General features: G+C 32.1%; 2 pseudogenes; both read left to right on the top strand.

The window, feature by feature from the left end:
• Positions 1–9,588: 9,588 nt before the first annotated feature.
• On the top strand, positions 9,589–36,341 carry LOC149552975 (cytochrome P450 94A1 pseudogene; annotated as a pseudogene).
• A 6,651-nt stretch (positions 36,342–42,992) lies between these two features.
• Positions 42,993–43,370, top strand: LOC149552976 (cytochrome P450 71AU50 pseudogene; annotated as a pseudogene).
• Positions 43,371–72,089: the final 28,719 nt, after the last annotated feature.

The raw sequence follows: 72,089 nt of genomic DNA on the forward strand, positions 1-72,089 counted from the left end.
AAGGTAACATTGACAATGAGAGGGATACTAGTGATCCAGGGAGTCAACCCAAGGATTCAAGAACACAACAAGAACACAAGAAGAGTGATAGCACTCAACCCCAAAATCATAAAGAATCTAGCCTAGTCACTATCGACACAAAGAAGAAAGTAGATAAAGAAAAGGATTGTGATGACATGGATAATGAAAACAATGGAAAGAAAGGTCACGAGGAAGGTTAGAAGCAACTTGGTGTTCAAGGAAAGATGGAGAGAGGATGAAGAAGAGAAGGAGGAGGATAATGATCCACCTAGTGATGATCCTCAATTTGATATATTAGAGTGAAGTGTTGAAGTTAAAGATGAAGGAACAAGTTTAAAGAGTATTAGGAATTAAGACAATAATTGATAGAAGGAGGTCCAAGAGAATCAAGAGACATGTATTAAAAAAGACATTGCACATGTTTGAACATCTTATGTTGGATGTTAGAGTCAACATGGATAAGTCAATACCGAGAGAAATAAAGGTATATTTGGATAGTATGGAGGCATCATGAATAGATCTTGAAGAAAAATTGACCAAGGAGGCTGAATATAAAGTGGAAGAGCAGACAAAGGAAATTTTGTCAAATAAAATTATAGATTTGAAAGGGAAGTTATGTGTCAATCTTTGTTGAAATATTGAACAAAGCCACTACAATGTATATTGCTCTACCCAACTTTGGTACATTCACTACAAAGATTGACACCAACATTGTCAATGTAAAAGACGAGTGAACAAGTCATATCAAAAGATTAGACTCAGCGATAAATATTGTACAACACTCAATAATACTAAAGGAATGTATTGCAAAGGAATGAGAACTTATAGCTGAGAAGGAGAAAATAATAACTAAAATTCTCGAGTTATAAGGAATGTTAAGTTTGCATATAGCTGTTATGAAGTGGAGTCCAGCGAAAGAAAAAGGTATTGTTCATACACCAAAAGTTTGTACAATAGAAGGTATGGAGAACATTGAATTAGAGTTACAAAAGAATATTTTCACCTTGCAAGCTTTGAAGAAAACATGGGACATGTTGGTGTCACTCACTGAATCAAGGTATACAACTATAGTGAGAAAATTTGAAATACTTATAATTTTGACTACATACATTCTATTTTGTCATGTTTACTAGCATTGATTACCATAAGCAAAAAGGGGAAAAGATTTAGATTGGGAGAAGATTAGAATGACAAGGAAAAGATAGGAAAATAAAAGGAGAAGATTAGAACAAAGGAGAAGATTCAAACTCGAAGAAAAAAGGATATTGGAGTATTAGAGACAGATATAGGGAAGTCATATGAATGAGGGAGTACAATTTAGAGGACACAAACAAGCATGTGGTTTTTTTTGTTTTTATCGTCAATGCCAAATGGGGAGATTTTTGGCATTTGCATTTGATGAGTATGATGATGAAGGTGTGACATATATATAGTTTTTTTATTGATGTCAAATACCTAAGGAATATTCATTGAACCAAAAAGTAAACTTACTATCAATGTCTTAGTCTTAACGCACTATTAGAGCATAAGTGCATTTATCAAAGGTTTAACTATTGGAGTAGAGTATGGAAGATGCTATTGAAATACTATCAATTTATCAAGGAAGTTTTGTTTGGTAGCTGACAATACAAATAAGAAAGTGGTTAACCCTAAGATCTAAAATCAAGATTGTGTGTAAGGTTAGAGAAGGAAAAAGAGAAAAATATTGAGATGCAAAAAACAAGAGAGGAAAAGTAAAGGTAAGACATTGAACACTATGAAAAATGAATGGAAATTATAGAGAAAGAAGGCCATAACATAGCACTAGAAGGGATATGACAAGATTAAGGTAGAAGTAAGAACCAGGTCATCTTATACTAACACTTGACCAATTTTCTACAAGATTTGTAAAAATCCTTAAAACTAAGGTACTCTGTTATAGGACTAACAAGTTTGCATATGAAAATTTGTAAATATTTTGACAAGGTGATTGCCATGAAAGGTGGGATAAAATCTTATTATTGGGTAGTCTTAGTACGATTGGTTATACAATTTTTTCCAGGGGAAAATGGAACCAATGATAAATGATGCAAAAAAGGCTAAGAAATTTGAACAATTTCTCCTTAAGCCATTCAATACAAGAGAAAGAGGGGCTTCCAAGAATAACTCTCGATAAGCCCTAAATTTGATTAGTGAAAAGAGAATAAAGGGATGTCAATACAAAATTTAGGAGCTAGTCAAGGAAGTATGATAACAAGTTCTCTTTCATGCAATGTAAGAAAAAGATATGAAAAATATAGATCTGAAATACACACAAAGTCCAATAGAGATCTAAAAGTAAATGTATGCATCACTTCAAAATGCAAAGAGGAAGATGTAATTTTGCTTCAAAACTCATAGATCTGAACTATTTTTGAACTTCCAACCATGAATCTCGGAATAAAATGATGAAAGGAACAAAACCCAATTTAAGTCTCCTTAGAATTTGAGACTAAAGGACTATGTTGACTTGGGAAGATGTCTTACAACCAGGTTGATGTAGTTTGATGCACTAAAATTGATAAATCTAGAAATCTTGCAAATAATAGGTTCCAAATCTGTAATGTGTTTCACTCGCACCTACAAATCTGTAACAAATTTTATGTGTGTGGTTGTTTGGCTATAAAGGGGTTTTCCTTACTCAACTCCCTATTTTGGTGATTTCCACCTCCATGAATAGTCTTTAGGAGAAATTTCATTTGTATGTGTGTATGCATGTAACACTAGATTCATATATTGTCATGTATATGTGTGTATGTGTGTAACACTAGGGTCTTCTTGTCTAGGATAGAGACTAGTAAGGGTCAAGCATGGAATTGATGTGTTAGATTGTCATATGGAGATCCAATCTAGGATTTTAAGGTCCTTGAAAGAGAGCATACCCATAGATTAGGTCCTAGTGTAGTGAATATGTGAAGAAAGAGGGAAAATGAGGATGATTTTCTAGGTCCTACCTTAGTTTCACCTAGAAGATGAAGGAGAAACAAAGAGAAGTGTGTGCTTAAGATGTAAATATGAAATGCCAAGATGCTAAAGAGGAGCTAAAAGGTGTTAAATCAAAGTGTGTCCAATTTAAGATGATACACAATTAACATTGTAGTTATCACTTTTCACCGAGTGAGTTTATTAGAAGGAAACATTATTGTAGGCCTAATCATAAACCTTTTGGATTGCAACGAAAAAGTTGTGGGTATCATCTCCACTAGAATTTTTCCCTTTGAGCAAGGGTTTTCTATGATACAAAAATCTATGTGTTATGCATGTGTAAATTTCTTATGTGTTAGTATTATTTACTTTCATGCATATGAATCCTTAAGTTACAAGTCACACTATTAGTTACATGGAGGATTTATTGGGTTAGAGATATTAGAATTTATCAATGAATGAGGATAAAATAATTAAAGGTTAAAATTAAAACTTGTACTAGTTCACCCCCTCATTTCTTAACCTTTCCAATTAATAATTAACAGCTTGGGTTGTGTATTCAAAATTTGAATTCTCACCCCTACTACTAGCTCAACTTCTTGTTGCGGTAGTGCAGTTCTCTTATTAGATGTAGCATGTTTATATAGGAGTCATAAGTTTTCTGTGTCTTCAATGACTCTCTCTCATTGGAAATAATTTAATTTTGTATTTTTTCAATTATTCCTCATTATGTTAAACTATCACCATTAAGTGCAACAATGAATGCATCCCTACCCTTCTTCATGATGTGGTAGTCATGGGTATCTTTCTCCATGCTTTCCTTCCTGACTTGGCGAAACCATCTTGCATGGCCACCTATCGATCTTCTTTCCTTTCCACTTTTCATCCGTCTACTCATACGAACTTCACTTATCATACTTCATCTAAGTGGATCACCTTTTTCATTGTCTCTACTGGACTCACACTTATTCTCTTCTTTAATCACCCTTGTGAACTAGAGATGCACATCAATGTGATTTTCTAGTTGTTTCTCCCTACTAGTCTTGGTTTCTTCACGTGCCTTGACATCAATGACAACACCTCTGGTAACTAAGTCTACTAGACTTTAGTCTTTAGGGTTTAAGACAATTATGCCAACACTAAGTTCATTTCATTTTTGTTTCATTTTATTTTCAATAGTCTGGCCTTTGGAAAAAAATAAAATTTTTAGCAGACACAATTAGGAGGCATATAACCTTGCAATTGACAAATCAAGCATTAATTTAAAAACCTATCCAATAAAGTTAGAAATCATTTCAATCAAACTTTTCATCATCAATCAATAATCATTGTCTAGTGTTTTGTTATTCATCCTATCAAAAAAAAATCTTATATGAGATGTATCCTTCCCAAAAGTAGACATTTTCATTATTCATAATGGGTATGTGCAGGATCATGGTGTACCAAACTATGGCCTTAAGTGGCAGTGAAAAACCAACAAATCAGGGTTATGTCAAATTGACACATAATTTTATAGTGGTTCTGGACTTTATATCAAAAAGTTGTAAGAAAATAATCTGTAGGAAATTGAATCTATTTTCTAAACTACAAGGCCTTATCTAGAGAAAAAATTATTTGATTGGTCAAAAGTTTGGATTTTAATGCAGTACTACAAAAATTTCAGGGCAAAAATAAAAGGTAGGTGTATGTCTGACCACCTTAATCATAATCAAATGATAATATTTTTAAATATAATTTTAGATATAAAAAGTAGACTCATGCCTAGATGTGACGCATATTTTTGGCAATTTTTATTCCAAATAAATAAATAATTATAAATTTTCTACTATACTATTTTTCAGAATTAAAAAACTCCCGTGTCTGACCACCTTAACTAGTTCAAAAAAAATCAAAATTAATTTTTTTTTTTTCTTATACTAGTCAAAGCATAGAATGTGACACATCTTTTGGATTTCACAAATCTTATAGGGTTTGAAAGTTATAGCTATTTTTCAACTAGTATGTCAATCAGCACTTTGTAGCTAACTCCGTTAGAAAATAAGTAATAATTACTTATTGAACTCGTAATTTGACAAAACTTACATTTATGAAAAGCTAAGAACAGTCTTAAGGAACCCTTTTCATTACATCAAAATTTGGTTAAAAAAAAGTCATCAGCTACATGCTTGAAGTAAAAAACACATAAGAACATGCCAAAAACACATTTTCAGGATGTTTTAAAGATGACCATATAAGGTTGGTATTGAAAGATATAGTAGGAATTATAAAGGTATTAATTATTTTCATTTAGTATCAAGATGGGTGGGAAAAAAGTGGGAATAGATTTTGAAATTCTTTGAGGCATTTCAGAACTACATATTTTTCAGATCGCCACTTTTTGGCACACCATGATCCTGCACATACCCTAATGTATCTTATGTTAGAAATTAAAGTACACGAAGATAACTAAGAGGAGGGGGGATGAATTAGTTATGCAATTAAAAAAATTCTCGATATCCTTATTAATTTCAAAACATGTAAACAATAGATGCAATAACTATAGAAAGATCATCATACACAATAACACCATATCTGTTAACTAGGGAAACCCTTGATCAAAGGGAAAACCCCAGTGGGGATGGTACCCAAAAAATGATGTACTAATATAAAAGTTCCTTATGAAAAGATGGACCTTATTAGGAGTCAATTAAATACAATCAGTACATATCAATCCTTGTTAGGAGATTCTAACCCTGAACTACCAATTGATTAGGAAGATAGATGGACCCATTGTCCAAATAAATTTAGTAATATCCTCACTGAATAATACAATGGTACATCAACACTGTCTAACAATAACTTATTTGCTAGATACAATTCCTTGTCCACTCACTATGCCTCAACTATACCAAACACTTTTTTGATAAAAAGATATTTGTTATTAGGTTCACAAGATCTCACCTACAAGTTCACATACTCATATTACACAATGTCTACACTGGATGATTAAACCCAACAAAATCATCCTTCCTTTAGACCAAGTCCTAAAATAAATTATATAGTCAGCCTTGAGGCTTTCCCAATTTACAATAATAATAATATAGGACCATCTTGATATATTACAATTACACATTACATTTACACTTTTGTACAATTACAAACAAATTAACTGCTCACAATCTTCATTACTCTTCACTTGATGCTCATTTGGATGTGCACATTTGATCACATCATCTTCATCAATTCTTCTACCTCTATCCAAGTCCACTTAACCAGATTCCATCTCCATTTAGAGATATAATCTAAACAACAATAACCGCATCCTAGAAAACTCTGTCAAAATTTTACCTTTACTAAATCTTCAATAAATCTATATTGTCTTCATATTTTCACACATGCTCTTAACTGTAGCATCTAGGAACTTTTTAGAACATCTCTTCAACTACACATAAGATTATCTTCATTTCTTGAACCTTGTTAAACCAAACTCTATATGCTTCTCTTCCAGTCTTCACAAAATAACCAGTATGTTGACATCAATTACAAACTCTATCATGAATGCATCACACAACCTATGAATCATGTCTCCAAAAATGCTAGGATACTCCCTCATAGGAGTACAATCAACATTCATGCTTAACAATCTCCCCCTTTGGAATTGATAGAAATATACATGAAAAACATCTAAGTTCCATGAAGACCAAACATCTCTTCTACATATGATCCCCCATTCATGTTGTCCATGAATGTAATATATTCTATAACCAACATGCATGAGGAAGGTGGTAATATCCCCCATACATCCACATATTTTCAAATCTTCTTCATCAATCCAATCTTCTTCATCAATATTTTCAAATCCTCTTCATTAATGATATCTCTCTCCCCAATTGACACCAATATGCAAGGATTTTACGTGTCTCTCCCATTTATATTATACAATGATATTTTTCATGTATTACTCTCCCCCATCAACATCAATAACAAAGGTATCATTATGTTAATTCACTTCATAAGATATGCAATAAGCTCAAGTGTTCAAAAACATTGTTAAATAATAGTAATAGTACCAAAAGTCCTTGATGAATCAACTCAAACATAGATACTCCCCCATAGAAGAAGCATCAAGAATCAAATCCAATCCAAATAAAAGTAGGGCTCCGTTACCATTGGATTGATGCAATTTTTGCATCAACTACTCAAAAGTAGGTTGGGGCATAACCCTACGCATACCTCTCAAGTACTCAAATATATCTTTTGGTAAAGGTTTTGTAAATATATCTACTACATGCTCCTTTGTGCTAATATACTCTAGTTTGATATTTTTCTCTACAACTTTATCTCTCAAAAAGTGATACTCAATAGATATATGCTTTGTCTTTAAATGTAAAACTAGATTCTTTGACATACTTATTCTACTTGTGTTATCACAATGTATAATAATAGGATTTGCAAACTCAATCCCAATGTCTTTCAACATTTGTTTCATTCATATGACCTGGTTACAATTGTTTGTTGCTACTACATACTTTGCATCTATTATACTCTGTGAAATACTATCTTGTTTCTTGCTTAGCCAAGAAACTAATCTTCCTCCCAAGAAGAATGTTCCACCACTAGTGTTTTTTCTCTCATCTATACTTCCTGCCCAATCCACATCAATGTATACACATAAAGTAAAATCACTTGATCTGTCATACCATAATCCAAAATCAGGTTTACCCTTCAAATATCTAAAAATTCTCTTTACTGCTGCATAACGTAACTCTTTAAGATTGGCTTGAAATCTTGCCACAATACTGATTGCATTATATATATCAAGTCTAGCGTGTGTCAAGTATTGCAATCCACCAAGTATAGATTTGTACTTTCTCTGCTCAATAGTAGGGGTTGCATATTTTCTAGATAACTTGTGACCAATTATCATACGTGTTCCAACAAGTTTACAACTCTCCAAACCAAATCTTTACAACAAGTCTTTAAGATACTTATCTTGTGATATGAAGATGCCATCTTTGTTCTAAACAATCTACAATCCCAAGAAATACTTCATCCCACCAATTATACTCATCTCAAACTCTTTTTCCCTTTCTTTAGAAAATGCTTCACTTTCTTCATTATCACCTCGAAAGATTATGTCATCCACAAATACCTCAACGATTAATAAGCCATTGTCAATCTCCTTCAAATACAAATTACTAAATTAGCATTACCTTTTCCAAATCTCCAACTTATCAAATACTTGTCCAATCTTGTATACTAGGCTTTAGGTGTTGGTTTCAATCCATAGAATACTATTTTAAATTTGTAAACCATGTATCCTTTATCCATCAAAAGAAAACCACCAAGTTTCTCAATGTATACCTCTTCTCCAAGTTTACTATTTAGAATGGATGATTTGGCATTCATCTTATACACATTGAAATTCTTGTGTGTTGCATATGCCAAAAATGTTCTTACTACTTCTATTCTAACAACAAGTGTAAATGTTTCCCCAAAATCAATTCCTTCTTGTTGTGAATAACCTTTACATATGAGTCTTTCTTTGTTTCTCACAAGTTCACATTCATCTTGTTTCTAAATACTCACTTAGGTCCAATAACATTCTTACCCCAGTGTAATGAGACTTGATGAGTCTAACCAAGACTCTGCAAGTTCAAGCTAGAGTCACCATTTCTGAGGCAATTTACCTCTAGACTCAGACTTGACCGAGTCTTGGCAGAGTCCACTTGGACTCATCAGACTCACCAAGTCCCAAGCCTAGGACTCTCGCAGGTGGCCAACACATAAAAAGTGAAATTTTAAAAAAAATCATTATTTTAAGTTTCCTTTTTTGGTTGTTATAACATCTAATTAACCTAAAAAGGTCATTCCACCATTTTCTTATACTCACAAGAGAGAGGAAAGAGTTAGAGAAGAATATTGGGGTTTTGAGAGAGAAATCAACAAACCGATTAGCTCTCCCATATTGGTTGCTGATGGTTTGTGCAACTTTATAGCTTGCACTAAAGCATTGAGAGGAGCTTAAGGGAGCATTTGGAGGAGGTTTCTACAAACTTGCATTTTCATTGTTTGACTTTGTGCAAATTTGAAGAGGTAAGCTACAAGCTGCATTTCTTTGTGTTGTTTTGTATTTTTTACTTCTCATTTTGTTTACATTTTTTGGGTCTCTACTACTATTATCTACTATTTAGAATCTAGATTTATTCTAATTTATGTTGATGACAAATTAAGAAGGCCCTAAAGTTTAAAAATCTGATTTGACGCTAACTTTTTTCTATTTATAATATATTCATATTGCAGCAGGCTAGTAGCAAACACATTGAAATTTGATATAATGCCTCAGGGTGAGGGAAGTGGAACTAGGCCTGCATTTAACCCTAATGCAAACCCAAGTGCAGTAGCAAGGGATAAGGCTTGGAAACATGCCATCCTGGGGCACAAAAAGGGAGTTGGTACATGTTGGCATTGTAGTGTAGTATATAATGGGGGAGGAATAAATAGATTAAAGTATCACCTAGCAAATATACCTAGACATGATGCTAAAAAATGCAAAGATGTACCCTAAGATGTTATGCGAGACATGCAAACTCTTCTAGAGGAAAACATAGAGAAAAAAGAATTGAAAAAGAACACCAAGAAGAAATGGCACAACTAGCCCAACAGGGATCTTCTAGTTTTTGCTCTCCATTATCTCCTACTCCACCTATGGATGCCATTGCATCTACAAGTGTGACCATTGGGCCTCACATTTGGAAGCAAAGATCAACACTTGATTCCATGTTTGCTCCATGCATGGCTCTAGGTGCACAACCATCACTTGAGAGCATGAGTTGGAACAAGGAGAAACATGAGTATGCAAAATTGGAACTTGGAGACTTCATCTACAACAACATTTCATTCAATGTAGTAAAGTACTTATTTATTTAAATTTAAATTTATGTCTTCTCTTGCTTTCAAAGTTTCAACTTTAAACTTTCAACTTTCAAGAGACAATAATATTATTATTTTGTTTATTGTAATTTGTATTTTTTTTTCAAATTTATTTATAATATAATAATTTGTTTAAATTTAAATTTTATTTAATTTTTTTTAGGTCCCCTTATTGGCAAATTGGAATCTATGATGTACCTGCTTGTGGTTCAGGCTTCAAAGCCCCTAGTGCTGACAAGCTAGGAGGCCCTATTTTGAACCAAAATGTGGCTGATGTAGAAGATGCAATCAAGGAGCAGCATGAGGTGTGGAAGACGAAGGGTCACACCATCATCATGGTTGGACTAATAGGAGTAGAACACTCCTCAACTTTCTTGTCTCCTCATTAGGTGAACCCTAATTGTACTTAGAGTCTTAGACATTTAAAATTTAGAAGTAGAACTTGTACTTAAGTGATTAAGTTTATAAATTATGAATTTATAAATCATGATTCATCATTCATCATTATACTAATTTGTTTCTTTTTCTTTAGATGCCATGGTTTTTTTGAAATCAATCGATGTCTTAGGAAAAACAAAAAATGTTGAATATCTTTGTCAAGTAATAGATGAAGTGATAAAGGATGTGGGTGAGAAGAATGTGGTGCGGATAATTATAAATAATGTAGCAAATTATGTTGTTGTAGGAAAGCTTCTTATTGAGAGACACCCTCACATATTTTGGACCCCTTGTGCTACTCACTACATTGACCTCATGTTAGAGGATCTTGGTAAACTCCCTTAGATAAAAATAATTATAGAACAAGGAAGGAGTGTATGTAAATTCATATATAATCATACATGGGTCCTCAAACTCATGAGGAAACACAATGAACAAAAAGAGTTGTCTCGTCCAAGGGTCACTAGATTTGCAACCAATTTTCTCACATTGAAATCTTTGCTTGATTCAAAGAGAGGTTTGAGATGCATGTTTGTTAGTTAGAAGTGGATTACACCATCATATGTAAAAACCACTACAAGGATTGATGTAGCTGATCATGTTTTTGGTGAGGCTTCTTTTTGGACATTGATTGTTGATATTGTGATGGTAATTCTCCTTTTTGTCCTCATTTCAACTTTTTTTTTTTAATGAAATTATGTTATAAATTATTGTTCATTTTTTAAAGAAAAAACTTAACGCTGATTATTTCTCTTCCAACTTTCATAATGATTGTAGTTTGTAAAGCTGCTTGTTATTTTCCTATGAATTGCTGATGGAGAGAAGCCCTTAATGGGCTGCATTTATGAGGGCATGAATAGGGTGAAGGAGGCCATTCAATCTTTTTTTGTAGGGAATCGAGATAGGTATAGGCCTATATTTGATATCATTGATATACGTTGGCACAATCTACTTCACAGGTCTATACATGCAGTGGCCTACTTCCTTAATCCAACATACCAATTCAGCCCACATTTCAAGGGTGATGATGAGGTGTGGAGTGGTCTCTACAATGTTATAGAGAGAATGTCACCTAATTCAATAGTTGGAACAATTGTAATCCATGAGATTGAATTGTTTAAGGAAGATCACGGGGACTTATTTGCATGAGAGTTGTGTAAGAAAAATAGGACAGAATTGATGCCTAGTAAAAATATTTGATTCTACATACTAATTTCTAATTCTATTACCATTTTAATTTGATAAATTCAAAGTTATTGATATGATTCAAAGTTTTCTTGTTTCAGATGCATGGTGGGAGATGTTTGGCACAAAGGTGCCAAATTTACAGAGGATTGTGATTTGTATCTTGAGCCAGACATCTAGTACATCAAGGTGTGAACATAATTGGAGTATATTTGAGCACATACACATGAAGAAGTGCAATAGGTTGGTAGTGAAAAAATTGAATGATCTTGTCTTTGTTCACTACAACCTTTGCCTTTACCATAGACAGATCCTTGGCACCGATACATCACCGATTGTATTAGAGAATGTTGATCCTCATGCAGAGTGAAACACAGAGATGGCTGATCCTATATTTAGTGATGAAGATGTGGATTGGGTAGATTAGGTGGATCAAGAGGTTGAGGTAGTAATGATGGTAGTTGAGGAGGCTAGAGCGTGAGGAGACAGAGTGCAGGACCTTGAGGCTAGGAGTGATGGATCCTATTCTGATGATGAGGATGATGATGAGGATGAGGATGAAGTTCAAGCTCAACCTCACACATAGGGAGAGAGGATGACTCTACAGTCTTCCATGACTTATCTTAGGCACACTCGTAGGAGGACATAGACTACTATGAGCCTTAGTCTTCTAATTGTTATTTTGATATATGTTTTGAACTTTTGATACCATGGATTTCATAATTCATGAATATTATAGGCATTTGAGTCTTTGACACTGGAGTGTTACTATGTTCATTACTTTAAGTTTATCCTTTATAGTTTATAACTTTATATTGTGTTATTCAAAATTTTCCTTCAGAAATTTACTTTTATACTTATGTCATCTATGCAAAAATTGTGTATGTGCATTAAGTAGCTTCTGTTTATCTCAATTATTGTGTATTTGATGTTAATTGACTAAAAGATGCATGAAACAATCTTAAAATCCTTAAAAATCTTTGAATTTCATGGGTTTTTCAATTTTCCTAGTCCTTGTCGAGTCCTTGTTGAGTGCAGTCACCGAGTCTGAGCTTGAGTCAAATTTTGACTTTCTAAGTCAGAGGCAAGTATGACATAACTATGTCTTACCCATAGGTCTAGGAACCAATTCCCATGTATTGTTCTTTTCTGTAACCCCCTGCTTGAGAACCCAAAAGAAATAAACCTAGTATGTTACAAAGTTTATTTAACTATATTTTTTTGAAAATTTAAACATAAAAGAAACAATTTAGAAGCAATATAAACAAACAAAATATTTACATAAGTGTAATTATAATACAGATTTCATTCTTGAAGCATTCCTTCATGTTGAGTCATGTTTTAGAAAGTGTTATTAATAAGTTTAAGTCTCAATTACAATATCCCTGATCATAAAGAAATAATAGATACACCATCTCATTGGAAAAATCATGAATACATCTAATGAATAATCTCTGCTAAACATGTCACACGATATGCAAGAATAGATACAAGTACATCAAGATACAAGATACATGATAACTTATATACCAAAACTAAAGTAGAAGTTTCCAATATAAGAACAAGAATAATAATGGTGCAACTACATCAACAAACATCCAACATTAGCCAATCTAAGGGGGACCCAAATGGTAAAAAGTCACTACCTCTTGACCGTGTGGTCACTTGACCAGGCTCCCACTCCCACTATGCAAGAGAGATAATGAATGATTTACATACGAATAATCAAACCATAAAACTATCCTAGGCAAGGAATCCCGATAGCCAAATTTACCTCAAGGTTACATAAACTAATAATAAAGAAAAGATAACCAAACTTGAAAAGACACTCATCCAAACTAACATAACATACCAAAATCAACAACAGATACAAAGTACAAATCAAATATCAAAACCATAATGATACAACCACCTCCAAATCAATGTCAAGTCTCATAAGAAAAATAACCAATAGATAACAACTATCATCAATAAAAACAAATCACCAATCACTAACTCCAACAATAAAAGCACCACCAATGAATAACTAACACTCATCAATAAAAGTCAATTGTTAATGATAATTGACATCCAATCAATAAATAATAACTCACAATAAATACACTATTAAAAGTAACATCCAACAAGTACACCAATAGTGGTAAATATAAAAAAACCATGAAGGAGAATCAAGCTACATACTATGGAATGTCATCACACAAGCCAACTCTAAGGTTCACCTAGTAGTCTCTTAGGACCATGCCCTCAAAGTGACTCTATGCAAAACCAAAATACCCTCTTGTGAAGACAAGGAAACTAGTCACACCCCTCAATGTATAATCCCATTCCCATTCTTAGCCTATACAAGTACTCAAGGAATGGACGAGGTAAAATCTCTAACCTATCTTTTAAATTTATCTCAAGGCATGAGAGAGGAAAGTGTTTTAATTACTATGTTGTCACTTGCTACACAACTTACAATGAGTTACATTGTCAACCATTTTGGGCTCCGACCCCAGTACAAGCCACTCCCATAGACATGCACTTAGACTACATTCCCAAAACTCATAAACCACAATTATGTCTCATACCACAAAAGTAATACTGATCAAATTTGGTTTCTTAACACACAACTCAAAAATAACATTGGTTCACAAAATCCAAGTTCTCATAAATGCTCATCAAAATAAATCTCAATTTGAATGATAAAATATATCATGACATCTAGTCAAATAATCATAAACGAAACCTCAAAATGCCTCTGGTGCAAATCCTATCTTAGCCAACTAAAAAATCCACAAAGAAAAACCATTACAAAAATAAAGATCACAAGAATATGAATAGAATATAAGAAATTACATAATTTTTAATCATATGGTTTAATTCCATGATTTTCTATTGTTAGATTGACCTGTAAAGATGTGTTTAGAAATAAAGTAAGAATATACATGTTAAGGTAAATTGTTATGTTAATATACTTATTTAAATCAATATGTATTTAAATGTCAAATCTCTTTGTGCATATAAAATATCATGCAACATTATCATGTTATTAATTTAAATAATCTTAAATCATAAATGATTTAATTAATAACATAAAGATATTTTATTAGCTTTAAATATTGATACCAATTCCATTTCTAAAATATTACTATGACTTCTATCTAAGTCTAATATTAATATTTACTTTTACTTTAATTCAATATGACTCTACAAATAACTCAAACTTGAAATTATAATTATAATTAAGTTATTTACAATTTCTCTTATAATATTCAAATATTCATAACTAGATGATTATATGGTGAACTCCACTACAACTTCTCTTAAAATATAACTAAATCACAATTTTATAGTTCTTTGCTATATTTGTTGGGTAGATTGTGTTAAATTGTTTTTGCATCAATGCTTCGAATCACACTCTATTCCTAGAGCTCTTTCACCCTGATGATGGATTGTGGAAACACAATTTTATATTTATTAAGTTATAACTCCACTTGCATTAATAAATATATAACAAGTTATAACTCAGTAAGAGTTTAAAAAATAATTAATATTAAAAACTCACTCATAAGAAAGTAAGTAGTATTTATTTATTTTATTTTTCAAATAAATATATTTTTTAATTTAATTTTTAAAAATAATTTTAATTTTTTTTGAAATTAATAATTAGTCATAATTTTTTTAAATAAATCCAAAAATCCTATTATATTTTTATAAAATAAAAATAAACATATGATTAGTATTTTTTTGCATGTCTTTGATCTCTGAAAATCATGCAACCATAGTATACTTAGTTTTCTATGTTTAGTATATTTGTTTTCACATGGATGTAGAAGTTTAGTTACAACATGCTTTCCTCTCAATTAATTTTTTTCTTTTCTAATCAATTTTGCAACCAAATTATTTTAGATATAAGAGGAATATTTACCTTTATTTAGAAAATTCAAGTTAATCACATGGTTCTAAAGGAGAATTTAAAGTTGAAACCCTAACTATTCAATTTGTTATTTTTTCCAATTTTCTATAATCAAAATTTTCCTATAGTAGAAAGCCTCTTAAAATAATATAGTAATAATAATTTTCTAAATTTTTCTATAGTTTTCCTCATTCAACTTTTCTTGATTAATAAGTTTTTCCTTTTCAAAATCTATAACATAATTCTTTATCAAAAAATGAATACAATAAATTAATAAGCATTATGCAAGTACTTGGTAAGACATGAAGTAGACAAATGTTTCAACAAAATTCTACAATGAGTTTTCAAACCATACTTCAAAATCATAGCTAAAATCTAAGACAATCTGTGAATGCATGCAAATTCAAATCCTCTGAAACTTTCAACAATTCTTTTGCTCTAATTCCAAATTTTGCTCCCCAAAACCTGTGTATCTCTCAAATGAACTACAAACTCTCTAATAAAGAACCATAATCCTAACTAGAGTTTCTATTCTCCAATATTTCAAATGCCACTAACTTTATTAAAATATTAATATTCTAATTGTTTAATCCTTTCATGCATATTTAAAGGATTATTTAATTATAAAATTATTTTCTTTTCTTTTCCTCCACTTTACTAATTAGTGCAAGCACTATTTAAAGTGTAGTTTATTATTTAAATTAATAATTATTATTAAGGCTCATTATTTAAATGTAACTCTAATTTAATTACTATTAATTAAATAATTATAATAAAGTAATATTTAATATTTAATCTTTTAATATTACAATTCTCTTAAAAAAATTTCTAAATTAGATTTTCAAATTATATCTTTAAACTAAAACATATTTAATTAATTAATTAATTAATAATTAAACGTCATGATATTTTAATTTATCTTTAACCAATTTTCCATATTAGACTTCCAAATTAAGTCTTTTATATTAAAGCACATGTTTAATTAATTTTTTATTAATTAAATATGTTCTTATTTTAATATTTTCTTTTTAATCAAATACTATTTAATAATTCTCAATATTCTATGATTATCCCAAACAGTACAATTCAATCATTTACCAAATAAATCACATAGCCAAATCCACATAAAAGCAACATTATCAAAACTCAAGATTAAATAACATAGGCAAAGATAAACTCACTGGTTTAAAAGGGTGGAAAGTCAGATACATGTCCTCCTTCTCAAGATAAGTAATTAGGATATGGATGGGATTAGACTTGAACATTATCTCCCAATTCTTTCCATTGAGTTATTGCGATAGAACACGCTCATCTTGGCAATTCAAGGAAGTCAATGCCTGATACTTCCAAATTTGTATAAAAGACGAGCATGTACACGTGCATATATATCTAAGCTAAATAGGAAATTATAGGGAGAGGTACATTGTGTAGATCCTGACTAGCATGTGACTATGACTCCCTACCTCAACCATACACATGCAAGTATGAGGTAAGTATAATAATAAATCCTAAATATAAATAACATCATATTCTAACATGAACATCTCATCATTATGATGACATAATAAACATCTTTCTAAGATAGTACACCATATGAGAAAATCATAAAAGTAATTTCATTAACTAACTAAGAGCAATTAAAGCATCATCACTGCAAGTAGGAAATTATTACAACCTATCATAATCAATCGCTCAACATGTCAAAGTATTGCATTTCAAATATGAAATAAAAGCTAACACATCTATAGAAGAATCATATAGAGATTTTAACAACTAAGTCTACAATGATAGAAAAGGAGGGGTATTACATCCTCCTCCCCTTAAAATAGGCTCACTCTTGGAAGCCAACTATTACTACTAAGGTAACAAAAATGAAATATATAGCTAGAAAATAGCATTTAAAATACCAAGTGTTATGAATCAAAGTTTTATTTTCATAATTCTATTGTTTTCAATTTTGTTCTTTATATTTTCTTTTGATAAGTCTTGTTGTTTGATCTTGTTCAAAGTTTAACAACTTGTTAACTAATGACACACAATATTCCTAGAGCTCCCAATGTTGAAACTTGGACTTTGATACTAGATGTAATACCCTACTCGTGAACCCAATAGAAATAAACTTAATATGTTTTTGATTAAGTAAAATAGGTTTTTTACAAGGGTTCATGAAATCCACCAGTTAACTACAGAATACTACTAAAAGTTTAGGTCTAGCAACCAAGAAACATAATAAATAATAGGCCATACCCAATCATCAAATGTAAACAAAAAACATATGGCCAAAAGCTAGGGAATAGACAAAAAACTAGGAGCATCTATTGGGGTACCAATTCTTTGGCCAGCTCCAATTTCTTGAGCTCTAGCTCTCTCATGGCCTCAACCTCATCGGTCTTCGATTGGCTATCATTTGGAGAAACCTCCTCTTCCTCTTTTCCACTCTCCTTCTTTTGCTCCGGCTCTCACCCTACAAAGAATCATCCTCATCAAGTACCCTGGTTTCCTCTCAATCCTTTTCTTCCTTCCCCTTTTTGCTTTCCCCAATCATCAAGTGTAGCTGAATGATGTTATGATTAAGACCTTTTATTATGTTGAGGCTCTAGTTAGCCAAGCTATGGAGAGAGCTCTCCATCCTTTCCACTCTTTATTGAATCTCAGAAACCCTTGCATCCAACTTCCTTATTCTAACATTCTCGTCCCCTAACCTTTCTTGCCCCTGCATCCTGAACTTAATCTCTTCAATTTCATGGAAAATCCATTTAATGGATCGAAAATTGTCCTTCAAAATGTTGTGGGCATTTTTTAGGAGGTTCATCCCCATTTCCTTTGCATTTTCACTAAGAATCACCAAATCCGAGTCAATGAGCTCCTCCAATTGAATTTTGCCATCCATTCCCTCCAAAACCTTTGAGTGGATATGCTCTCTTACTAGACCCATATTTGCAGTGCTAGCATGAAAGTTCCTCCATGCAATTTTCCTTCCCTTTACATCAAGAGTAATAGTGGTTTAAGTTGATCCCTCTTCCTCTTTTCTCTCTTCTAGAGCTTTGATAGTGCTCTTCTTACCCTTACCAAGTGCCTTCTTAGCATCCCTCTCACCACCTCTTTTACTTTTGACCGAGATGTCATCCTTCTTGCTTACTTGAGCCTTACTAGTGCCCTCCTCTCTCAAATTTCCCTCCTTATCCATGTCCATCCCCTCTTCCTCATCATTGAAATCCTCCTCCAAGTTTTCCTCCTACTTTATCCTTCTCTCCATTTCTTTTCCTGGATTCTTTTTCTTCTTCCTACCCATATCCCTCATGATTTTAGCCACCTCGCACTATCCTTTGTATCCAAAGGGAGGTAAGAGCTCTTTGTCTCCTTAGAAGAATCTACCTTCTAGAAAATAGCCCTTCCACAAGTTTGAGCTTTAAAATGCTCATATATGAGTAATAACAAACCCTCATGGAAGGTAGGATTAGTGTATGCTTTCTTCTTAAAATCCATAATACTCTTATTTGCAAAGAAAAAAAAGTAGAAGGGGATGGAAATCTTTGTTCCATATCTAAAATGGTTTAGGATAACAAAATGTTGGGTTCAAATATTGTCAAACCTTGTGTTGAGTGTTATGTAGGATATAGTTGCCCTTAAGAAAAACCTCCATAGTTTCTTAATAGATGTGGGCTCATAGTAGGCACTAGTCTTCACTAGTTTCTTCATCTACTTTGCATCCTTTGCAAAGTCTTTCACTGCATTAAGAGATATTTTCTTATCCCTATAGAATTTTATGCCCTAATTGGGAGAGTTAATGACCTTGAAAATGATCCCTTCATTGACCTAGAAGTTGATCCCATCAATCTTCACCTTCCCATCTCTCCATGACTTAACCATAAGGTTAGTTATCTTCAGATCTTAGCCATGAATTTTTCAATGAAGGATGAGATTCCACCTTCCTTCAACTTCTACCACACCTTTGATCACCTCTTCCACTTCTCTACTTCTCCCTTTGGCTCTCTCCCCTACAATTATGTTGCAAAAAGAAGAACAAAAAGTCTATGTTCTCTAAGCATTGTGAGCCGAACATTGGCTTTTCTCACAAAATTTGTACTTTCCTCCAACATTAGTAAAGAAATAGTAATAGCAATTACCAATTTCTCATAAAATCATCCATAAAACATGCCATAAAGCCCCCCAATTATGATGCCTTTGAATTGGCCTGTGCCAAGCTTTCATCACTTTACAAGTTTGATTGATAGCATTAACTACCAGTAATACACTTTATGTTGCCCATCCTCCACTGGATTCTCTCCATCTCAATTAAACTTTTAGCAGTCGTCAAAAATCCCTCACCACTAGGCCATCTGTGTGACATGTCCCTCCTTATTGCCTCATTATCCATCCAATCAACAACCACATTTCCCTCACGATAGACATGTGACACAAAGACCCTTTTGAAGGAAAGTAAGATAATATGTTACAAAGGTTACTAAACTATATATTTTTAAAATTTAAAAAACATTAAAGTAAAAACATGGAAACAATATACATAAACACAACCTTTAGACAAATGCAATTACAATACAAATTTCATTCTTGAAGGGTTCCTTCATGTTGACTCATGTTTAAGATTGTTTCATTAATAAGTTTAAGTCTCAATACGATATTCCCAATCTTAAAGAAATAATAGATACATCATCTCATAAGAACAAGCATGAATAAAAATAATACAATGAAATATATCTAATGAATAACATCTACTACACATGTCATAGGGCATGCAAGAATAGATTCAAGTACACCAAGATACAATATACATGATAGCTTATATACCAAAACTAAAGTAGAAGTCTCCAAGATGAGAATATGAATGATAATAGTGCAACTACATCAAAAAACATCCAACATTGGCCAATTTGAGTGAGACCCAAATGGTAAGAAGTCGCTACCTCCTAATCTTGTGGTCATCTAATCAGGATCCCACTTCCACTACACAAGAGAGATAATGAATGATTCACATACAAATAATCAAATCATAAAACAATCTGAGGCAAGGAATCTTGATAGCCAAATCTACCTCAAGGGTAAATAAACTACTAATAAAGGAAAGATGACCAAAGTTAAAAAGACACTCATCTAAACCAACATCACTACCAAAATTAAACCAAGTACAAATCAAATATCAAAACCAAAAAGATACAACAACCTCCAAGTAAATGTCAAGTGTCACAAGCACAATAAGAAATAGATAAAAACTATCATCAATAAAAGTAAACCACTAATCACTAACTCCAACAATGAAAGAACCACCAATGAATAGCTGACACTCATCAATACACTACAACATTTAGGGTCAAATTGCAATGGCGATGTACTTTGTGTTGATTTTCATGTTTTCTTTTGCAATTGTCCTTACCATCATCACAATACTGACATTGGCATCGTAATTGTGACACCCTATGACTATAAACAAAAAAAGAAGAAAACATGACATAAATAATTCATCAGTTATTTTGATTATCAGGAGTTATGTGAGAAAGAGGGTTGAGTGCTATGAATGAGGGTGGAGAGCTATGAACATTGATGTTCCCTTCGTTGCTATGATCTTTGCATTTCATTGTTGTGATCTCTGCATTTCATTGTCATGACCTTGGTCTATGATTTTGTTGTTGTGATCTCTGCAATTTGTTTTTGTGCCCTTGCTATGTGATTTGGTTGTCATGCCGTTGTAATCTCTACATTTTGTAGTCATGGCCTTGCTCTGCAATTTGGTTACCATGCACTTATGATCTTTGCATTTTGTTGTTGTGCCCTTTCTCTGTGATTTCATTTTCATACCCTTGCTTTGTGATTTTTTTTCCATGTTGTGCCCTTCTAATCTATTTACCCTTGCTCTATAATTTTGTTGACATGCCCTAGCTCTGTCATTTTCTTCAACGGCTATGTAAATTTTTGTTTCTTTTCCTTCTAAACAGGTTTCTCTTTATATTTCCTTCTAAACATGTATATTTAAATATCTATTTTAAGGTGCTTATTACATCTAGCACAAAAGAAAAATTGATCTAGTTGCATACATATTCCAAAATCCAAATAATAAAACAATAAAACTCACTCAACCCATGCTAAGTGACTTACCTCAAGATCCTCCACAAAAATAGTGCAGACCAAGAAAAAAGGACAGAGTTCACAAGAAATTTTACAAAAGCACATCATAGTAGATATTTTTAGAAAGAAACTAGCCATAACCTAGTAAATTGGGTCTAGTTGTTGATTAGTTGGGTTGATTACAAATTTGTGTAGAACTGTCATCATATTAGGTGCAATAAAATGGACAATCAGTTGTTCCCATCTATTATGATCAAATACAGTTTTCCATGGTATTTCTACAAGCCACATTATAGTATGGTATTTCTACAAGCCACATTTTGTATGAATATTACTCATAAAACCAATCAATTCCAAAAATTCTAGTCTCTTGAGGCCTCTTGCCCAATTTTTCACGTGCTTGTCTATGTTTCCATATTGTGCATATTCTGCGATTATTGTATTCTATGTAATTATCACTCTACTTTTTATCCATCTCATGGGATCACGTCTCTATTGACACATTATAACAAATGATTTATGGCTCCGTTCACTATGGTGCCTCTGTAAGCTTTCTCCATTCTACGTTAGTATGGTGTCCTCTAGTTCCAATGTGATGCTTGCCAATGATTAACTTTTGAATGAAAGTATACACAATCTTTTTAACAAATATCATGGTAGCATTCTATAAAATAGTTTACGTGCCTTGTCTATACTACCTGATTGATGAGTTCTCACTAAGAAGTGTTGTTAGAAAAGAAGCTTCACATTTATTTTCATTCCTCACATATCATTGTTCGATACTGGCTTCTTATCCAGTTTCTACAGTCACCCTTGCATATGGATTATTTTGAAACTGATTTTTATTTTATTAATGCTCAATATTTCATGGCTTGATGTGAATCTTTAGTTTAGAAACCCAATTTGTGAGGTGGTGATTTAGAGACTCCAAATCTCCTCCACTAAATATTTTGGCAATATTCTATATGGGTTGTCATTGAAGAGAACGAGTCACAAAAGGTTTGAAAGCTATCCAATAATTGTATAGGAATGATCTTTGACCGCGGGCTAGAAATTGAATTATTTTGTCAAACAGTTCATATGCATTTTGATTATTGTTACATTCTTGTCTAAAGAAACCTTTATAGATTTGAAACAACAAGTTTACATCAAGCATGAAACGCCAATCTCTAAAAAATTATGTAGTGTCCTATTGGGTTGGGAATATGATTTTTTGTTCTCCTAAACATCACCACAATGGATATCAAAAAATCATCATCTTCAAAACAACATGGAATAAGGTGACACCAAGTAGTATGTAATAAAACCAATGTTGACTTAGAGTATCTTGAAGTAAATTGTGATGAATCTCCACTGAATAGATTTGATCAAACACTTGGCATCCCTATTTATCGAATTGTAACTTATCGAGAATTTGGTATATCTGTGATTTCTCTCATATGGAAAATAAGGCATGTGGAGCAAGTTCAGGTGATGTGAGTTGGAAATGGGGTATAGATCATGGCATAATTCTTAAGGCTTTGAATCTCTAATACCAAATAGTCATACATGTGCACATATAGAAATAAGAGACACCATATGCCTTCCCATGTGGTGGCTCTAAGTCATTTAGAGGTGATATATGATAGGCCAAAAAATGAAGCCTGGATTAGATTATCACTTATATTCCTCAAAACTTCAAACTCACCGAACAATAAGATTCAACTTCATTTGTGTATGATCACTAAATAAGATAAACTATGCACATTATCCCTTATCATCTAGAAAATTCAAATCATTAAGAGGTACATGCAATTGGCTAGGGCACCAAAATCAAGGTCAAAATGGTTTGAGATGGTTCATCTTTGAATGCTTCCAAGAATTTGTAAGAGTTATTCTCATTACTAGAAGAATAACTTTAGTGAAGAGTTGAGTGTAAGGAGTTAAAGATGAAAGTTCTACTTTTGTGTAAATGTAATAATCACAAGGCTCCCATAATATCCTCAATATTGTCTAGATGTTGTTTCTATCGTGTAATCTTTTCTAAAGCCATTCCTTCTCTTTCGCTCTCATGCCTTAAATTTTGATTATCAAACTTTTGAATATTTACCTCTACCTTATCTAAAATCAACTTCACATTGTGTTGCAACTTTGGCATAGGTGTTTGATCATCAATGGATTTCATTTCAACATTCAAATTTTCAAGATTGGTCAACACCTTCACTCATGGACCTCTCATGTCAAGAAATTTATGTACTATTTCAACAACATTTTCTTGCTTATGAGCTAACTATTCTTCATGCCCATGTTCTTGTAAAATATTAATATTGTTGAACAATTGTAAACTCTTAGAAAGTGCAATGTGGTTATCATGTATGTATGTATATATAATAATGAATAATAATAATAATGTTTTCATGTATGCCAAAATAATAACTAACATTACCATTGGATCATATAATAATGAAATAATCAACCCAGTTAATTAGCAACTAGACCAATTTAACTGGTGTTTCTAATGTCATAGTAACTACTGCAACACTTTCTTGGATTCTATCTAGTAGCTCCCATAATATTCTCTATGTTGTCTAGTTGTTTTTTCTATTGTGCAGTCTCTTTCTAAAGTTTCTCCTTCTCCTCCTTTTGAAGCTGTTCCTTCTCCTTCGCTCTTGTGACTTAAATTTTGATTATAAAACTTTTAAATATTGTTGGGAATACAATAGGGAAAGTAAACTTTGAGAGTGGGGGAGGGGGTGGTGGTGAATCAGGCCTTCAAAACTTTGACTATTAAAGCATTCACGACACATCCATCTCACAATTTGCATGTAAACTGAAATAGCTTGCTAAACATATTCATTCATAGCATGAAAACAATAAACATTCAACACATATATGACATGAGATATTTGGTTACCAATAAACCCTCCATTGAGAAGGTAAAACTAGGATGGGGATGACATCCACAAATCTTCACTATTGGAATTGTAAAGTGTATCTAATGAAGGTTAGAATGTTTGATCATAAACTATGATCTACCCTATTAAAGGCTTGTAAGATTGTTAGATCTTACCCTGTTAAAGGATTTCAAAACCCTATTAGAAGTGTGCCTAATTAAAGGACTTAAACTTAAAATGAAGTAACTTCCATGTTAAAAGATTGATAACAACATGTTAGGACTACTCTATTAAGACATTTAATTGATTCACCTATTAGAATGTCTCAATAATGATCCTTTGGTAAGCACTCTGCTGCTAGATTAATAAAACCTCTTTGCACATGTATCCTTGACCCTCTCTGATTAGATATCTCACTTTTGTCCTCTAACTTCCTTCCTTTGTTCTCCTCTAACTGATTCTACAATTCATATCTCAATTAGCAACTCCTTATCCACCACGAATGCTCTATTTTTACGTGAAAACTTCTCTCTTTGAACATACAACATTTTAGGGTTTGCCTTCCTTAAGAAGACCTAGGTGACTTAGGGTTAGGTATGAATCAACGAATATGATTCACCTTTTTGTTGCTTAATCCATCTCTTTAATTGATAGTTTTCATGTATCGTATAGGGATCCTCAATATAGATTCATTGTTATCATTTATAATCGCAAAACAATCCTTAAGTTGGCTAAAAAATGGTTTACATAGAAGTTTGTACCGTTACAAACAATTATGTCCAAAACTATTTTATTTGGCACTTGAAGTCTCTAATGCTTGGCATCCACTATATCTTCAATGGTGTAACTTGATCTTTGAATGACTCAACATCCATTGATCACTTGGAATCAACTACTTAATTGGCACTTGAGTGACTTGACACTTACTACTTACTCGACACATACTAATGCTCGACACATGCTATATATTTTTCTTGACATGCACTATCTGACAACTTAGACTCAACATACATTACTTGTTTGACATGAACTAAGTTTTTTCTAGTAAATGACTTAAGTGTATTGTCACTCATATGTTAAACACAATCTAAGATTAACAATCTCCCCCTTTGACATGACTGGAAAAAAGACTTGGTCATGCATGAATAACCATAACTTATGAGCATAATTTAGATAATCTCTATTCGATACTTGGCTTACATAGAAAATTACAAAACTTCAAAATTTTGCAAAACTTGTGACTTATCAGTCATACCTTCAAAATTTTATAAATCCCCATGAGCTGATTGTCTTGTGCTAAATCTAAATACTCCTGCTGAGTAAATTTGCTTCAACTTTTGTGCTCTATTTTTGTACTAACTCCTGCTTAGTTTGGCTTGGTCAACATATCATCTCGATTTGTATAGGAGCCTAGTTCACTCAGTCATTATAGACACTACTATTGATACTCAACACTAATTATTTATATGAACTCTTTGCTTAGTTCTTGCCTCAAATCTTTCCTAATGAATCTTGATTTATGCAGATATGGACTTTTAACACATATTATGTCAAGAATTGGTGAATAATGTAGAACTCAAATGTACAATTCCTTACATACCTTCTTTGCTTAGTTAGAAGTAGTGTGATTGCCTAATCCATTGGATTGGGTGACATCGACTTCACTAGCTCCACTACTACCTAGTTCTTCCTTCTTTCTCTAGGTTTGATTAATCTGGTTCTTTGTCATCTCAACAATCTTTCACATTTTCTTTATTTATTGCTAGGTGTTGGTGCTCTAGCTATGCAATTTCAGCTTACATGTCCAATGTTGTGACAGCTACAACAAACCAAACTTTCATTCATCAAAATCTTGGATTTTCCTCTAAAGTATGTCCTTATGAAATTTTTTGTAATATGACCATGTTCTCCACAATAATGACAATTGTACCTTGTGTTATAATCCTAATTCTGGAAGTTACCTTACTTGGATGCATTTTCTTGATTCTTGATTGTAAAACTAGGTTTTGCCTTAGAATTGCATTCTTGAGCTCTATGTCTATACTTCTAATAGTTGTAGCAATATCATTCAAATCTAGGTGCAACATGTGTATTGTTGGCTTTGGATCTACATTCATGTCCTTGTTGTCCTTGCTTCTTGTAATTAAAATAGTATCCATTGAATTTTGGTTTAGGATTTTGCTTACTAGTCTTACTTCTATAGATATTTGTTGTATGCCTTGGTTTCCCACAATGATGACATGTTGGTTTGTTGTGCTTTGGCTTTGCATTCCCCTTTTCTCCACTCTTTGATGATTCTTCTTCTTCAATAGATGAAAGGTGCTTGGTATATCCTAGTCCAAAGGTGTCATTAGGTATTCTTGGTGATCTCATTAGCTCCTCAAAGTATCTCACAACTTCATTAGGTTTGTTCATCCTTTCTATGATCTCCTTCTCAAATCTTTTAATTCATTCCTTATATTTTCAATTTCCAAGTCGTTTCTATTCAATTCTTGATTTGCATGTAACAATAGATTCATCATATCCAGTTGATTTTTTATGAGTTTCTACACATTAAATGTCCTTTCATCAAGCCTAGTAGCTATTTGTCTCTTGTCTTCTTCTAAAATTATTTTTTCTTCCTCAGTTTTCCTTTTTAGTTTAGAAAATTCACATAGTCTTACTAATTGGATTTCACGCTCTCTTTTAAATCCTTTAACCTCTTCATTTAGTATATTATTTCTCTCCAATAGGCATGTTATTGCTGCATCACTTTCATTGGAATTGCCATTCTCAAGTAGTCCTTTGGTATCTTCTTCTCGATATAGAGTGTCATTATGTTGGATAGCCCATTCTTTTCTTCTCTTTAAGGATTTCTTCAACTCCTCTTTTGCTGCATCAAGCTACTATAGTATGATCTGTATGTCAAGCTTATGATTCTCAATGATCTTTCCCAACTTATAAGCCTCATCTCCAAGATCTTAACTCTTAAGTGGTTAGAATTCTTCTAAGAGAACAAATCTTTGATACCAATTGTTGGAATTCTATGGGAAAGTAAGATACTGGTGGGGGGCGTGAATCATGATCTATAAAATCTTTTACCTTCTTGAAACAAATCAAATGCATGCACCTTTAACTCATCTCACATCACCATCATGAATTATATAATCATAAACTGAAAAATATTTAACTATTCACCACATCCATAAACACGAAAGTAAATATAAACACATAGCACAAAAGATTTGGTTACCCGTAAACCCTCCAAGGTGAAGGTAAAACTGGGGTGGGGATGACACCCACAAATCTTCACTACTACAATAATAAAGCATGTGCATTAAGGCCACATTGTTTGATTACTTCTGGTGATCTACCTCATGAGGGGTCTACCCTGCTAAGATCTTACAAGACTTATTTAGTCTACCTTTAATAAAGGATTTAAACTTACAACTAAGTAAGCAGACTATTAGGAGATTTGTATAGGCCTGTTAGGACCACTCTATTAAGAGATTTACCTTGATTCACCTGATAGAATGTATTGGTACCTAATCCTTCGATTAACACTCAGGTGCTTGGTTATGAATCTCCTCTCTTCAATTTTTATATGATTGCCTATATGATAAACTCTATTGTGTCCTTCACTACTAGGTTTCTTCTCCTAGTCTTCACTTCTAACCATCAAACATAGTCTCTTTTGTACATACACTTCTCTCTTCACTCTGTAGCTTTTTCTCTCTTGATTTAGGGTTTGGATCCTTCTTAAATAACCATCTAGAGAAGGTCCTAGATCATGATCAATGATTCATATTTCTCCCTTTTTTCGCTTAATTTTTTCCATTTTTCTAATTGGTTACACTACCTTCATAGGGATTAATGATCTCTAAAAAATATGTAAACAACTCTTTAGTTGTCTCAATAATCATTAAATCATGTATAGAAGCTAGCCAAAATAGTTTACATTAGTGTTTGTGCCATTCCAAACACATATACCAAAACTGTTTTACTTAGCACAACAATACTATGATGCTCGATCATGACTAATACTCATGTTGTCACTTGGCTTCTGAATTCTTGGTACTAACTGTTTGACTTGGCATAAATAGCCACTCGGTACATGTTGGGGTTCTCATCAACCTAAGACTTGTTTGGCTCAAACTGAAATCTGGACAAATCCAAATACATAATTCAACCTTCATTGATTTTCTTGGTCGCAATGATGACTAGCCAAATCTGCCTAGGAAATGACCAAGTGTTTGACATTGATAGTCAACATGACTCAGAGATCAACATGTAAGTCCTTTAAAGAAAGCCACTATGTAATAATGACAAGGAGTTATAAGGTATATATTATCTTTGGTTAAAGTCCTCTAAATAGGCCACACTAAAAAAGTGCATGTAAACCTCTAACAAGGTTGGCTCCTAACATATCTCACTTCATAAGATTGAAATTTTTGGGTTCTTGGTACCCAAGTGGTTTTTTCGTTTATAGGGTTTTCAAGTTAAATATCTATGTCAAAATGTGTGAATTCTTATGCGTTACAAGTTGATTTTCATCTTATTTACATATTTCTACAACTTGATATAAGCTAAGCTAATACTCTGATACTCGATAGAGTAATGAACAATGAGATAATAGTTTGACTTGTGAAAAGATTCTAAGTTTGACATGAGATCCTAAATGCAGTTATCAAGTTGTTGCTATGAAAGTTTATGAAGTTTGAATTGGAACTAAATTGTTTTAAAGGCATGTGGGATCTACATATAATAGATTCAAACCCCCCCAACCCCTTATTTATCTAACAATAACAATCGTAGTGGTTAAAAAGTGGTATCAGAACTTGGTCATAGGTTTGAATCCTTGGATGTCACAATGAATAATGTTGGAAGTGGGATTGTTGTAGTGGGCCAACATCTCACTAGAGTCACTATATGATTTAATATTCTTCTTTATCTTTTATAATTCTAGGGATCCTATTGAGCATTAACAATTCAATCTTTTGGTGCACCAACAACCCTAGTAGTCAACAATTTCTTGATTAGTAAAGCATGATACAAATTAGAGAAGAATCAAGAGTGCATGAAAATATTTAAAATTCATTATATTAGGTTCATATAAAGAAATAGAAAGACTTGATATAATATCCTTTCTAAAACACAATTGTTTTTCAATTTATATCTTCAATTTGTTAACTATTCTTCTTGAATAATTTAACTAACAAGCAAGAGGATAGAGTGTTTCTTGCTATAGATAAAAAATGGGGAAATAAAAAACATCAATTCAACAAAAATACGAGATGTTTAGCCTAAATATATTTGGGATGGGAAAAATAAATCTCTCCATTAATAAAAATAATCTAGCTAAAGAAAACACCATGATGTTGAATTACATTCCAACAAAATACACATTGATGTTTGAAAGATTAAATATTAAAAATATTTCTACATCATTTGAGAGAAAATATTTTTTCCCTAATACTTTGGAGAAGTTAGGCCATATGAGTCCATGACTACTTCTTCATCATTATATATTCCTAAATTAAAATAAAAAATAGTTTGAATCTTGAAGATTTCACTTTGATAACAAATTTAACATTAGATCAATCATGACATGTTTAATAGATATGTAATAAACTACAATGACATGGGTGAAATAGGTTTCTTGCTCAATAGCAAATGAAATAAATCACTAGCAAACAATCAATTTTCAAATTTGTTATAATAATTATGTAGCTTAAATTTGTGGGTTGAAAATAAATATTTGTACCTTATCTATCTCTATTATTTTGTCCTTGCTTCCAACAATGTTTCTCCTAGAGATGAGTTTCTTATCGACTAGTCCAACTATACCTAGATAATGAACACTATTTTGAAATTACACTTAATGAATCCCAAGCTATATTTGGCAAGAAGTCCACTCCATAGCTCTCCAATAATTAATTAACATGTTGGTGTAGTTGTGTATATTTTAGATAGTGAATAAATTAAATGATAGTGAATGTATTCAATTCCACAATTCATCATCTTTGAATTTTCTAGAGGCATGCAAATTGTGGTTTCATTAAAGAAAAAGCTTATAAGTAGAAATCACATTTTCCTGCATTGTGTGTGTGATTGGAGATGAAATTCAACCTTTTATCATTCTAACATGATAGTTTTTTCAGAAAGAAAAACAAAATACTCACCTCAAAAATAAAACACAGTGACAAGGTCATCTCTAATGGGGACATCTTCTTCATGGTCTATAATATGGAAGTTCCATTTGTCTCTTTCACCATATCCTAAAATATAATTTGACTATTATTTTTAAAAGTGACCTATGCTTCAAGTGCTTTAGTTTGAAGATTGTATCCAAATCCACTTACCCCCTCCTCATAGTTAAGTTCTACAAGCATCGTGGGGTCATCCTATTCCCTCGCTCGATCCAATAAATTTATACATGTTTTAAAGTTATCCAAAGAACAATCAACATATCACTTTTCTTTACCTTTTATCTCGCTTCTCTAGAGGTAATTTTTACTTCATCAAATTTCATTTCCTTGAAATTCTAATTTATAATCTCCTCTTGCTTTGACTCATTATTACCAAATAGATTTAGTTTCCTTCTTTTCTCAATTTCCTTCATCTTCATTTTTAACCAAAAATCTTTGAACTCTTGAGTGTTAATTAAGTTATTAGTCTCTATAAATCTTAAAGATGTGGCTTCCCTTTCATTAGTGTTGTGTATAGGTCGAGTGTAATTAGAGAGATGGTATTCATAGCCACTGTTATCATCTTGATGCACTAGTTGAAACAACTTGAGCTTAATAGCTTATTCACTCCTTCATCATCATTTAATGCCTTCAATCCACCAACCACCTCATCAATTTCCTCTTCTCCCTCTATATCATCATAAGGTAGTGAGGACACTGGGTATTATTTTTAGGGGAAGGTTCAATTTAAACTTTGACCCTTATACATCATGAATAATGACTTTGTAGGAATTTATGGGTGCGACTCAACTTCCTCAGACACATTCTCAATTAACTTTCCAAAAAAAATTTTCAAAACTATTTATTTCATAACTTTATTCTCTTCTTCGTCAAAAAAAATCTTAGAGCCCTTTCTTCTTCATATCCTCCTCCATCTTCATCAATGTATTCCATCTCTTTCATCTTTGCATATTCTCCTCAATCGTCTCCAGTCTAATTAAAAATTGTTGTGATTTTATTATTATTATAGAATGAATATGATCCTCATGGCATATCATTTCTACTCCAAACTCTGAATGATAATTATTCTTCCAATAACCCTACAATTTTTAAATTATTTTAAAATGAAAAAGTATTTGGTTGACACTAATAAGTTAACTCATTTTATTCTCTCTAAGGGCAAGGTCTCATCCAACTGCTAGGCTTAATTTGCCTAGCAGTCATTGCTTAGTATTTTTAGGAGCATTTTGGGCAATTTATGGTCCCATGCAGTTGCTAATATTGTTGCTAATCATTTTAATATTAATTTTTTAAATAAAAATTTGAATAGACATTTTAATGATTAAAAAATTTAAATAAAATATAGAAACAAAAAAGGGAGGGAAGTAAATTTATGATGACAAATGGAGCTTTTTCAATTTTATTTTTAGCTCCCCTTTTTCTTTATAGCTTATTTTCATTCCCTAAATAATAGCTGCCCCATAAAAATAGGAAAAGATTTAATATTATCCTATTTCTACAATCTTAATTCTCCATAGGAACACTCTAGTGTTTAAATTTAAGTATAAAACCAAACTAAGCAACTACGACACTAGCTAAATGGCCAAATATTTGCACCTAGTCATAGTAGTGTTGTCAGTTCTGTTACTACAACTTCTGTCTCCTTTGTAATTGTTAGTGAAAAGTACTTTTTAATAAGTTGGGAATTGTGGTAGATTTATTATTTTTAATTTTAACTAAACAATGGGTGGGATGTGTTTTTCTAATGAACATCACCGAACTTCCAAGCTCCTTCCAACACTTACCATTTAATATAATGCGCTCATTTACATTGGGATATTTTTTTAAAAATGGAATGTTAGAATTTTTTAAATATTTATTATTTTGAATATAATAAATATTCTTATTCTTTACATTTGTATTAGTGTGTAATGAATTAGAAATTAGAAACATTTACTATTAATTTTTTTTAATTAGATTGAATTGACATTTAATATAATAATCAATATTTAAAGTAATTTGTAATTATTATATCAATGTTTAATTTGATCAAAAAGTTAATTAATTAATTTTTTCAAATTTTTATTATGTTTCTTTTGTATTATTTGATTTGATTTTTTTTTCTAATTTTAAATTGAAATAGAATTTAGAAACAAATTTTAAATTATATATAGATAAATAGAAAATTGATTAAATTCAGGAATTTATATATGAAGATAAAAATTTATTAAATTTTTAATGTACAAATACAAATGATTTCAAAAGGTCTCTCTTTTTTTAAAAAAAAAATTGTTAGATAAAGATTCTTATAGACATAATTGCAATCTCTTTCAAGTCCTAATGTGTTTCACAAGATTGACCACATGCAATTATCTATAAAAATCCAAATAGTAAGAAAAGGAATTTGTATGAGACAATCTCTAAAATTGAATTATCTATCTCTACAAGGCTAACCTTATGGCCATTTGCATTGTGGAGGTGTGAAAAGGAATAGAGGTAGCATGGATATTAGTTAGGTATGGAAGTCTTTATATATATATTTATGGGCAATAGAGTAATCATATGTAATGTTTAGGTGCCTTTGTAATAATATGAAAAAAAAGAAAAAAAGAAAAACTTTATCTTAAAAATAAGTTTTTTCATCTCAACAATACTATTTTTATCTTAATAATTCACTTATGTAGATATTGATATTTATATTTCAATAATAGTAATTTAATAAATATATTATTTCTATTACTTTAATAATATTTGATATGTTTTATTTTTATATTTTTTTAAAATATAATTTATTTATTGTTATTAAAAAATAATGAGATTTTGTTGAAATTATGATTTTTAATTTAGTTAATTGTTATATTTATTTTATTTATCTAGAAACTAACAAAAATCAACCAAATTAAAATAAATAAGATTTTAAATTCTTAACCAATAAACAAATCTATATTTCTATAAAATCAACAGAACATTTGAATTGTAAAATAGATCTAATAATTATTCTTTATTTAAAAATATTAAAATATTTTTATTAAAAAAAAATCATTTATAATAAATATATTTCTTTTAATACAATCGTTATATTTTTTATTAAAAAAAATTAATTTCATGACATTTTCCTTTTCTTCTTGTAATGTTTAAAATTGCTCAAGAAACTAATACTAATATTAAATTTTATTTCAATTTGAAATTAGAAAAAGTAAATATTCAAATCAAATAATATTATATTTGAAAAAAGAAACATAATAAAAAAATTTAAAAAATCTAATTGACAAATGTTTTGACCAAATTAAATATTGATATACTAATTATAAATTACTTTATATTAACTATAATATAAAATGAATCAATATAATTAAAACATAAAAATAAAATTAATAGTAAAGATTTCTAATTTCTAAATTATCACATATGTAAAGAATAAGAATATTTAAATGTATTAACATATTTCATGAAAAATATAATCGAAAATTTCTTCCCATTTAAAAAAAGAAACATTCCAAACTCTAAGTGAGCGCATTATATTAAATGATAAATGATAAGTGTCTTTACGGGGCTGCAAGAGGCGCTTGGAGACGGAAGGGAGATGGAAGTTGTAGTGATGAAACAAATATTCGACAATTTAGCCAGTACCAGCAACTACATGGGAACATGGTGTAAGAGTAGTCTATGATTGATAGAGACGTTTCCTAAAGAAGACACGTTTCTCTTTCATATGACGCGTATTCCTCGGTTGTATTATTTTTCACTTTGATAACCACGTACGGTGGGCAAAAGACAGCAATGCCGGGGAGCACGATAGGCTGACGACAACTATGTTTACTGTTGTTACGTAACATCGGGAAACTCCGCCCGCCCACCGTGCAAGTTCAACCTCTGAGAAAACAAGGCAAGCGAAAACCATTCAGATCAATCAAAAGATGTCGAAGAGCATGTCTCCATTATCTCTCGCCATGATGTAGAAGAACATAATCTACATGCTCCTAGGCATCCAAGATAGAAGAACCCAATAATTCCATACTTGCATCGTATCCAATTGTGGGCTCATTATTTGCTTTCTGGAGGAATAGAAGTCGGATCCCAGAATGGCTAACAAAAATTCTCAGACACGCTCCTTCCAACACCATCGCCTTTCAGCGCCTCGGAACAAAGGTAGTCATCACAGCACATCCACCAGTTTCCACAATTATCCGAAGGGCAACTATCTCCGCCTCCGCTTGCACGATTTGCTCGGAACTGGAACCTTCAACGCCGACGGCGAGGCCTGGAAATTGCAAAGGCGAGTCGCCAGTTACAAGTTCGGCACCAACTCTTTGCGCGACTTCATAACAGAGAGCATGCAGGGCGAGATCACTGATGGCCTCCTCCCACTCCTCAGACACGTATCTGGGAAGAGCGATCGGGTGGATTTGCAGGACATTTTCCAGCGATTTGCCTTTGACAACATTTGCAAGGTGGCCTTCGCCATGGACCCGGCTTGCCTCGACATTTCTCTCCCCTTTTTAGAATTCGCAGATGCATTTGAAGTCACCACCAATTTAAGCCTCCAGAGATTCACCGATCCCCTGCCCTTCGTGTGGATGATCAAGCGCTTCTTCAACGTCGGCTCTGAGAAACGCTTGCGCTACGTGATCCACACCATTCACAACTTCGCTCAAGACATTATTGACGCGAGGAAGAAGGAAATGTTTCACTCTCATGGGGGGCCGCAGCGTGAAGATCTCTTGTCCAGATTTCTTTTCGCTCGCGAGAGTGGTGTTGCGGCTGGGAAGGGCTCGTATGATTTTTGTGTGAGAGATATTGTGATAAGCTTCATCTTGGCGGGCAGGGACTCGACTTCTGCGGCACTCACGTGGTTCTTCTGGCTCCTCTCCTCTCATGCACAAGTCGAGCAGAATATCTATGAAGAAATCATGGGCCTTGTCGTTGTTAGAGAAGGGGAAGAGAGCACTGGTTGTTGTTTCTCATACGAGGAGTTGAAGAAGATGAAGTATCTATAGGCCGCTTTGTACGAGTCGATGAGGTTGTACCCGCCCGTGTCGTCAGACACGAAGCAGGCACTGCAAGACAATGTGCTGCCGGATGGGACGGTGGTGAGGAAGGGGATGCGTGTGATATACCACCCTTACGCCATGGGGAGGATGGAGAGCATCTGGGGCTCCGACTGTTTCGAATTCAAGCCGGAGAGATGGCTCAGCAAGACGGAGAACGGTTCGCTAGAATTTGTGGCACACGATGCATTTAAATATCCAGTGTTCCAGATAGGGCCGAGAATTTGCGTGGGGAAATAGACGACGTTTATTCAGATGAAGATGATGGCAACTGGAATCCCAACTATATTGCGATGATCACGGCTAGAATGGAGAATGGCCTTCCCGTACGCGTGCTAAAAAGACGACAAAAACTCCCCTGACTTTCAGATGGGGATGTTTGTTCTTGGAAGGTCAAGTCTAAAAATAACTAAGGTAAAAGTAGGTGTGTCAATATGATTATCGTACGTAAGATTTTCATTGGGTTTTACATCTCTTTGCTAAAATCGTGTATGTATCCACTCGGGAAAAGTCCCATCTACAAGTTTTGTATAAGAAGTTTCAAGAACATGTAGGGGAAAAAAATTTACTAGTATTAGGGCTAAGTTCACCTATTTCTAGGATTTTTTTTATTGTATTTTTTAGGTGAGTGAAGTGAGAGGTTTCAACTTTTGGGTATCGGATTTTGTGTAAGGATCGTGGAGCCCAAATTGGTTTGAAAGTGTCATTTCAAAATGTTCACCTAATACATGTTATCTTCATGCACTAATAGTCACTTGCTAAAAATTGTCAATAATTGCATCTAAATGTCTTTTATGAAATATCCCAATAGTGGTTACACAAATGTGCTATTTACCAACCAAAAAAGCTAAAAAATAAATGACAATTAGTACACATGAGATCTATTACTACTACATGTGTTTTCATTTTTTAGACTAAAAAAATAGTATTTGGGAGGTATCTATGACAAAAACCATAATGAATATCAGACCCCCTGTCGGTAATTGGGTCTTGGCAAACCCTAAATAATATTAGGCAGATTTAATTGTTGTTCAAGATTTTACTGACAAATAAATTTATTTAGATATTTAAAGTTAATCATTCACATATTTATGTGATTATTCTATTTAAATAACTAGGAATGATTTTAATCATTTACATATAGATTGTTGGTTATTATAAGAATAGGAATAACATTCAATATGGAATATCTTTTACAATCAATAAACCATTAAATTATTTTATTTTTCTTTAGAAAAAATTCATAATGAATATGTTTTTTAAGTTGGACTTTCCAACTAATCAATTAATATAAGTATTTTCATAGAACAAACTACATCCACATATGGGGTTACAATAATTTAATATTACATTGTCAATATACTTAATCATTTGACTATTTCCTTTCTATATAAGTACACTCTAGTTTAAATTGTTCACTACACACCAATGAAAAATGTCATATCTTTTTCCCCCAACAAAAGATCTACAAAATATGGTCGATAAATAATTGTCTTGTGTAATAATAGCTAATGATGAAAAACTCTCAAAAATAGCAACATGCTTCTTAATCTTCAAGTTGTAGAGGAAGAGAAGGAAATGTTTAACCATCTGGACTCTTCCTTTGCCAACAACACTCTAATCACTAAAGAGATTTTTAAAGAAAAAGAAAAATGTGTTTTGTAGATGGTAACAATATGTGGATGAAGTTTCAAACCACAACAATTTTGTTTTATTGAAATGTATAGTTTGAAGAAATTAGGATTTTGTAGGTGAATGTGTATACAATGGTAGACAAATTTTTTTTTTTTTTGCATGGAATAAGAACTTTTACTTGAATTAAGAATTTAGTTGCAAACACCCAAATTCTTTGGTACATAATTATTTTCTCATTCTCACTCTTGAGATCACACTTGAAATTTGTAATAAGATTTCTTAAGTCAAAATTTTGGATTTTCTTGAGTAATATCATGTAGATGCTCTTCATGTAACACCCATACATATTTTTCACCCTCATCTACCTCTTTTATTCACTTTTGTATATTTTTTCTATTAAAGGTGCATCAGTTTTCAAGATAGCCACATGAAGAATGCCATGATTTTGTGATCATTCAAAGTCTAACTACATGATGTTGCATGTTGAATCAACGATAATTTCTCCTCTCTATGTTGAGACTTATCTCCCATCATCCATGCATAAAAGCTGATTTATGCTTATCTTTATTTGCATGGGTGAAATTCATATTTATATTTATCTTCTCTGCACAAAATCTAACTATTACTTGTTGTATATCAAGTCTCCATAACTAGGTCTATGTCAATTGTTTATTGAAATTATTGGATATAAATGTATTTCTGTGTGTAACTCTGATATATAATCTTACAAAGGAGCTTTTTCATTTCACGTAAATTTTTTAGAGTTGCATATTTGTGTTTGTTCATAAATCAATATCATTAGTTCATATATTGTAGCAAACAATAATTTATGCCTTCTTAAATTACATTCTCTATTTGTTAGGAAGGCTACATGTGGAAATTTCTTCCTAATGCTAATTTAAGGGAGATATAAGAAATATCTCAAATCTCCTACAGAACATTAAGATAAGCAGAAAAAACATACAAAATATGATGCAAAATAAATAAATGAAGGAGATCAAATATAACATGGAAACCCTTTTAGGAAAAATCCACCACCCAATAATCGAAGCAACTTCTTTGTGTTATAGTAATCAATATTACATATAATGAACTATAGATTCTTGCACAGACCCAAATTATGTTACAATCAACTTGACTTCCACCATGCATATCCCAACAAAATATACAATAATTTATACACACTACAAATATTATGCAATCTAGTGTATTAACTATCACAAAAAAAAATAGTTACTGGCAACCTTGGAACTCCTCCATTTGATAATCCCAATGGTCACTCCTCCATTTGACGGTCATTCCCTTTGGCCTCAGAAACCCCCTTCGACATCAGGTCACTCCCTTTGGCATCAAGTCAGTCCCTTTAGCATCAGGTCACTCCCTTTGGTTTTGATGCAGAGGTAAGGGTTAACAAAAACAATCCTAGGATATGCTAATTACCAACCTAACATGGCAAGAGAAATACCCAACTTCTGCACCTTTGCATAAGGCAAGATTTAAAGGACCACTCCTTAATCCATGCAACTATGGTTTAACAAGACTTGACTTCTTATCCTCAAATGGTGGGTTCACACATTTTGCATCTATCAACATAATTGGGGTTGAAAAGAAGTGCAAAAGAACAAGGCATCACTACCAAACAGAAATCCAAACCCAACTTTCACTATTCTGTCCTAGTAATGCAGCATTAGGCCTAGTAGACCTTCCAAAGGCAATTTGTGCTATAAGTGCAAAATCCTCCAAAGGACCCTAGGAAAAAATTACCATTATGAACACCCTTTATTGAGTTTAACCAAAACCCAAAAAGATAGGTTCTAACTCCATAATTCAACCTTCCAAAATAGCAAACCATTACAGGCCTAATTGCCCCAATTAGGTCACTTTTACAAAGGAACCACTAGAAATAAAAGGTGTAATACAAAACCAACACAAGGAATGGTTAGGTTGGGTCAAAAATAGAAGGATTCCAAGATTTCACCCACTGGCTCAGAACCTAAGGCATGCAATTCAACAAATCTCAGTATGCAATAGAGTTGTCACATGAAGATGCCAACTCATTCTTGCTTATACTATATAGCCACCATCTACCCATGCCTTGAAACCTCCAAAATCCTAAAATACACTTGACAATCTCCATTCCCCTGAAAGTTTGATTTTTCCAACAGTGGAAATGGGAGATATTGCCATTTTTCTCTAAAACCCTAGGTGGTTAGGGTTTGTAACCAAGTTTAGCAAACATCCTTGTATCTCAAAACTCCTAGCATTTCAGAAGGTTAGAGTAGGCCCATTGGAAAGGTAACTCTTCGAGCTTTGATAAAACCTAACCCTCCAATCCACCCAAAGTCCATACAAACCATACAATAAGCAAAAAATAGAGTTTTTGCAAGAAAAATGGTAGCTTTTATTGATTCAAAAGCAAGATATTACATTATTGTCTTCCACCCACTTGTAAGGGCTTATGAAGACCTTCCTCCAATTGGTCTTACTAAAATTTGAAGGTTGTGACCATTGGAGGGAACTTATTACAAACAAAAGTTATTAAAATAAGGTAAATGTTGCATTATTGTCATGATTATGCAGGTTATTTTGATTTTGTGATTATAACATAACTTCTAAGAGACTCTAACACTTCCTAAGACCTTTAACATGACCCTAGGAGACTACTAGATCCCTGTGACCTAATGAAACAATTGGTTTATACAAATACCAAAAGTTGTTCAAGGGTTCACACAGTAGTATCACTATGCAAGAAAGAGCCTAATTAACCAAAATATTCTAGAATCAAGGATTGAAAAGGCCTAGAAGGCATTAAGACCATTTAATTTTGATGGGGTGCTCTTGCACTAGGTTTAAGAAACTCCCTTTGGCATTGGGTCACTCTCTTTCGTCTCAGACACTCCCTTCGACATCAAGTCACTTCCTTTGGCTTCAGATACTTCCTTCAACATTGGGTCACTCCCTTTGGTTGTAGGTACTCCCTTCAATTACGAGCACTTCCTTCAACATTAGGCCACTCCCTTTGGCATCAAATCACTCCCTTTGGCATCGAATCACTCCCTTTGGCTTTAGTTACTCCCTTCGGCATTAGGTCACTCCCTTTGGCATTAGACACTCTTGCCAGATGACCTAAACAACCATTGTACATAATAGTCACCTATAGGGTGAGCACTATACATACAAGTCATTTCCAACAATCTACCACTTGAGGAGATACATATTGATATCCGTTGAGTTACTCAACAAGGCCATGTGCCCCATTTAAACTTAATTTTTCTCACTTTAATACCTCCAAGGTATACAACATGAATTCAAAATCATCAACATATAAAACCTGTAAAATATAGTGTCAAGCCTCAAAACCAATCTACCATTTATGCATTAAGAAGTTCCCACTACACAAGTAATGTCAATATGATATGAATCCATTCAACAACATCACCACAGTCTCTAAGTATTTATGAGCACCTATAATTGATCAATCCATGCCGAATCTAAATGCAACATTGGAATATCATGAAGTATTGAACAATAGGAAAGTTAGTCAATCTATTTAATTGTAAATGTTTAGTGTTTGATTCTTTTCAATTTAATAGATTTGGCGAATGCATAAGTATTCCTCCTATAGTAGGAAGTAACAAGTCCCACATAATGGCTAAGTACTTGCTTTAATAAATTATAATTATAATTTTATATGTAAATTGAATTGTAATTTTATTAAAGTTTATAATTTTAAAAAAATATATAACAACAATCTTAATTTTATTTTAAGGTGCATAGTTATAAATATAATATATTTTAAATTATAATATATATTATAATTTTGTTATAATAACATAAAATTTTAACATAAATAGTCTAAATAAAAGAAGTAATTGTACAAAGATTTTTTATTTAACTTTTTTTTTTTTTTTTTTTTCCAGACTGCAGGAATCGGTGCAACACGCCCCCCTATAAACTGTAGTGCGCCTGGTAAACTTTTTAACATGACCGGTAGCGCTGGCGCGACACGCCCACCAGTACCACGAGGATGGAGGAGACTAGAACCCGTGACCAACCCCTTGCAACAAGGAAGATTGAGCCAACCGAGCTACGGCCCCCGCCCTTTATTTAACTTATATATAATAAAAAATATAATTTGATTTACGTATAGTTGAAAAAAAGTGGTGAAAAAGTATGGTAAATAATATACTATTATCATTTTCTTTAGAGGTGTTGAATCCTAAAAATCTATATATAGGACTTCAATTATTTTAGCGAATAAGATCACTATTTTAAAAAATAATAGGTATTGATTGGTAGAAATACAAATCATTAATCGCTACTTAAGAAATAGTAATAAAAATATTTTATAAAAAATAATTTATTATACAAATATAGTTTTTGTTTGGAATAAAAATTATATTAAGAAAAGAGAACAAGATTTACATATCATTACTAGTTTAATAATATTACAATATTAGAATGAAAATTGCAATATTTTATTTTAAAAAGTAAGCTAAATGAAAAAAATGATTTAGCAAATAGATAATTTACATTAACTTATTGAAAAATATTTTAAATAGATTAAACTTTTTTGCATTAGAATAGACACATTTAAGTTTATCTATTGGATATTAATTTTGAGTGATTTAACAAATGAATTGAATGATAAATTCAACACATTTTAAAAATATATATATTTAATGCAATTTATAATGTAAGAGCTACTTGGTACAACCTTTAAATAAAAAATGAAATAATATAGAAAATATTAATATAATAAAATTGATATTGCTTTTGAAATTTAAAAAATAAACTTAGCAATTTTTTAAATAGAAATCTGATAATAAATTGTTATTATACTTAACCTTAGCTTGTGTCTCATAATTAAGAAAATAATTATTATGGTAATCTTCATAGAAATAGAAATTTCTATGTTGAAAACCATCAACAAGTAAACTTCCAAATGAAAAAGCTTATAGGAAGAAACATATTTTTTATAGAATGATTTTGTCATCCAATAAAAGGTGCCCTTATAAGACATATTTTTTTAAAATAGAAAAATTCAAAACTATAAATTTCAACTTTGGTAGAAGGATGTTTATTTTAAAAATAATAATAGTAAATTGTTATAATTGGTGGAGAATCATTACAATATACAACAGTATTGCTTTATGACAAGTACTAATAAGGAGGGAATGTTGACATATTGTACATTACATAAATAATTAGTTAGTTGATATGATTTTTGATGTTAGTTATGCATAATTAAAACTATATTAATTTTTGTGGTGTCTATTTAAAGACATCATTTGAATCAATGACTGTCACGATTTTGTTCTTATCCTAACTTCAATATGTACATACATACAAACAAATCACAATAGATATTTTGATATTGAAAAGAAATTATTAATTTTTTATAAGAAAACAAATATCTATGAAATAAAATAAAAAAATTTGTAAGATAAAAAAAATTATTATCACAATCTAATATTCCACATGTATTTCTATCTAGAATTCTCTTTAAACGGTATGTATTATCTATTAAAAAGAGAATAGATTTCAATAAGACAAGTTTATCCCTTTAAATTATTGGCAAACTTAAACGACAAGATAATATTCCATATATTTATTCCGCAAAATAATTATTGTTAATCACTTATCTTCCCCTTCACCTATGAATTTCCACTTAAATGGATGATGCAAAAGAAGTATTTTCCTTCCCGTGAAACTGGATTACTTGCGATGCGTGGTGAAGGAAACTTTCCGACTGCATCCGCCACTTCCTCTGCTGATTCCGCATGAGTCGATGGAAGGGTGCAGCGTGGGAGGATATTTTGTTCCGCCAAAGACGAGGTTGTTTGTGAATGTGTGGGCGATGGGAAGGGATGAAAACGTTTGGAAGGAGGCCGATCAGTTTAAGCCAGAGAGGTTTATGGGGAGTAACAAGGATGTGAGAGGTCAGGACTTCGATTTGCTGCCCTTCGGAACGGGAAGAAGAGGATGCCCTGGGATTACGATGGGTGTTTCTGTTGTTGAGTTGGCACTTGCTCAGCTTCTTCACTGCTTTGACTGGACTGTGGAGGGCGAGGTGGATGTGGAGGAAGAGTTCGGATTAACTGTTCCCAGAAAAAATCCACTGTTTGCCAGGCCTAAATGGAGGCTCACTACTCAATATCCTGCTTGAACCATGCATTCTGTGAAACTGACTTCGTTAGCTTTACAAGTTTATTTTGGTAAGACACTATCTGTGGGAGCTTTGTTTCAAAGTTAAATTATTTATATCAAAAAGTTTCGTCAGTTCATATAAATAACTCACACTTTTTCCATGTCTCTTTGCACCCTCTAAATGAATTTGTCATGTATTGTTTGTTATTTAGCTTAAATGTTTTCATATTTCTTTCTCAAGTAAATCATTTTCAGCATCCTTCAAATACTTTTGGTAGCCTTTTGTACTTTCCAGGGTGTCTTGAAGCCTTTGATTAAATCAGATCTGATCCGCTTATAAATCATGTGGGAGGATCGGATCTGATCTGCTTATAAATAATATGGGAGGAAATATTTTAGTATTCAAGAATTTTGGTCAGCATTTTCTAAATTTTGTTCACTAGTGATTTCATCATTCTTGACTAATGGATTGGGTTCTCTTTGTAGTTTTATGATTGTATTGGAACATGTTTAATGAGTTCAATTTGAATCTTCTCTTTTATTGCTTTTTAAAGTAATTGCAGCATGGTTAGAGGATTTTTTACTTAGATTTTGTTTCCTCAATAGCTTTTGTTGTGTTAGTGATGTTTTTCTATAAAAAGTGAAGGTTAGTTAATTAGGTTTAGAATATAGGCTTTCCAAATTTAAAGTTGTTATTTGAATTAAATCTCTGTAATGATTTTTGCTAGTTTGGATTAACTGTTCCTAGAAAAAATCCATTGTTTGCTAGGCCTAAATGGAGGCTCACTACTCAATATCCTGCTTAAACCATGCATTCTATGAAACTATCATCGTTAGCTTTACAAGTTTGTGAAGTTCATATAGTATTAGTTCAATAATTTATGTCTTCCCATGTGGAGGTTAGTATTGATTTTTTTCTTTTCTTTAGGTTTATTTGGGTAGTACATTACCTGTGGGAGCTTTGTTTCAAAGTTAAATTATTTATATCAAAAAGTTTCGTTAGTTCATATAAATATCCCACACTTTTTCTATGTCTCTTTGCAATTTCTTTGCACCTTCTAAATGAATTTGTCATGTATTGTTTGTCATTAGCTAAAATGTTTTCATATTTCTTTCTCATCTAAATCTTTTTAAGCATCTTTCAAATACTTTTGGTAGTCTTTTATACTTTCCAATATGTCTTGAAGCCTACGTGGCTATCCTCCCTACAAACTCTATAGTTGACCAATTTTCAAATAAACAAAAACATCATGGATTTTTCTGAAAATTTCAGCATTTGATCTTCATGATTGTCGATAACAAGAAAAAAATCACTATGCTTTCAAATTTTTTTTAAAAATTGACTTTGTTTTGTCTTTAGTGCATTTTGAAGACTTCAACATTCGGTGTTTTGTCTTTAGTGCATTTTGTCTGGAGATTAGCTTGTCCCTTGATTAAATTGGATTTGATCTCCTTATAAATCTTGTGAGAGAAAGTATTTTAGTATTGAAGAATTTTGCTCAGCATTTTCTAAATTTTGTTCACTAGTGATTTCATCATTCTTGACTAATGGATTGGGTTCTCTATGTAGTTTTACGATTGTATTGGAACATGTTTAATGAGTTCAATTTGAATCTTCTCTTTTATTGCATTTTTTTTTAGTACCTATAGCTTGGTTAGAGGATTTTTTACTTAGATTTTGTCTCCCCAATAGCTTTTGTTGTGTTAGTGATGTTTTCTCATAAAAAGTGAAGGTTAGTTAATTAGGTTTAGAATATAGGCTTTTCAAATTGAAAGTTGAGTTATTTTAAATTAAATCTATGAAATGATTTTTGCTCGTTGTTTTTAACATTGGATTTATAATGGTCATGATAATTTTCTAATTTTGTAAATGCTTTTAAATTTTTATAATAATTATATAATAATATTTTATAATATATAAAAAAATAATTACTAATCAAATATTTATTTGATATACTTCATATTTTACATATTTATGATTATATAAATACAATGTATAATTATTATTAAAGCTTTTTTTTCTTTCTTTTGATGGAGGCCATCCACAAACAAGTTTTAGGTATCTGATATAGGCCCATTGGTGTTTGAAACCTCTTCGGCTATGAGCCAAGGACTAAGGAGCATCCGTGCTCAAAAAATTTGCCATGATCCAAAGCTTTACACTATATTACTATTATTATTATTAAAAAAATTCCTTTGTGAAAATAAACATATCAATAATAAATTTTAGTTTTTGGTTTTTACAATTTAAAAGATATACTTTCCTATTAGCACACAACATGCTAGTCTATTATAAAGTTTAAACTTGAAGCTAGTAATTTGTTGTTTGTACGAAGTAGTTAAGTGGTGTATTTGTATGAAAATAATCATTATTGAACCCAATATAAATAATGTTTACAAAAGTTTTTGTTATGTCATTTTATTTTTTCATATTATTATGAATATAATATTTTAGATGTACATCTTATTTAGTAAAGATATCTTATGATAAAGTTGTTTAATTTTATATTTCAATTCTTTATTCATCTCATCTTTACTTTCCAATTAGTGTGATTTTTTCAAGATATATTGAAATTATAAGATTGTAGAGAGGAAAAAATATAGAGGTTGATGAAGATAGTATAAAAAAAAAGACCATTTTCTTATCATGTTTGTATCCATTCAATAAATATTTAAAATTATTTAAAAATATTTTACTTTGAAATATATTAATTTTTCATTCAATAATATTTATCCTATTTTAATTATATAACATGTGCTATTCTTTGAAGCTTTATCTTATATTACATTTATATAGAACAATTGATTTATATTCTTAAAACAATGTCACCTATGCAAAAGGAAAGACACAATATTTAGTTGATTTGTGGCAAGCTTGCAGAACTTTGTTTAAGGATACAATCAAGGGGTATTGACAAATAAAATCATGATGACAGTGATTATTATAATTTGGTAATTAAAATAGTTCCAATGCATGTCTTGTAGATTGTTATAGGTATGCTAGTAGAGAAATTCCAATATGATTAGTTAATGTCAAGAAGAAAATAGACTATCAAAGCATTCAAAATAGTTACAGGACAAATTATATGGACATAATAATGCAAATCAAAGTGGTCGTGTTTAAATAGTTGGGTTAATTAGGGTTCAAGTACTTATGTATAATAGTTTTAAAATTTTATTTTAACAATTTATGAATTCTTGGTTAGGAGATAACCATTTCCTAAAAGAAAGAGGTAGTAAAAATTAAAGTAGAAAAAATATAGACATGATTAAATAGTTAAACTGATATTTAAAATCAATTACAACATTTTATTAAAAAAAATATTTCAAAAAATTATTAAGTATTTTCAATTTTATGCTCACTTTAGTGATTTATCTTAGATTAAGCCATTTCATTAATTGGCTACCTTGGTAAAAGTTATCCTTATTGTTATGTATTTCCTAGCCCACATTATTATTATATTTCTAGTTGTGTTAATTTACATTTTTTGTCTCTGACTAGGAAGTTTTCAAGTTTGTTCTATGACATTTATCAAGTCTTTTGACTTTCCTTTGATAGTATGTTTTCCCTCCCTTCTCAAAATCTTGCTCTTATAGATTTCCATAAAGTCACTTCCCCCTTGTAACATGTGAGGTTTATCAAGTCTTTTGACTTTCCTTTGATAGTATGTTCTCCCTCCCTTCTCAAAATCTTGCTCTTATAGATTTCCATAAAGTCACTTCCCCCTTGTGACATCTGAATTTCTCTCTCCCTAAGCTAGCATTTCATCATTTCCTTAATCATAAATGCCCTCATGTTTCATGTTTCTCAATTGTCCCCATTGTCAATGTAATATTCAAAAAATTCTCAGTTCAATCAAATGACTAGATGATGGGTGCTGATACTTGTTTCTTAATACAAAAACTCTCAAACTAGGCTAGGCTTCTTCCCAAGCCTACCTAAGCATAACATATACTATCCCTTTATATTCTCCAAGGTTAGAGACAATGTGAATGGCCTATTCCTTGTGCCACTCTCACCTATTCTATTGTCTCATTTGAACTCTTCACAATACCCAAACAACGAACTCACACAATACCCAACACCACCATCACCTTACACCCTCTAAGATTCTTTTTTGAACACCATAGTTTAAAATACTTCCCACTAATGGTCAAACAATATCCAAGACTCTTTATACATTTCAAATTATATTTATTAGCATTCTGGAATTCGTATGGACCTCCAAACAATCGTACATAACTTTTGAAATATACAATATTTTCACAATCCCTTTTGTCAGAACTTGCATAATTTGGTTCTAAATAACATATCCAAAAACTAACAGAATCCAACTATTCAATGAAAAGATATGGTTCACGTACCAAGACTATAATTGTTTATGACATAATTCACAAACCTTATTACAATGTGGGTTTCCTTGCTGCATAAGGTGATTACCTCCCAATCTTCAATACATAAACTACTCCACTCATTGGTGATGTTTCTCAATACACCAAGGATGTAGACCAACCCTTGAGCATCCCTTCACATCTGCCATAGGATTACATGTTGCTAATTTGTTGTCTTTTTGTTTGTAACAACAGTCGAAATGTTGATTCACAACTTCTTCTAATACAAGAAATAAAGATGGCGAATCTTGATAAGATTGAAAATTAAACACACAAGGGAAGCTTCAAATCTTTACAATCCTCATACAAAGACCATATGCAACTATTTTGGCCAATTAAACCCAAAACTAAAAGTGCTATGTTGTTTATCTAGTGAATGCATGTAAAATACTATCCAAATTGTGAATACGGTAGATTATTTTCATAACCTGTGTAGATAGGAAAACCTCAAATACCTCAACAACTAATAAGCCATTTTCAATATCCTTCAAATACAAATTACTACTAGCATTACCTTTTCCAAATCTCAAACTTATCAAATACTTGTCCATCTTGTATACTAGGCTCCAGGTGTTGGTTTCAATCCATACAATACTTTTTAAATTTGCAAGCCATGTCTCCTTTATCTATCAAAAGAAAACCACCAGGTTGCTCTATGTATACCTCTTCTCCAAGTTTACTATTTAGAATGGATGATTTGACATCCATCTTATACACATTGAAATTCTTGTGAGTTGAATATGCCAAAAACATTCTTACTACTTCTATTCTAACAACAAGTGTAAATGTTTCCCCAAAATCAATTCCTTCTTGCTGTGAATAACCTTTACATACCAGTCTTTCTTTGTTTCTCACAACCTCACATTGTTCATTCATCTTATTTCTAAATACCCACTTAGTTCCAATAACATTCTTACCCTTAGGTCTAGGAACCAATTCTGATGTATTGTTCTTTTTTGTAATGCCCTGCTCGAGAACCCAAAAGAAATAAACCTAACATGTTACAAAGCTTATTTAACTATATATTTTTTAAAATTTAAACATCAAAGAAACAATTCAGAAGCAATACACACAAACACAATATTTACATAAATGTAATTACAATATAGATTTCATTCTTGAAGCATTCCTTCTTGTTGAGTCACATTTAAGAAAGCGTTTTTAATAAGTTTAAGTCTCAATTACAATATTCCTAATCATAAAGAAAGAACATATACATCATCTCATTAGAAAAAGCATGAATAATACAATGAAATACATCTAATGAATAACATCTGCTACACATGTCACATGGTATGCAAGAATAGATACAAGTACACCAAGATACAAGATACATGATAACTTATATACCAAAACTAAACTAGAACTTTCAAAGATAAGAACAAGAATGATAATGGTGCAACTACATCAACAAACATCCAGCATCAGCGAATTTGAGGGGGACCCAAATGGTAAAAAGCCACTACCTCCTAACTGCGTGCTCACCTTATTAGGCTCCCACTCCCACTGTGCAAGAGAGATAGTGAATGATCTGCATACGAATAATCAAACCATAAAATTATCCTAGGCAAGGAATCCTGATAGCCAATTTTACCTCAAAGGAACATAAACTACTAATAAAGAAAAGATAACCAAACTTGAAAAGGCACTCATCCAAACTAACATAACATACCAAAATCAATAACAAATACCAAGTACAAATCAAATATCAAAATCATAATGATACAACTACCTCCAAATCAATGTCAAGTCTCACGAGCACAATAATCAATAGATATCAACTATCATTAATAAAAGTAAACCACCAATCACTAACTCCAACAATAAAAGCACTACCAATGAATAGTTGGCACTCATCAATAAAAGTCAGTTGTCTATGATAATTGACATCCAATCAATAAAAAACAACTCACAATAAATACGCTATCAAAAGTAACATCCAACAAATACACTACTAGTGGTAAATATAAAAAAATCATGAAGGAGAATCAAGCTATATACTATAGAATGTCATCACATGAGCCAACTCTAAGGTTACCCTGGTAGTCTCTCAAGGCCATGCCCTCGCTGTGACTCTATGCAAAACCAAAATACCCTCTTGTGAAGACAAGGAAACTAGTCACAACTTTCAATGTATCATCCCATTCCCATTATTAGCATATACAAGTACTCAAGGCATGGACGAGGTAAAATCTCTAACCTATCTTTTTAATTTATCTCAAGGCATGAGAGAGGAATGTATTTTAATTACTATGTTATCACTTGCTACAAAACTTACAATGAGTTACACTATTAGTCACTTTGGGCCCCAACCCCATTACAAGCCACTCCCATAGACATGCATTCCCAAAACTCATAAACCACAATTATGTCTAATACCACAAAAGCAATGCTGACCAAATTTGGTTTCTTAACACACAACTTGAAAATAACATTAGCTCTCAAAACCCAAGTTCTCATAAATGTTCATCAAAATAAATCTCAAATTGAATCATAAAATATATCATGACACCTAGTCAAATAATCATAAAGGAGATCTCAAAACACCTCTGGTGCACATCCTAACTTAGCCAACTAAAAAATTCACAAAAATAAAGATCACAAGACTATAAATAGAATATAAGAAAACACATAGTTTTCAATCATATGGTTTAATTCCATAATTTTCTATTGTTAGATTGAGCCATAAAGATGTGTTTAGAAATAAAGTAAGAATATACATGTTAATATAAATTGTTATGATAATATACTTATTTAAATTATGTTAATATACTTATTGAATCATAAAATATATCATGACACCTAGTCAAATAATCATAAACGAGATCTCAAAATACCTTTGGTGCACATCATAACTTAGCCAACTAAAAAACTCACAAAAAAAAACCATCACAAAAATAAAGATCACAAGACTATAAATAGAATATAAGAAAACACATAGTTTTCAATCATATGGTTTAATTCCATAATTTTCTTCTATTAGATTGAGCCATAACGATGTGTTTAGAAATAAAGTAAGAATATACATGTTAATATAATTTGTTATGTTAATATACTTATTTAAATCAATATGTATTTAAATGTCAAATCTCTTTGTGCAAATAAAATATCATGCAACATTATCATGTTATTAATTTAAATAATCTTAAATCATAAATGATTTAATTAATAACATAAAGATATTTTATTAGATTTAAATATTGATATCAATTCCATTTCTAAAATATTACTATGACTTCTATCTAAGTCTAATATTAATATTTACTTTTCTTTTAATTCAATATGACTCTACAAATAACTCAAACTTGAAATTATAATTATAATTAAGTTATTACAATTTCTCTTATAATATTCAAATATTCATAACTAGATGATTATATAGTGAACTCCACTATAACTTCTCTTAAAATATAACTAAATCACAATTTTATAGAACTTTTTACAATCCATTAGAGTTCTTTTCTATATTTGCTAGGTAGATTGTGTTAAATTGTTTTTGCATCAACGCTTCGGATCACACTCTATTCCTATAGCTCTTTCACCTTGATGATGGATCACATAGTGTGATCCAAAGCATTTCCGTAATTTTTTTTAATGCAATCTACCCATAAAACATAGCAAAGAACTCTAATGGATTGTGGAAAACTACTATCTACACAATTTTATATTTATTAACTTATAGCTCCACTTGCATTAATAAACATATAACAAGTTATAACTCAGTAAGATTTTTAAAAATAATTAATACTAAAAACTCACTCATAAGAAATTAAGTAGTATTTATTTATTTAATTTTTAAAATAAATAATTTATTTTTAATTTAATTTTATAAAATTTCTAAAATTAATAATTAATCATAATTTTTTTAGATAAATCTAAAAATTTTATTATATTTTTATAAAATAAAAATAAACATACAATTAGTATTTTTTACATGTCTTTGATCTCTCAAAATCATGCAACCATAGTATATTTAGTTTTCTATCTTTAGTAGAAGTTTAGTTACAACATGCTTTCATCTCAATTAATCTTTTGCTTTTCCAATAAATTTTGCAACCAAATTATGTTAGATAAAAGAGGAATATTTATCTTGATTTAAAAAATTCAAGATAATCACATGGTTCTAAAGGAAAATTTAAAGTTGAAACCCTAACTATTCAATTGGTTGTTTTCTTCCAATTTTCTATAATCAATTTTTTCCTATAGTAGAAAGCCTCTTAAAATAATGTAGTAATAATAATTTTCTAAATTCTTTTATAGTTTTCCTCATTCAACTTTTCTTGATTAATAAGTTTTTCCTTTTCAAAATCTATAACATAATTCTATATCAAAAAATGAATACAATAAATTAATAAGCATTATGCAAGTACCCAATAAGACATGAAGTAGACAAATCTTTCAAAAAATTTCTACAATGAGTTTTCAAACCCTACTTTTGAATCATAGCTAAAATATGAGACAATTTTTTAATGCATGCAAATCCAAATCCTCTGAAACTTTCAATAATTCTTTTGCTCCAATTCCAAATTTTGCTCTCCAAAACTTGTGTGTCCCTCAAATGAACTGCAAACTCTCTAATAAAGAACCATAATCCTAACTAGAGTTTTTATTCTTCAATATTTCAAATGCCACTAACTTTGTTAAAATATTAATATTTAAATTATTTATTCCTTTCATGCACAGTCAAAGGATTATTTAATTCAAATATTATTTTCTATTCTTTTCCTCCATTTTACTAATTAGTACAAGCACTATTTTTTACGTAGTTTATTATTTAAATTAATAATAATTATTAAGCCTCATTATTTCACTGCAACTCTAATTTAATTATTATTAATTAAATAATTATAATAAAGCAATATTAAATATTAAATCTTTTAATAGTATAATTCTCTTTAAACAATTTTCTAAATTAGATTTTTAAATTAAATCTTTTAAACTAAAACACATTTAATTAATTAATAAATAATTAAATGTCATGATATTTTAATTTCTCTTTAACCAATTTTTCATATTAGACTTCCAAATTAAGTCTTTTATATTAAAGCACATGTTTAATTACTTTTCCATTAATTAAATATACTCTTATTTAATATTTTATTTTTAATCAAATAATATTTAATAATTCTCAATATCATATGATTTATAATTCAACCATTTACCAAATAAATCACATAGCCAAATCCACATAAAAAAAACATTACCAAAACTCAAGATTAAATAACACAAGCAAAGATAAATCACTTGTTTAAAAGGGGTGGAAAGTCAGATACATGTCCTCCTTCTCAAGATAAGTAACTAGGCTATGGATGGGATTAGACTTGAACATTATATCCCAATTCTTTCCATTGAGTTATTGCAATACTAGAACACACTCATCTTGGCAATTCAAGGAAGTCGATGCCTGATACTTACAAATCTGTATAAAAGATGAACATGTACATGTGCATATATATATCTAAGCTAAATAAGAAATGATAGGGAGTGGTACATCATGTAGATCCCGACTAGTAGGTGACTTTGACTCCCTACCTCAACCATATCAGGCACACCAAATATAAATGTAAAATAGACACACACACCATACACATGCAAGTATGAGGTAAGTATAATAGTAAATCTTACATATAAATAATATCATATTCTAACATGAACATCTCATCATGATGAGTACATAACAAACATCTTTCTAAGATAGTAAACCATATGAGAAGATCATAAAAGTAATTTCATTAACTAACTAAGAGCAATTAAAGCATCATCACTGCAAGTAGGAAATTGCTACAACCTAATATAATCGATTGCTCAACATATCAAAGTATTGCATTTCAACTATGAAATAAATGCTAACACATCTATAGAAGAGTCATATAGAGATTTTAACAACTAAGTCTACAATGATAGAAAAGGTTGGGTATTACATCCTACTCCCCTTAAAATAGGCTTACTCTTGGAAGCTGACTATTACTACTAAGGTAACCAAAATGAAATATATAGCCACAAAATAGCATTTAAAATACCAAGTGTTATGAATCAAACTTTTATTTTCATAGTTCTATTTTTTTCAATTTTGTTCTTTATATTTTCTTTTGATAAGTCTAGTTGTTTGATCTTGTTGAAAATTTAACAACTTGTTAACTAATGACACACAATATTCTTAGAGTTCCCAATGTTAAAACTTAGACTCTGATACTAGATGTAATGCCTCACTCGTGAACCCAATAGAAATAAAACTAATATGTTTTTTATTAAGTAAAATCTATTTTTTACAAGGGTTCCTAAAACCCACTAGTTAACTATAGAATACTACTAAAAGTTCAGGTCTAGCAACCAAGTAACAGGAAAAATAATAGGCCATACCCAACCATCAAATGTAATAAAAAAAATATATGACCAAAAGCTAGGGAATAGACAAAAAAAAAGGAGCATTGATCAGGGCACCAATTCTTTAGCTAGCTCCACTTTCTTGAGCTCCAACTCTCCCATGACCTTAGCCTCATTGGTCTTTGATTGGCTATCATCCGGAGAAACCTCCTCTTCCCTCTTCCTCTTTTCCACTCTCCTTCTTTTGCTCAGGTTCTCACCCTGCAAAGAATCATCCTCATTAGCTGCCTTGATTTCCTCTTTGTCCTTTTCCTCCTTCCCCTTTTTTCTTTCCTCTATCATCGAGTGTAGCTGAATGATGTTATGATTAAGACCTTTTATTATGTTGAGACTCTAGTTAGCTGAGCTATAGAGAGAGCTCTCCATCCTTTCCACTTTTTTTTCAATCTTAAAAACCATTGCATCTAGCTTGCTTATTCTAACATTCTCATCCCCCCTTCCTGCCTTTCCTGCCCCTACATCATGAACTTAATCTCTTCAATTTCATGGAAGATCTATTTAATGGACTAGAAATTGTCCACCAAACTATTGTGGGCATTGTTTAGGAGGTTCATCCCCATTCCCCTCACATTGTCATTAAGAATCACCAAAGTTAGGTCAATGAGCTCCTCCAATTGAATTTTTCCATTCGTTCCCTCCAAAACCTTTGGGTGGATATGCTCTCTAAGTAAACCCATTTTTGCATTGCTGGCATGAAAGTTCCACCATGCAGTTTTCCTTCCCTTTGCATCAAGAGCAATAGTGGTTTTAGTCAAGCCCTCTTCCTCTTTTCTCTCTTCCCGAGCTTTGATAGTTCTCTTCTTACCCTCACCAAGTGCCTTCTCAGCATCCTGCTCACCACCCCTTTTACTTTTGACCAAGTTGTAATCCTTCTTGCTTACCTAAGCCTTACTGGTGCTCTCCTCTCTCACTTTTCCCTCCTTATCCATATCCAGCCCCTCTTCCTCATCATTGAAATTCTCCTCCAAGTTTTCCTCCTGCTTTATCCTTCTCTCTGTTCCTTTTCTTGGCCTCTTTTTCTTCTTCCTACCCATATCCTTCATGATTTTAGCCAGCTCTTCTTCATCATCCGAGTGTAGACCAACACTATCCTTTGTATCCGAAGGGAGGTAAGAGCTCTCTATCTCCTCAGAATAATCCACCTTCTGGGTAACAATCCTTCCACGAGTTTGAGCTTTAAAATGCTCATAAATGAGTAATAAAAAAACCTCATGGAAGGTAGGATTAGCATACGCTTTCTTCTTGAAATCCATAATACTCTTATTTGCAGAGAAAAATAAGTAGAAGGGGATGAAATTTTTTGTTCCATACCTGAAATGATTTAGGATAAAAAAATGTTGGGTTCAAATCCTTTCAAACCTTGTGTCAAGCATTATGTAGAATATAATCGCCCTTAAGAAAAAGCTCCATAGTTTCTTAATAGATGTGGGCTCATAGCAGGCACAGTCTTCACTAGTTTCTTCATTTACTTTGCATCCTTTGCAAAGTTTTTCACCACATTCATAGATATTTTCTTATCCCTATAGAATTTTATGCCCTGATTGGGAGAGTTAATGACCTTCACAATGATCCTTTCATTGACTTGGAAGTCGATCCCATCAATCTTCACCTTCCCATCTCTCCATGAATTAACCATAAGGTTAGTTATCTTCAGATCTTAGCCATGAATTTTTTCAAAGAAGGATGAGATGCTACCTTCCCTCAACTTCTCCCACACCTTTGATCACCTCTTCGACTTCTCTACTTCTCCCTCCGGCTCTCTACGATGCCTCTCCCCTACCATTATGTTGCAGAAAGAAGAACAAAAACTTTGTGCTCTCTAAGCACTATGAGTCGAACACTAGTTTTTCTCAAAGAACCTATACTTGCCTCCAAATTTGGTAAATAAATAGTAATAGTAATTACCAATTGCCCATAAAATCATCCATAAAATGTGCCACAAAGGCCCCCAATTATGATGCCTCTGAATCGGCCCTGCCAAGCTTTCATCACTCTACAAGTTTGATTGACAACATTAACTTCCATTAATACACTTTATGTTGCCCATCCTCCCCTAGATTCTCTCCATCTCAATTAAACTTTTAGCGGTTGTTGGAAATTCATCATCACTAGGCCATCTGTGTAACATGTCGCTCCTTACTACCTCACTAGCCATCCAATCAACAACCATGTTTCCCTCACGATAAACATGTGACACAAAGAACCTTTTGAAGGAAAGTAAGATAATATGTTAGAAAGGTTACAAAGGTTACTAAACTATATATTTTAAAATTTAAACAACATTAAAGTAAACCAGTGGAAATAATATACACAAACACAACCTTTACACAAATGCAATTACAATACAAATTTCATTCTTGAAGGGTTCCTTCGCATTGACTCATGTTTAAGACAGTCTCATTAATAAGTTTGAGTCTCAATACAATATTTCCAATCTTAAAGAAATAACATATACATCATCTCATAAGAACAAGCATGAATAAAAATGATACAATGAAATACATCTAATGAAAAACATCTGCTACACATGTGACAGGGCATGTGAGAATAGATACAAGTACACCAAGATACAATATACATGCTAGCTTATATACCACAACTAAAGTAGAACTCTCCAAGATGAGAATATGAATGATAATAGTGCAGCTACATCAACAAACATCCAACATTGGCCAATCTAAGGGGGACCCAAACGGTAAGAAGTCACTACCTCCTGATCATGTGGTCATCTAATCAGGATCCCACTTCCACTATGCAAGAGAGATAATGAATGATTCAAATATGAATAATGAAACCATAAAACAATCTTAGGCAAGGAATCTTGATAGCCAAATCTACCTCAAGGCTACATAAACTACTAATAAAGGAAAGATGACTAAAGTTGAAAAGACACTCATCCAAACCAACATCACTACCAAAATCAACAAAATAAGCCAAGTACAAATCAAATATCAAAACCAAAAAGATACAACCACCTCCAAATTAATGTCAAATGTCATAAGAATAATAAGAAATAGATAAAAACTATCATCAATAAAAGTAAATCACTAACCACTAACTGCAACAATAAAAGAACCACCAATGAATAATTGACACTCATCAATACGCTACAACATTTGGGGTCAAATTGTGAGGGTGGTGTAATTTGTGTTGATTTTCATGCTTTCTTTTGTAATTGTCCCCGATGTCATCACAATACCAATGTTGGCATCATAATTGCGACACCTAGTGACTATAAACAAAAAAAAAAGAAAACATGACATAAATCATTCCCCATTTGTTTTGATTGTCGAGAGTTGTGTGAGAAAGATGGTTGAGTGCTCCAAATGAAGGTGGAGAGCTGTGAACGTTGTCATCCCCTTCATTGCTATGATCTCTAAATTTCTTTGTTGTGATCTCTGCATTTCATTGTGGTGCCCTTGGTCTATGATTTTGTTGTTGTGATCTCTACAATTTGTTTTTGTGCCGTTGCTATGTGATTTTCTTGTTGTGCCCTTGTGATCTCTACATTTTGTTGTCATGGCCTTGCTCTACAATTTGGTCGTCGTGCCCTTATGATCTCTGCATTTTGTTGTTGTGCCCTTGCTCTATGATTTCATTTTCGTACCGTTGCTCTATGATTTTTTTGCCATGTTGTGTCTTTGTGATCTATCTGCCCTTGCTTTGTAATTTCGTTGCTATGCCCTAGCTCTGCCATTTTCTTCAAGGGCTATGAAATTTTTGTTTCTTTTCCTTCTAAACATGCATCTCTTTATATTTCCTTCTAAACATGTATATTTAGAGATCTATTATAAGGTGCTTATTACATCTAGCTCAAAAGATAAATCAATCCAGCTGCATACATATTCCAAAATCTAAATAAAAATAAAATAAAACTCACTCAACTCATGCTAAGTGACTTACCTCAAGATTCTCCACAAAAATAATGCGGACCAAGAAAAAAGAGAAAAGTTCACAAGAAATTTTACAAAAACACATCATAGCATATATTTTTAGAAAGAAACTAGCCATAACCTAGTAAATTGGGTCTGGTTGCTGATTAGCTTGGTTGATTACAAATTCGTGTGAACTGTCATCAGATTAGGTATAATAAAATAAACAATTAGTTGTTCCCATCTAGTAGGATCAAATACAGTTTTCCATGGTATTTGTGCAAGCCACATTATAGTATGGTATTTATAATACCACATTTTGTATGAATATTACTCATAAAGCCAATCAATTCCAAAAATTCTAGTCTCTTGAGGCCTCTTGCCCAATTGTTCATGTACTTGTATATGCTTCCATATTGTGCATTTTCTATGATTATTGTATTCTACGTAATTATCACTCTACTTTTTATCCATCTCATGGGATGACCTCTCTGTTGACACATTGCAACAAATGATTCATGCCTCCCTTCACTATGGTGCCTCTATAAGCTTTATCCATTACATGTGATCATGATGTCCTCTAGTTCCAATGTGATACCTGCCAATGATTGACTTTTGAATGAAAGTATAGACAATCTTTTTAACAAATATCATGGTAGCATTCTATAATAATAGTTCACGTACCTTTTCTATACTGCTCGATTGATGAGTTCTCACTAAGAAGTGTTGTTAGATAAGAAGATTCACATTTATTTTCATTCATCACATATCATTTTGTCAATACTGACTTCTTATCTAATTTCTATAGTCACCCTTGCATATGGATTCTTTTGAAGCTGATTTGTATTTTGTTAATGCTCAATATTTTATGGCTTGATGTGAACCTTTAGTTTAGAAACCCAATTTGTGATGTGGTGATTTAGAGACTCCAAATCTCCTCCACTAAATATTTTTGCAATATTCGATATGGGTTGTCATCAAAGAGGACAAGTCAAAAAAGGTTTGAAAGCTATCCAATAATTGTATAGGAATGTTCTTTGACCGCATGCTAGAAATTGAATTATTTTGTCAAATGGTTCATTGCATTGTGATTCTTGTTATGTTCTTGTCTAGAGAAACCTTTACAGATTTGAAACAAAAAGTTTACATCAAGGATGAAACACCAATCTCTAAAAATCACGTAGTGTCCTCTCAGGTTGGGAATATGATTTTTTATTCTTCTAAACATCACCATAGTGGATATAAAAAATTCATCATCTTCAAAACAACATGGACTAAGGTGACACCAAGAGAATGTATTAAACCAATTTTGACCTAGAGTACCTTGAAGTAAATTATGATGAATCTCCACTAAATACATTTGATCAAACACTTGGCATCCCTCTTTATAGAATTGTAACTTATCAAGAAGTTGGTATATTTTTTATTTCTCTCATTTGGAAAAAAAAAGGCACGCGAAGAAATGTCAGGTGGTGTGAGTTTGAAATGGGGCATAGATCATGGCATAATTCTTAAGGCTCTAAATCTCCAACACAAAATGTCATACATGTGTAGGTATGGAATGAGAGACACCATATACCTTCCCATGTGGTGGCTTTGAGTCATTTAGAGGTGATATACCGTAGGCCAGATAATGAAGCTTGGATTAGATTATCACTTACATTCCTCAAAACTTCAAACTCACCAAACAATAAGCTTCAACTTTATTTGTGTATGATCACTGAATAAGATAAACCATGTATATTATCCCTTACCATGTAGAAAATTCAAATCATTAAGAGGTACATGCTATTGGCCAGGACACCAAAATCAAGGTCAAAATAGTTTGAGATGGTTTGTCTTTGAATGCTTCCAGGAATTTGTAGCAGCTATTCTCACTACTAGAAGAATAACTTTAGTGAAGAGTTGAGTGTAAGGAGTTAAAGAAGAAATTTATGCTTCTATGTAAATGCCATAATCATGAGGCTCCCATAATATCCTCAATATTGTCTAGATGTTATTTCTACCGTGCAGTCTCTTTCTAAAGTCGCTTCTTCTCCTTTTCTCTCGTGCCTTAAATTTTGATTATCAAACTTTTGAATATCTGTCTCTACCTTATCTTTAATCAACTTCACATTGTGTTACAACTCTAGCATAGGTGTTTGATCATTGATGGATTTTATTTCAACATTCAAGTTTTCAATATTGGTCAACACCCTCAGTCACGAACCTCTCATGTCAAGAAATTTATGTACTATTTCAACAACATTTTCTTTCTTATGAGGTAATTATTCTTCAGGTGCATGTTCTTGTAAAACATTAATTTTGTTGAAAAATTGTACACTCTTTGAAAGTGCATTGTTGTTATCATTTATGTATGTATATATAATAATGAATAAAAATAGTGTTTTCATGTATGCCAGAATAATAACTAACATTACCATTGGATCATATAACAGTAAATTAATCAACCTAGTTAATTAGCAACTAGACCAATTTAATCGATGTTTCCAATGTCATAGTACCTACCACAACACTTTCTGGGATTCTATCTAGTGGCTTTCGTAATATTCTTTATGTTGTCTAGTTGTTGTTTCTATCATACAGTCTCTTTCTAAAGTTGTTCCTTCTCCTTCACTCTCATGCCTTAAATTTTGATTATCAAACTTCTAAATATTCTAAGAAATACAATAGGGAAAGTAAACTCTGTCGGGGGGTTGTGGGGGGGGGGAGGGGTGGTGGTCAGTCATTCCTTCAAAACTTTAACCATTAAAGCATTCACTACACATCCATCTCACAATTTGCATGTAAACTGAAATAGCTAGCTAAATATATTCATTCATAGCATGAAAATAATAATCATTCAACACATATATGACACGAGATATTTGGTTACCAAGAAACCCACCAATGAGAAGGTAAAACTGGGATGGAGATGACACCAAGAAATTTTCACTATTTTAGTTGTAAAGTGTATACAATGAAGGTTACAATGTTTTATCATAAACTATGATCTACCCTACGAAAGGTCTGCCCTATTAAAGGCTTACAAGATTGTTAGATCTTACCTTGATAAGTGATTTCAACACCCTATTAGAAGTGTCCCTGATTATAGGATTTAAACTTACAATGAAGTAAGAACCCTATTAAAGGATTTACAACAACATGTTAGGACTACTCTATTAAGATATTTAATTGATTCACCTATTAGAATGTCTTAGCAATGATCCTTCAGTTAACACTCTGTTGCTAGATAAAAAATAACCTCTTTGCATATTATCCTTGACCCTCTCTAATCTAATATATCACTTCCAACCTCTAACTTCCTTCATTTTCTCTCCTCTAACTGATTCTACAATTCATGTCTCAATTAACAACTCCTTGGCCACCATGAATGCTCTATTTTTGCATGCAAACTTCTCTCTTTGAACATACAATGTTTTATGGTTTTCCTTCCTTAAGAAGACCTAGGCGACTTAGGGTTAGGTATGAATCAATGACTATGATACACCCATTTTGTTGTTTAATCCATCTCTTTAGCTATGGGCCCACTTGGTCACGGGCATAGGAATAGAGAATAGGCATGTAATATTGGGAATAGGAATGGCTATTCCAATAACAGGTATTTTTTGGAATGGGTATAAGCTCATTTTAGAGGTAAAATGGGAATATGTATTCCTATTCCCTATTCCAAGTGATGAACCAAACAGAAAATGGAAAACATATTCCAACTTTTCTATTCCTATTCCAGCAACCAAACGGGCCCTAATTGTTTGCATGTACTGTATAGGGATCCTCAATAAAGATTCATTCTTATAATTTATAATCGCAAAACAATCCTTAAGTTAGTTAAAAAATGGTTTACAAGTTTGTGCCATTACAAACAATTGTGTACAAAAACTATTTTACTTGGCACTTGAAGTCTCCGATGCTCAACATCCACTGCATCTTCAATGTTGTAACTTGACCTTTGATTAACTCAACATCCATTGATCACTTGGCATCAATAGTCTACTCGACACTTGAGTGACTCGACACTTACTAATTACTTAGCACATATTGATGCTCAACACATGCTATATATTTTTCTCAACATTCACTATTTGACAACTTATGCTCAACATACATTACTTGTTCAACATGAACTAGGTTCTTTCTAGTAAATAACTTAAGTGTATTGTCACTCATATGTCAAACACAATCTAAGATTAATAATCTCCCCCTTTGACATGAGTGGCAAAAACACTTGGTCATGCATGAATAACCTTAACTTATGAGCATAATTTAGATAATCTATATTCAGTACTTGGCTTACATACAAAATTTCAAAACTTCAAAAATTTGCAAAACTTGTGACTTATCAGTAATACCTTCAAAATTTTATAACTCCCCATGAGTTGATTGTCCTCTGGTGAATCCGAATACTCCTACTGAGTAAATTTGCCTCAACTTTAGTGCTATGTTTCTATATTGACTTCCCCCTTAGTTTGGCTTGGTCAACATATCATCTCAATTTGTATGGGAGCCTAGTTCACTCGGTCATTATAGACACTACTATTGATACTTGACACCAATTATTTATGTGAACTCTTTTCTCAGTTCTTGCCTCAAATATTTTCTAATGCATCTTGATTTATGCAAATATGGACTTTTAACACATATTATGTTATGAACTAGTGAATAATGTAGCACTCAAATGTATAGTTCCTTACATACCTTCTTTGCCTAGTTAGAAGTGGTGTGATCACCTGATCCATTGGATTGGGTGACATCAACTTCACTAGCTCCACTACTACCTACTTCTTCCTTCTTTCTCTAGGTTTGATTCATCTAGTTCTTTGCAATCTCAACAATCTTTCACCTTCTCTTTGTTTATTGCTAGGTGCTAGTGCTGTAGTTTTGAAATTTTAGCGTACATGTCCAATCTTGTGGCAACTATAACAAACCAAAATTCCATTCATCAAAATCTTGGATTTTCCTCTAAAGTATGCCCTTATGCAATTTTTTGTAATATGACCATGTTCACCACAATAATGACAACTGTACCTTGTGTTATAATCCCAATTGTGTAAGTTATCTTACTTGGATGCATTTGCTTGATTCTTGATTGTAAAACTAGGTTTTTCCTTAGATCTGAATTCTTGAGCTCTATGTCCATACTTCTAACAATTGTAGCAATATTTTTCAAATCTAGGTACAACATGTGTATTGTTGGCTTTGGATCTACACTCATGTCCTTGTTGTCCTTGCTTCTTGCAATTAAAATAGTATCCATTGAATTTTGGATTAGGATTTCGCTTACTAGTCTTACATCTATAGATATTTGTTGTATGTCTTGGTTTCCCACAATGATGACATGTAGGTTTGTTGTGATTTGGCTTTGCATTCCCTTGTTCTCCACTCTTTGATGATTCTTCTTCTTCAGTAGATGATAGGTGCTTGGCATATCCTAGTCTAGAGGTGTCATCAGGTATTCTTGGTGATCTAATAGCTCCTCAAAGTATCTCACAACTTGATTAGGTTTGTTCGTCCTCTCTATGATCTCCTTCTTAGATCTTTTAATTCATTCCTTAGATTTGCAATTTCCATGTCCTTTCTATTCAATTCTTTTTTTTCAAGTAACAATAGATTCATCATATCTAGTTGATTGTTTATGAATTTTTGCACATCAAATGTTCGTTCATTGAGCCTAGTAGCCATTTGTCTCTTGTCTTCTTCTACCATTGTTTTTTCTTCCTCATTTTTCCTTTTTAATTCAAAAAATTCAATTAGTCTTATTCATTGGATTTCATGCTCTCTTTTAAATCTTTTAACCTCTTCATTTAGTATATTATTTCTCTCTAATAGGCATGTTATTACTGCATCACTTTCATTGGAATTGCCATTGTCAAGTAGTCCTTAAATGTCTTCTTCTTGATATAGAGTATAATTATGTTGGATAGCCCATTCTTTTCGTCTCTTTAAGGATTTCTTCAACTCCTCTCTTGGTGCATCAAGCTACTATAGTATGATCTGTATGTCAAGCTTTTGATTCTCAACGATCTTTCCCAACTTATAAGCCTTCATCTCCAAGATCTTAACTCTTAATTAGTTAGACTTCTTCTAAGAGAACAAAGCTCTGATACTAATCATTGGAGGTCTATGGGAAAGTAAGATACTAAGAAGGAGTGTGGGGGGTGAATCACAATCTATAAAAACTTTTACCTTCTTGAAACAAATCAAATGCATTCACCTTTAACCCATCTCACATCAGCATCATGAATTATATAATCATAAGCTGAAAAATATTTAACTATTCACCACATACATAAACATGAAAATAAAGATAAGCACATAGCAAAAAAGATTTGGTTACCCATAAACCCTCCAAGGTGAGGATAAAACTGGGGTGGGGATGAGATCCACAAATCTTCACTACTACAACAATAAAGTATGTGTGTTGAGGATACAATGTTTAATTAATTCTTGTGATCTACCCTATGCAAGGCCTGCCCTACTAAGATCTTACAAGAATTATTCAGTCTAGCTTGATTAAAGGATTTAAACTTAAAATTAAGTAAGAACTCTGTTATGAGATTTGTATAGGCTTATTAGGACATCTATGTTAAGAGATTTACCTTGATTCACCTACTAGAATGTATTAGTACCTAATCCTTCAATTAACAGTGGTTTCTGGTTATGAGTCTCCTCTCTACAATTTTTATATGATTTCCTATATCATAAACTGTATTATATCCTTCACTACTAGATTTATTCTCCTAGTCTTTGCTTCTAACCATCAAACATAGCCTCTTTTGTACATATACTTCTCTCTTCACTATGTAGCTTTTTCTCTCTTGATTTAGGGTTTGGATCCTTCTTAAATAACCATCTGGAGAATATTCTAGATCTTGATCAATGATTCATATTTCTTCCTTTTGTTGTTTAATCCTTCCATTTTTCTAATTGGTTACACTGCCTTCATAGGGATTAATGATCTTTAAAAAAATGTGTAAAAAACTCCTTAGTTGTCTCAATAATCATTAAATCATGTATAGAAGTTGGCCAAAATAGTTTACATAAGTGTTTGTGCCACTCTAAACACATATACCGAAACTGGTTTACTCAGCACAAGAATACTTTGATACTTGATCATGACTAATACTCATGTTGTCACTTGGCTTCTGTGTGCTTGGTACTAATTGTGTGACTTGGCATAAATGGCCACTCAGTACATACTGGGGTGCTTAGCAACCTAAAACTTGCTTGGCTAAAATTGAAATGTGAATAAGTCCAAATACATCATTCAACCTTCATTGATTTGCTTGGTCGCAGTGATGACTAACCAAATCTTCCTAGGAAATGATGAATTGTTTGACACAGATAGTCAACATGACTCAGAGGTCAACCTATAAGTCCTTTAAAGAAAGCCACAATGTAATAACAAAAAGGAGTTATAAGTTATAGATTATCTTTGGTTAAAATCCTCTAAATAGTTCACACTAAAAATGTGTATATAAACCTCTAACAAGGTTGGCTCCTAGCATATCTCACTTCATAAGAGTGAAGTTTTTGGGTTGTTGGTACCCAAGTGGTTTTTCCATTCACAGGGTTTCCACATTAAATATTGATGTCAAAATGTTTGATTGCTTATGCGTTACAAGTTTATTTTCATCTTATTTACATTTTGCTACAACTCAATATAAGATAAGCTAATACTCTGATACTTGATAGAGTAATGAACAATGAGATAATAGTTTGACTTGTGAAAAGATTCTAAGTTTGACATGAGATCCTAAATGTAGTTGTCGAGTTATTGCTATGAAAGTTTATGAAGTTTGAATTGGCACTAAATTGTTTTAAAGGAATTTAGGATCTGGATATAATAGATTTAACCCCCCCTTGCCCTCTTAGTTATCTAACAACAACAACTGTAGTGGTTAAAATGTGGTATCATAACTTGGTCATAGGTTTGAATCCTTGGAGGTTACAATGAGTAATGTTGGAAGAGGGATTGTTGTAGTGGGGCCAACATCTTGCTAGAGTTGCTATATAATTTAATATCCTTCTTTATCTTTTATAATTCTAGGTGTCCTATTGAGCATTAACAATTCAATCATTTGGTGCAACGACAACCCTAGTAGTCAACAATTTCTTGATTAGTAAAGCATGATACAAATTAGAGAAGAATCAAGAGTGAATGAAAAAATCAAAAATTTATTATATTAGGTTCATATAAATAAATAGAAAGACTCGATATAATATCCTCTCTAAAACCCAATTATTTTTCAATTTATATCTTCAATTTGTTAACTATTCTTCTTGAATCATTTAACTAACAATCAAGAGGATAGAGTGTTGCATACTACATATAAAAAATGGGCAAATAAAAATATCATTTCAACAAAAATACAAGATTTTTAGCTTGAAAATATTTGGGGCGGGAAAAGTAAATGTTTCCATTAACAAAAATAAACTAGCTAAAGAAAACACCATGATGTCGAATTACATTCCAACAAAATACACATTGATTTTTAAAAAATTAAATATTAAAACTATTTTCAAATCATTTGAGAGAAAATATTTTTTCCCCAATACTTGGGAGAAGTCGGGCCATATGAGTCCATGACTACTTCTTCATCGTTATATGTTCCTAAATTAAAATAAACAATAGTTTGAATCTTGAAGATTTCACTTTGATAATTTTTTTAAAAAAAGATCAATCATGACATGTTGAATACATACATAATAAACTAAAATGACATGCGTGAAATAGGTTTCTTGCTCAATAGCAAATGGAATAAGTCACTAGCAAACAATCAATTTCAAATTTGTTATAATAATTATGTAGCTTAAAAATGTGGGTTGAAAATAAATATTTGTACCTTATCTATCTCTATTATTTTGTCCTCGGTCCCAACAATGTTTCTCCTAGAGATGTGTTTCTTATCGACCAATCCAACTATACCTAGATAACGAACACTATTTTGAAATTACACTTAATGAATCCCAAGCTATATTTGGCAAGAAGTCCACTCCATAGCTCTGCAATAATTAATTAATGTGTTGGTGTATTTGTGTATATTTTATATAGTGAATAAACTAAATGATAGTTAATGTACTTAATTCCACAATTGGCCATCTTTGAATTTTCTAGAGGCATGCAAATTGCGGTTTCATTAAAGAAAAAGCTTATAAGTGGAAATCCCACTTTCTTGCATTGTGTGTGCAATTGGAGAGGATATTCAACATTTTGTCATTCTAACATGATAGTTTTTTCACAAAGAGAAACAAAATACTCACCTCAAAAATAAAACACAGTGACAAGGCCATCTCTCATGGGGACATCTTCTTCATGGTCTATAATATGGAGGTTCCATTTGTCTCTTTCACCATATCCTAAAATTTGGTTTGTTGTTGTTTTTAAAAGTGACCTATGCTTTAATTCCTTCAATTTGAAGATTATATCCAATTCTACAAGCATTGTGGGGTCATCGTATTCCCTCACCTGATCCAATAAATTTATACTTGTTTTAAAGTTATCCAAAGAACAATCAACATATCACATTTCTTTACCTTTTATCTCGCTTCTCTAGAGGTGATTTTTACCTCATCAAATTTCATTTCCTTGAAATTCTAATTTATAATTTCCTCTTTCTTTGACTCATTAGCACCAATTAGATTCATTTTCCTCCTTTTCTCAATTTCCTTCATCTTCATTTTTAACCAAAAATCTCTGAACTCTTGAGTGTTAATGAAGTTATTAGCTCTATAAATCTTAAACATGTGGCTTCCCTTTCATTAGTGTTTTCTATAGGTCGAGTGTAATTAGAGAGATGGTATTCATAGCCATTGTTATCTTCTTGATCCACTAGTTGAAACAACTTGAGCTTATTCACTCCTTCATCATCGTTCAATGCCTTCAATGGACCAAACACCTCATCAATTTCCTCTTCTCCCTCTATATCATCATAAGTTAGTGAGGATAGTGGGTATTTTTTTTATAGGGGAAGGTTCAATGTAAACTTTGACCCTTATACATCATGAATAATGACTTTGTAGGAATTTATGGGTGTGACTCAACTTCCTCTAACACATTCTCAATTGACTTTCCAAAAACAATTCAAAATTATTTTCCCTTTCTTCCTCATATCCTCCTCCGTCTTCATCAATGTATTCCATCTCTTTCATGTTTTCATATTCTCCTCAATTGTCTCCATTCTAATTAAAAATTGTTGTGATTTTATTATTATTATAGAATGAATATGACCCTGCCAATGGCATATCATTTCTATTCCAAACTCCAAATGATAATTATTCTTCTAATAACCCTACAGTTTTTCAATTATTTTAAAATGAAAAAGTATTTGTCTAACACTAATATATTAACCTGTTTTATTATCTCAAACAGCAAGGTCTCATGCAGCTGCTAGGCTTCAGTCATTGTTTATTATTTTAAGGAGTATTTTGGGCAATTTATGGTCCCATGTAGCTATTGTTGGCATTAAGTCAAGTTTTTTATTAGTGACAACACTTATTCAGATTTTGTATGGTTATCGAGCACTTTGATCAGTCTCTAGTATTTTCCATGTAATTCAGTAGTTATCGAGCTTCACAATTCCTACCAAGAATTTCAGTGGTTACCAAGTGAATTCAGGCAGTGTGAAGTCCAGTAGTTCTTACTGAGCAGTTCAGTGGTTACCAAACTTCGTAGTGTCTACTGAGTCATCAGTTCTTGTGAAGCAAAGCTAGTGTTAACCGAGTGATGAGTGATTAGTGTTTATCGAGTGCAGGCATGGTAAGAATGGAATTCAATTTCTACTGAGTGACACAGTATCTACCAAGTCACCAATGTACATTGAGTTCAAAACTATGTTGAAGTGATCAGTATGGACTGAGCCTCCACTTCTACCAAATGCATGACGATGCTGTGTAATGACAGTGGATGCCATGTATCAAAAATTCACTAGGGCAGTTTTTAGAACCCGAGTTTCTACATTTGGGCCGACTCTGTAATATTTGTTTTAACTTGTGTATTGGTCGACCTTGTAATTATGTGAATTGGGTTAGTATATATGTAATGTATTGTATCATACCCAAGAGTAGTGATTTTGAGAAGAGTGAATGCAAATGAAATGAAAAGCATGCTAATGTGAATCAACAACAGATTAAAGTGTATTGCAAGGTCATATCAAGAGCAACCAAGTTACATTAAAGGTGATCAATACTTCAAGGATCTTAATCAACAATTTAGTTGTAAGTCAAATCTATTGTTTCATCCTAACATGTGAATCAACTTCAAATCCTTTAATAGGGTAGACTTAATAGTCTTTTCTTTAAATCTCTTTACCAAGTGTATACTTCATTGTATGTTTATAAAACCTCTAACAAGGTGGACCTAGCAGTCCTAATTGGTCCTAATAGGGTAGATCATCAGAAGTAATCATTGTAAGTCTTAACAGGCCAACTTTATGTTCCAGTATTGAAGTTTTGTGGGTATCATCCCCACCCCAATTTTACTTTCTATTTGGAAGGTTTCTCGGTCACCAAATATTGTGTTCAAAGTGTTTTATACTTTAAATTTCTCATGCATACAGTAGATTAGATCTATTAATGATAATTGGATTTTTTTATTAAGTGCTGAAATTGGTAAAAGTTTTGAGGTTACTAATTCACCCCTCCCCTCTCAGTAACCTGGCTAGTCCTAAATATTTCCAACAATTGGTATCAGAACATTGTGGTTCTAAGGATAAAGTTTGAAAACTTGAGAAAAGATCAAGGACAATGGAGATATTTAGACTTGACAAAGCTATTGACAATGAAAAGCTAGATCTAGAGATAGCCATAGGTCAACTCAAGGTAGGAAAAGAGAATCTTTCCCAATCTCTAAAAAGAAGAAGGGAACTTGCAAATTAGATGAATGACCACCAGTATGTTGAAGAGAAGATTGAATATTTTCTCCCCTCAAGTAGTTCAAATGAAGCAAATGATGCAATCAAAGAACTCCTAGAAAATAATGGCTCCTTGCAAGAAGAAGTAAGAAAATTGAAAAGAGAACAAGCAATTTAGTTAATAAGATTGTGTGAAATCTCAGAACAAAGAAATAAGACAAAAGAAGACTTAGAGGTAAGGAACAATGAAATTCAAAATCAATTCCTTCAACAAGAAAATCTTATTAATTAGTTCTCCAATGCAAATGAATAAATCATGAGTTTGAGATCTGAAAATGAAAGATTAAGGAATGACTTAAACTCTGAAAGGAAAATCAATGAAAGGTTGAAAGTTGATCTAAATTTTGAAAAGCAACTCAATGAAAGAATAATGAAATCCCAAGTAGACATGGATCAATTGAATCAGCAAAATGAGTAGAATCTTCATAGGCAAAAGGGTAAAGCAAGACTTGGATACAAAGAAGAAGGTGAATCTTCCAAACAAGGTGGTCAAAGGAATCAAAGACCTACTTGCAATTACTGTGGTAAGGCAGGTCATACATCAAACAAATGTTGGAGTAATGGAAAGGCAAAATTTAATGGAAAATGCTACAATTGCAGTTAGCATGGTCATAAAGTTAATGAATGCAAGGAGAAACCAAAGTTTGAGGGCAAGTGTCATAGATGCAAGAAACAAGGTCACAAGGCATCTGAATGCAGATCTAAGACATTCAATCCAGTTGAAAATTTTGAAAAATTTGGTGTAGATGTCATTACTATGGAGAATATGGACACGTTGGCATAAATTGTGTTAGACATCACATGAGAAGAAAGGATACTACCATTAGATGTTACACATGTACTAAACTTGGTCATATAGCTAAGAATTGCATGAATACAGGTAGAGTTGAAGATGAAAAGAAAGCAAAAATTGATAACATCAGGAAGCATATGAGACAATAGTGGAATCCAAAATCTACCAAGCAAGCTAGTTCAAGAAATGATAGTCATGTCACTCAAGAAGTGAGTGAATCCACCATTTCCAATTAAGTTCTTAAGGAAGAATTGGAACTACATAATCATGGTTACATCTAAAATAGTTCCATAATTGAAAAGAAAGAAAAGATCCAAATCAATATTCTAGATACAAGGGGATCACAAAAGATCAGTATCAATTATCACCGAGTAAGGTTGGGTCATACCAAGCAAAGTTGGGAGAAACAGGTTATTTTTGTTTGCCAAGTTGCAAGCTTCTACCGAGCAATTTGTATAGATAGTGGATGACAAGCTATCATGCACTATGTCATTATGGCTCTCATTGTACCAAGCAATAATGGGTAATTTTTCATAAAAAGGTAGGAAATCAACTTCATTTTCACTATGAATTTAGTATATTTCGAACAGAGTGATTTGTAGAGCATCCCAACGATCTTTAGTAGAATTTGTAGCTAAAGTTTTTGAAGAATTTTCTTAGCTTACCGAGTTATCATGGCATCCAGTAGTAGCAACAAGGCAAATAAAGGATCTGAAATGTTGGTGTGAGGTGTTGAATGGAAAGCCCCTAACTTCAAACTAGTGCTAGCAATTGTAAAAACCCTCAACTTGAATGGAGCTTAGTTGCAGATACCACCTAAGGTACTTCTTATCAATGACATTCAAACTCATTTTAAATGTGCAGTTAAGGAGATAAGGACCCTAGAAATGGATAATGCCCTAAGTGAACTCTGTGTGGATGGAATTCTCAAACCTGAACATAAACATTTGGAAGAGAAAGGTTTGACCCATATTCCTCACTTGCCTCGAAACTTTCAAATAAAATGGATTAGATATATCTTAAGCCGAGTTCATACTAGTTAATTGTGGTTAGAGCAGCCAATTTTAATTACAAATAAAATGATTCATCGCATTACTGATCTCCCTATGCTTACCAAGGCTAATGTCACTAATACCCTAGGTCGGGATGAGTTATAAAAGAAAACCCTAGCCGAGTGGGACAACAGAGGAATGAAAATTAGTAGTGTATCTAATACAGAACTCAAATTTGGCATTCATGTGATAGCAGATAAGATTTATAGCTCAAGTCAACATAATAGTGTGTCGTGTGAAGCAGTTGACTTAGCTTATAAGGTTGTTAAGAAGAATTTATCATATGACCTAGTAGATTTGATGTTGAAATAGCTGAACAAAAATATGGAAAGCATT

The sequence above is a fragment of the Cupressus sempervirens genome, chromosome 6, assembly GCF_028749045.1.
Source record: "Cupressus sempervirens isolate cs-2001-9-10 chromosome 6, ASM2874904v1, whole genome shotgun sequence".
In the NCBI taxonomy this organism is placed as follows: Eukaryota; Viridiplantae; Streptophyta; class Pinopsida; order Cupressales; family Cupressaceae; genus Cupressus; species Cupressus sempervirens.